The sequence below is a fragment of the Adiantum capillus-veneris genome, chromosome 29 (genome assembly GCF_014529385.1).
Source record: "Adiantum capillus-veneris isolate H3 chromosome 29, ASM1452938v2, whole genome shotgun sequence".
NCBI lineage: Eukaryota > Viridiplantae > Streptophyta > Polypodiopsida > Polypodiales > Pteridaceae > Adiantum > Adiantum capillus-veneris.
The window spans coordinates 101,526,668-101,598,756 of record NC_140959.1 but is presented as its reverse complement, the minus strand read 5'-3'; the positions used below and the strand labels follow the sequence as shown (position 1 = coordinate 101,598,756).

At 44.2% G+C, this 72,089-nt stretch overlaps 1 protein-coding gene across 3 annotated transcripts; it reads right to left on the bottom strand.

The window, feature by feature from the left end:
* Nucleotides 1-25,975: 25,975 nt before the first annotated feature.
* Nucleotides 25,976-62,306, bottom strand: LOC147419671 (uncharacterized). 3 transcript variants are annotated; one of them, XM_086505430.1, is made up of 6 exons: nucleotides 61,944-62,306; nucleotides 37,080-37,234; nucleotides 28,066-28,283; nucleotides 26,867-27,926; nucleotides 26,613-26,757; nucleotides 25,976-26,511 (listed from the first exon to the last, which is right to left on the bottom strand). In XM_086505430.1, the coding sequence occupies exons 1-6, from the start codon at nucleotides 62,126-62,128 to the stop codon at nucleotides 26,487-26,489; spliced, it is 1,788 nt and encodes a 595-aa protein (XP_086361556.1). In that variant the 5' UTR covers nucleotides 62,129-62,306; the 3' UTR covers nucleotides 25,976-26,486. The 3 variants fall into 3 exon arrangements, with proteins under 3 accessions (XP_086361556.1, XP_086361557.1, XP_086361558.1); XM_086505431.1 differs by having other exon boundaries at nucleotides 26,613-26,754; nucleotides 61,944-62,303; XM_086505432.1 differs by lacking the exon at nucleotides 37,080-37,234 and having other exon boundaries at nucleotides 61,944-62,076.
* Between the last annotated feature and the right edge of the window lie 9,783 nt (nucleotides 62,307-72,089).

The window sequence follows — 72,089 nt, the reverse complement described above, 5'->3', positions numbered from 1 at the left end:
TGCTCGCCGACTACTACACATTATAGCCACTAACAGATCTAACACAACCTCCAAAAAAAGCTGAAAACATATGAAAGAATGGCTCCAAGAGGTAGCATCAAGTGTTCCTCAAGCTTAGTGCAAGGCAGTCCCAAGCAACGACGCCAAAAATGTGCGCTTTACCGCATGTTCGAAGGCTGGGAGCTTGCCTGTGCACTTTGTACGAGCCTCAAAATGCTGCAAGCACACAACTAGACAGTCCTAGCAAGCTCAAAGAAACAGTGGTGTATCACTCACCGCTCAATTCTTCCGTTCGTGAAGGATCTTGTGCCGCAAAGAAGAAGGAGCCGTTGTCGATGCCGCGCTCAACTGCCTCGCCACTGTCGGTATTGCCACAAAGCTCCATCACTCTCTCTCTCTCTCTCTCTCTCTCTCTCTCTCTCTCTCTCTCTCTCTCTCTCTCTCTCTCTCTCTCTCAAGCGCGCGCACACACACCCGTGAGCACACAAAAGAGAAGGAGATAGAGGTAGATCAAGAGAACTTCTTAGCATGCACCTCCCAGAATGAAGATTTTTAGGTCAAATGGACCTTTTATAAGAGTTTGACCCATTCACACATGGGCGTCCACAGTAGTCGATCATATTAAAAATACTGTAAAAATGGAATAAGTGGTGCACCTCTCATTGGCGATCACCTACACACCTATTGGATCGACAAGCCCGATCCATGACTCAACCAAATAAATAATTAGGCGTTTGTCGAAGGTGATAGGGTTTCTGTGAGGGTTAACAATACCCCTCAAAAAAACGGTGTTGATAATAGGAAAATAATCACTCAAGGAGATGGCACGATGTATGGCCAAGCTTTACCACATGCGTTCTGGCGTGAGACTATCATGTGTGCTACCTATACACTAAATGGATATCCAATTGAGGTAAAGCAATTTATGACTCTATATGAGGCTTGGTATTGCAAGAATCCATCCATTGATCACTTTAGTTTGGTTGCTTGGCTTATGCTATGGTGCCTGAGCAATAATGCAAAATATTGAATGAGAAGGCTATGATACGTATTTCTATTGGCTACAATGTAGATAGAAAACAAAGATTACGGTTGTATCACCCACGATTGAAGTGTGTCTTGTTTAGTCTAGATATTTTTTTCAAAAAAATGCAGTTCAATTCTTATTAGCATGTAGCTATACAATGTAATGATGCATTGTTGTCCTTGTTTAATGGTGAGAGTATGTGAGGTCCCCACCCCGCCGTATCAACCAGCGGACTTGATGGTGAACCTGGTGGCCACTAGATCTATTGCGGAAGCAAACAAAATGGTTCAGGGTTCGACTAGCGGACGATCTCTCATCACGAAGTGAGTCGAGTTCGAGCCTACTAGCAAGGAGATCTAGCTCCACCTCGCAGGGGAAGTGTACTTAAACTATCTAGCGATCCTAAGACCCACCTTCCAAGAGGAGAGAAACCCCGAGTGCCTTTTTCCCCATGTTTCAGAGGCAAGTACTCTCGAGATTTCACCACTCTAGGGCCAATGAGTGTTACTAATATCGAAGTAAGCACTATGGGAACAGAGAGTTCCCGACCAATCGGGACCACCCATCTCATAGGCATTGGCAACCTGAGCCAAGCCCCCACTTTCCACCCCCACACTCACACTTCCTTGTGTGACCTAATTACTACCACAATGATTGTTCAACATAAACATTCCTTGATTAATTTCGAATCACATTGTTCGTTAAGACAGTCCTTCAATTAGTATTGCAAAGCGACATCAAGACAGTATTCTAGTAAAAATTCTACTCAAACTTATTCATTAAAATTCCAATGTTCTGGAGGTACAACATCCCCCCTCCAGCGAGAGTTTACTCCTCCCGTTGTCGCCTAGCTGCCCATACAACTAGGTATGTCCACCGCATAGAAAGCATGACATGGACATTCCCACAGCTTAACCAGCAGACGTGGGTTCCCACCGCTTAACCAGCAGTCGTGGGTATCCACCGCTTAACCAGCAGTCGTGGATTCAAGAGCCCTTAACCAGGAACTCTGCCCCCTGTGATCAGGAGGGGGTTCATGACTAATTCAACATTGGAAATAGAATGAACATGCCGAGCTAAATTTTCCCTAGCAGACATTCTTTCCTATTGCAACAGTATATCCGTCAATCATTTCTTTCCTACTTTAGACTTTAATATACAAATGAATTCAATTGCCGAGGTTTCCGTCGGATTTCTCCAATATGTTTGGGGATATGTTCATTCCTAGCTAAACGTATGCAATGTTAAATTAAACAACTTGAATAAAATTGTGATCTACCTCTTCCATTTCTTCGTCATTGGCTCGTGACATGGCCGGTGCTTGTTCGACCATGGGAGCTTTTCCTTTTCCATTTGTATTGCTCGTTCCCGCCTCGTGGTCGTGGGCACCACCGAAGCGATTTCTCTTAACCGGGGCCATTTTACTCACTAATTTAAATGATAAACTTGAAGAAAAGAGCTAAAGTCCGAGAGCATCATAACAACCAAATGGCAGATTAGAATTATTAAAGAATCCTCCTTAGGCAAGAGATTAGATTTTTCCTTTGAGACTTAGCAATTTTATGGGTAATTCCTTACTTACCCTATGGGAAATGGCTCTAAGGTTAATTACTTGGCTTAGATGATTAAGAAATTCAGAATTTTACTAATTGATTCACGAAAGAGATGAAGTAAGCAAGCTCATTCATTTTCCTAGAGCAATATGAAGATGCAGAATTGTCGCAGGCATGCATGACATAAAATTCTCTTCTTAATGGCCTAATGACGGATTAATTTTCAGCCTTAATCACATTTTAATGTGGGAGAAGATTGAGTTTAATTTAATTACAACACTATTGAGTGGTAAAAGAATGAATTTCATCAAATCTACACTATTACTGGCTGACAATTTATTAAATATGCTGCCTAGAGAGAGAATCTTTCTAAATCATGCATTAATCCTTGGTTAAAGATGATGAATGACTGCATAATTTATCTAATTGAATGATGATTATGTAATGGAGTCTAGCTATGGAGATTTAGAGAGCAGCTATAGGGAATTATAGCCAGGATTAAGCATAGTAGCTAAGGAATTTGGAGAATAAAGATGAGAATTAAGAAGAGCAGTAATTAAACCATGATTACCGTGATTAGGGGCTGAGAATCCTCTGATTTTTCTAATCCAATGAATCCTCAAGATGAGAATTTTGGCAACACCTCCCTCCTTGCTTCTCCTTCAAAAACTGTGTGTGTATCGGCAGCACCTCCCCAAGGTGTGTGTGTGTAGGTGTGTGTGTGTGTGTGTACTGGGTGTGTGTGTGAGCATGTGTGTGTGTGTGTGTGTGTGTGTGTGTGAGAGTAGGCCTTTAAATAGGCTCCTACATGCTGAAAATCAATTTGTGTTGCTATAAGCATCTGAGTGAGCACTCAGTCCTTGCATTGGCAAGTCTAGTTGCCTACCCACCAAGTGTCCATTTGGTTTAGTTAACTGGTTCTCACACTTAGTTGCAAGCTTGGAAACTTCCCAAAGACTCCCACAAGGCAAGAGGGTGCCCCCTAGCTGCTAAAGCTAATCTGGAGTGGCCTGGAACCTGTTCCCACACAGTCCCGGGCTCCGGTGCCTCCCCGCTCAATTTTTGGAAAAATTGATTTTTGGCTAAAATGGGTCATACGAGACGGATTTTGATGCCGTAAATTGCTGTACGGAGCTCTAACTAAGACGTACTGGACCGAGTACCTGCCATATTTAGCAGCCCCCCCGGGGTTCAAAAAATGCATTTTTTTCAAATTCGAGGTACGGGTGCAGATTTTCGAGACAGTCAAAACTAGATGGGTCGAGTGACCAAAAACTTACTATATTTAGAAAATTTTGACAAAAATTATTTGAATTCACATTTCGAAGCTTTATAACATTCTAAACATCATGGCACTGACAGAATTCGGAAAACTGCTAAAAATAGTAACTTTTTTTCCATTATGATCATTTCATGGTACAAGGGTGCTCTTTTTGGTTGGGGTCAGAGACCTTACAGAGTATGACCGTAAGTCTTGGTGAGGCACATGTGTAGTTATAGATAAGCCATTTTTTATGCAGATTTGCATGATGTAATTGATGAGGATAGTGTTGAAAATGAGTAGGCTAGAGGCATGCCAAGATAGCTTTGCAACCTTGCAAGATAATAAATTGGATGCACCTTTGTCTATTTGTACTCATTCAACTTCCCAACATGTCTCTTATGTATCATATTGTTTTGTTTGGCCTATGTCTAAATATGTATGGTGATGAAAAATCCATGTCATTTGATGAAGCACAAAATTTGAAAAATAGGTTGGCTACAATGTGATTCAAGTAGAATGCTATTCTTAAGAATGGAACATGGTCTTTGTGTGACTTGCCTCTTGGCAACGGCCATTGGTACTAATAGCCGGCTTTCGAAACCATGCCCGTGAGAACCACACACTAAGGAAGGAAGGGTTTGTTACCAAAAGAAGAAAAAAAAAAGCCCTTTACCATTCACCATACCCCCCCCCCCCCAAGGGTAACCACCAGAGGAGCTCCGCCAGTTTGGCCACACCCCTCCATTATCACCAAAAGACGATCTCTCTCTCTTACTACCCGGCTCCGCTAATATTCTCTCCCTCTCTCTCTCTGCTTGTCCACATTCAGCCCCGGCGGGCCGCCACAGATACTATCCTCTCTCTATCTTCCAAATATTCTCTCCCTCTCTCTCTCTCTCTCTGCTTATCCACACTCTAGCCCCGGCGGGCCGTACCCCCACCTCCTCTCGTCCACACTCCCTTAGGCCTTAAGCAACCCCCCCCCCCCCCCCCGTTTTCTTCCTTTCCCCCACCCTGGCGGACCACGGGCCTAAGCACCCCCCCCCCCCCCCCCCCCCCCAATCTACACACCTAGCCTTAGCTCTCTCTCTCTCTCTCTCTCTTGGGAGCAACCACGGTGGGCCTTAGGGAAAGCTCTCCCCACCTATTCCCTCTATCTCTCTCACCCTCTCTTCCTCTATCCTCTAAACCCCCCACCATATCCTCTCTCTCTTCCCCCCCCTCACAACCCCTATCTCCCTCTCTCTCTCTCTCTTTTCTCGGTGGGAACCACCCTCTCCCTCTCTCTCTCTCTCTCTCTCTCTCTCTCTCTCTCTCTCTCTCTCTCTCTCTCTCTCTCTCTCTCTCTCTCTCTCTCTCTCTCTCTCTCTCTCTCTCTCTCTCTCTGACTAAGCACACCCCCCCCCCCTCCTTGTCGCGCCCGCTGTCGGCTACCCCCCCCTCCCAGGCCTCGCACTCGTCCTCAACCCGCCCGCGCGCACTTTCTGCCACATACCCCCCCCCCCCCCCCCCCCCCCCCCCCTCACCATCCCCCCCACCCTCATGCTCTCTTTCTCGCGCTCTGTCTCGCCCGCAGGCTGCCTGGCTCCACACCGCCGCCGCTCGCGCTCTCTATGCATAGCCGGTTGTGCGCTACACACACACACACACACACACACACACACACATCCCCATTCACCCCCCCCCCCCCCCCCCCCCCGTCTTTGCATCACCACAGCACTTTCGTTAAACAAAACAGAAAATATATATATATATATATATATATATACAATAACCCTCCCCCCCTGTTCCCACGCACGCTCGTGCACACACATACATATACAAATGCACACATTCACTTACATATACACACACACTCACGCATATGCACACACCTACCCACCCATACATACACACACGCGCATATACGCACGCACTTTAAAAAACATACAAAAAAGAAGGGAAAACGGCCATCGACATCGACGAAAAAGAAGGAGGAACCCAAATCACGCGCCGCAAACGACAAAAAGAAGAAATGCACCGAAGGCATGCCCCGGAAAACCTCGAAAAGACGTACATGCAACACCGACGCACCAGCAACGCACCATTCGTCGGCATCACGCAACCACGACGCCATTTTCAGTAATTTGTAGGTTATGTTCATCATTTCTTCAGTTTTCACCCAAGCTTTGTAAAATTCCCAATTTGTAAATTCCCTCTCTCTAGGTGATGGTCACAAAGGCCCACCTAGAGGTTTTCATTTTTAAATAACTCCCAAGACAAAGCAAGGATCAACCACACCGGGCCCACCGCTTGCTTTGTCTCCCCGATTAGCTTACCCTAATCAAATCAGGATTACCCTAATCCAAGCAACCAACACCTATAAAAGGGCATTGAGAGGTCACTATCGGGGGGGGGGGCAGTTCATGAGAGGTCATCACTTGGTAGAGTTTAGTGGGAAGAATTGACACTATTGGCATCACGGAGAGGGGGCTTGTGTGATGGTTTGCCTTGGGAATTGCACCATGCGAAGGGAGCCACGTCCACCTTTCGACTCCAATGGTCGATGCACACATATACACGCTCTTGGTAGCAAGCTTCACAATCATTGAGTCGTCTTAGAGAACGCACCAAGTAGTTGCACCATCTTTTTCTCCCTACCTCTCTATCACCACGGTGTGCCGCCTCGCTTGAAGGAAGGTCATTAAAAATACTGCATAAATGATCCATCCCTCACACCCCCGAGGGTTTTCATCATTTGGTCAATCTGTGTGTGTGTGTGTGTGTGTGTGTGTGTGTGTGTGTGTGTAAGTTTGCGGTGTTCATATCATCGTGGTCTGTGTCCTAGCCACTCAAAGCTAGGTGGTGCCCCCTGTTCGCTTTACCGTGTGGTGACAGGCTCGAGGCGTGCCATTTGGCCCCCGGCTATTTAGAGGTTATCGTGGTTTGGGGTTCGCTTTGCTCCCATCATTTGGTGCCCCCACGGAGGAGGGCTTCTAAGACCCTTCAGTTTACAATGTTGAAAGTAACGCATGCCATCAATCATGGATGAATGGCTGAAGGAATTTTCTAACTGGAGGACGGAAGAAGAGGAGACTAAGGAGGCACTAGCCGCCTTCATCGAAGTACTACTGCCACGCTGCAGTGTCGTCAGTATTCAAGAGGTAAATTCTCCATCTCATGTTGCTCGTTCTAACCACAAATTGAGAGCATCAGGTGGGAGGTCTGTGAGGTGCCATCACTGTTGTCAACCAAAACACACTGTGAATGAGTGCTAGCAACGAAGGCAACGAAGGGACTGAAATCGTCTACATCGACATTCATCGCGAAGAAGTCACACATCAAAGAAAGAAAGAAAACGGTGAGGCCTCTTTTCCCTAAAGAAACTGCAGTCAAAGCTATAATCTTTACTCCAAAATGGCCTAACGGGGCTGCTCGAGCCAAAGGTAAGGAGAAGATAAGCTAGTGTGGAAACACATGACCCCGAAGGGAGAAGCATCTGGCCAAGCAAGTGCTTCAAACTCAGAAAGCCGGGTTGTACCCAGCTTGCCAAAGAGGAACTCATCCGAAGCTAAGCGGCGAAAGGTCGCCTACCGATTTGCACGACGCATGCAAGTGCTACCAGTCCACTTCGACAATCCTGAAGAAGAAATGGTAAGAAGATTCCCATGTCCTAGGGAAGAGTGGTTCGGCTACTGCTCTTGCTATTTTGGAAGACGGGAAGAGGATCTCCCTCCTCTCCCTGTACAACTTATCCTGAAGAAGCTCTCCACCATGGGTGAAACCCAATGGGCTGGAGACGAGTTGCAGTTGAATGGAGTGGAATTCATGCAACACGCCGACTACGGAAATTATCTGCAATTGCTACTAGCCAAGAGGCTGGGAGTGGTCAGACGCGTCGCCATCACCCCGTACGTGTTGAGCGACGAAGGAAAGGTAGAGCCCATGAAAGGCGACGACCTCCTGTGGATGTGCCGACTCATCAACACTGGCACGGTAAGAGTATAAGTAAGTACTCCACCCTCTGTGCATGATGGAAAACGGGCCGACAGCATTCCCGTTCAGATTCCTGCAGCATATGCATGTGAATATCTATGTAGATAGGAAAATCTTCTACCAACAAAAGATTGTATACCTATTCGGTGTGGCGGTACTAGGAGAAATCCTTAATTCCCCAAACCCTATCATTCTCCCCATATTGGATTACCATTATTCCTTTAATGTTTCTATCTTTATCCTTTTTAACCTATCCACCCAACCCTGTAAAAAGCTGCTATGGGCCGCTACTATCATTAATCTTTTTTTTTTAAAAGGAAAAAAAAGGTTTGTAATTTCCTGAGTCACTACCATGGCAAGTGTTTCTTTCCCCACGTTCAGTGGAAAGAAGGGAGAAGATCTCACCACCGACTTTTTGGATGATTGCGACATTGCTTGTGTCGTCTCCAACAAAGATGACAACGCTTCACGACTTAGAATTCTTCCTCTACTGATGAAAGTAGAGGCCAAGTCCTGGTATAATGCATTGCCCCAAGCTACCAAGAATGCATGGGATGTTTTAAGGGCTGCCTTTGTAAAGAGGTTTGGTGGAGGCACAACCTTGGAGAAGCTATGGCAATTACTGACAGAATTGAAGCAAGGAGGTCTGCTAGAGTATGCCACCTACGAGTCCAAATTTGTGGACTTATGGGAGAGATGGATTGCCTCACTGGAGGAATGCGAAGGAGCGCCTAATTTCCTAAATAAGGACCGTTTCATTGCTGGTCTATGGTCGCCACTTAGAGAGAAGGTGAAGGGAAGGTTTCCTGCAACATATGAGTTGGCAGTAGAAGTATCCCGCCTTAAAGACAAGAAGTTGCGCATGCAAGCAAGAGTAAATGAGTAGAGGAAACAAGCTCGGTCCGACCAACCCCACTGACTGCAACAGCCAGTCATAGAGCCCAACCGCAAGAGGCATCAAAAGAGCAGCAACATTTGTTGAGTCGCATCACCACCCAACTAGAGAGTTTATCCGTGCATCTGGTGCAGCAAGGGCATGCACCTGTCAGGAATCCAGAACAAGGAAGAGGACAACGAAGGTAGAACCAAGAGTACCACTGCTACAATTGCGGGGAAGATGGCCATGGTATGTACTACTGCCCACATCCAAGGAGACAGAATTTCAATAGAGGGGGGAGACAGAATCAGATCTCTCCGCCAAGAGCAAGACCACCACCACCTAGGCAACCAGGGACGATCCCACCGGTCCAAATCCTTCGACCACCCGTACAACAACAACCACCACCCCAACCTCTCATTCCACCACTACCCCCACCACCTGTTGTGAACCAAGCGGTGAGTGTCATTAGCTTGGAGGCTAAAGGGAAGGCAAAGGTAGAAGAACCAGTTCGAGAGGAGCACAAAGGGAAAGCGAAGGTAGAAGAAGTGGATGCTATGGGAGTGAAGCGTGCTAGGCATGAGGAAGCCTCTCAAAGAGAAGAGAAGATGAAAGGGAAGGCCGAGTCTAGCAAGCAAGCAGCTAAACCGCGACGGAAGATAGACATCGTGGACTTCTCAGTAGGTGAGTATGCAAAACCCTATGACTTAGTTCAGGATGTGTTAATGCAGGGCCTGAAGATAACTTGGCCCCAATTACTCCACCTTGCACCAAGAATGAGGAGGCAATGGACAAAAATGGTGAGTACCAGGAAATCAAGACCCAGGATAGTTGGGGCTATCTCTGGAAGGGATCTCGACGACATCCTACCAACCATGGATGCCCACATCAAGGGGCAACGAATCTCAAACTTCTACATAGATGGTGGCATGCAAATATGCATCATGAGTGAAAAGATGATGCACCATCTAGGTCTAGAGGTAAGTAGGCCGGCACCCTGCCGAGCCAAAATGGCAAACAATTTAAGAGTAAAATGCGTAGGCATTGTGAATGCGGTCAAAGTAAAAGCATTCAATACAGAAGTGGAGGTAGACATCTTCGTCATGCCACACAAAGGGGAGGGCTACCCCATCATTCTTGGGAGGCCATGGCTTATGGCTATGGAGGCTAAACAAGACTGGAGCACTGGAATGATTCAGATGAAGGATGCTTAAGGGAAGTCCATATTCTACGACATGAGGACTGGGAAGCAACGCAACATGATCTTGGAGGCTTCAGAAGATGAGTCCACCAGCGACTATTCGTCTACTTCAGGAGAAGAGACAACCACCACCGAAGGAAGTGACAGTAGCATCGAAGAGATGGGGGTCATTCTTAAAGACCAAAAAAGATTGACACAATCTGAAACACCCCCGAAAAACCAAGAGGAATCATCAGGTACGCAGTCCTTGGAGGATGCGGGTAAATTACAAAAAAATGCTTTCAAATGAGTTAACCAATGAAGAAAGGAAGGAATATGTTTCCATGCTAGGCAGCTTCACTACTTTGTTCATTGATGGCTATAATAAGACCATAGGAATTACAGAAGTGCAACACCACATAAAACTCAAGGAAGGCAATAAACCCGTAGGGCAGAAGCTCAGAAGACTTGGAGTAATCCAACAAGAGGTACTACTTAAAGAAGTGAGAAGTTTGCTACAAGCGGGTTTCATCTACCCTGTTGAAGACTCAGAATGGGTCTCCTAGTAGTAGTCACACCAAAAAAAATGGTAAGTGGAGAGTCTATGTGGACTATAAACCTCTCAATGCTCATTCCAAGATGAAATTCTCAATGAAGTGGCGGGTCACAAACGATACACAGTGTGCGATGGCTATTATGGATACTTCCAGATTAGCATTGCAGAAGAAGACCAGAAGAACACAACCTTCATCACACCTTGGGGATGCTTTGCTTACAGGGTAATAGTGTTTGGCCTCACTAATGTCCCGGCCACATTTCAGCACTATGTGACCTTTGTTTTCCAACCCTACTTTGGAACATCAATACGGGTTTTCATAGATGATTTTTGCATCTATAGTTCATGAGCCCTTCATTTAAGCAAAGTCTATGATGGATTATGCAAACCTTGGGTGGCCAGCTCAACGTGGATAAGTGTCACATTGGTGAAAACAAAGTCGCTCTCCTTGGCCATGTAATTTCAACAAAAGGGATTGAGACTGACCCTAGCAAGATTCAAGCTCTGGTATCTTTGTCGTCACCCACCACCGCTAAGCAACTGGTTTCTTTCCTTCAGAAGGTAAGATACTTAAGCAGGTTCATTCACTTGCTATCTCAAGTGGTACTTCCCCTACAACAACTCACCCAGAGAGATGTCTTCTCATGGAGTGAAGAGAATGAGCAGCAATTTACTAAGGTAAAGCAAATCCTAGCTAAGCTTCCCACCATTTCACCCCCTAAGTGGGACGAGCCATTTTATGTGAGCCCTAGTGTAGGAAGTGATACACTCAGAGCCGTGCTACTGCAAAAGGACCCCCAAACTTCTTTCATGCATCCTATTTACTTCTCTAGTCGTGTCATGACCCCGTCAGAAAAAGGATTTACCAAAGTAGAACATATGGTTCTGGCGCTAATGTTTGCTACCACAAAGTTCCGCTCCTATCTCATGCCTAGACCCTTTGTAATCCTGACAGGTTTTCCCATATGTAATGCGACACATGGATGTCTCATCTAGGATCTCTAAGTGGTCAATTAGATTACAAGAGCTTGACTACACCATGCAAGTAGAAAACTCCACCAGGGCTAGTTTAGCGGGAATTCTCACTCATCGCCACTATGAGAAGAAGCTGAAGGTCAACACGGAAGAAAAGAAAGAAACACCAATGGTAGAGACTCCTAGGCTAGAAAGAGCTCACTCTCTTTTCTTTGACGGAGCATACAAGAGACCAATGGACCAGTCTGCAGAGCTGGCATAGTCATTTTCAATGAGCAACAAGAAAGAGTATTCTCCATTGGGCAGTTATTACACTCCCACTCCAACAATGAAGTAGAATATGCAGCCCTAATTCTTGGGTTGGAACAATGTATTTCACAAGGAATTCAGCACCTAAATGTGTTTGGCGATGCTTTGCTTTTGATAAGGCAGATAAATGGCACTTGGGTTTGTAGAAATCGGGTTTTACTTTGTCAACTATGCCAAGTTAAGGATCTTCTAAGGAAGTTTGAAGCAGTGAAACTACTTCATGTCCCCAGAGCAGAAAATCAAGAGGCAGATGCTCTAGCCAAGGAAAGAATACAAGACGTTCTCGTAGGAGCAATCAAACTGAAGCTACCCCTCTTTCACGGTAGTGATGCTATGCTTGATATCGTCAGCTTTCGAGATACAGGAGAATGTCCGGAAGGATACACCAAAGGCAAGAAGCAGTGGCTGGTCAGGAAGGCTACTAGATACCACCTTGTAAACGACCACTTGTATTGTAAGGGCAAGGATCAGATTCTCAGGCGAGTGCCAACCTCTAGTGAGATCACAGAGGTAATTTCAAGTTGCCATGATGGCGTCTGTGGCAGTCATTTTTCTCTAGATATCACCAGTAGGAAGATTCTACAAGTAGGATACTCTTGGCCTAGCTTGAAGAGGGGCGTACACCATTGGTGTAAAACATGTAAGGCTTTTCAAGTGGCCATTGATCGCAAATTAACCTACGAGCCACAAACTCCTATCATCTCATATGGTCCATTTGAGAAATGGGAAATAGATGCAATCAGTCCTTTACTAAGGGCCCAATCAGGTAAACTGTACATCATAGTGGGTGTAGACTACATGACTCGATGGGCAGAAGCAACAGCCACCACCCGCATTACAGCCCAAGAGGTAGCAAAGTTCATTTTTGAGCATATCTGTTGCCGTTTTGGCACTCCTCTTGAGATAATATCAGATAGAGGACCAGGTTTCAGAGGCGATCTGGTGGGAGAACTGATGAAGAAATTGGGCATCACGCGCCGACATTCCACACCATACTATCCACAATGCAATGGTCTGGTAGAGAAGGTGATTTGTAAAATCATCACAAAACAGGTGAACAATCACACAAGAGACTAGGATAAACATCTCATGGCAGCTCTTTGGGCCTACCGAACGATGTTCCGAACATCACTAGGTTTCATCCTTTCCATCTAGTTTATGGGAAGGAGGCAATTCTACCTATTGAGGTACAAATAGCCAACTTACGAGTCTTGGCTAGCCAGATACAACGTCCAATTGTAAATCTCAAAAACCATATCCTGGATCTGGAGAGACTCCAACTAGATAGGGAAGACGCAATCAATCATTATGCAGCGCAGGCAGAACGACGCCGGCTCACTTTCAATCAAGGGCTTAAAGAAAAGGGACTGGAAAAAGGTATGTTAGTGATGAGATACGACAACAGATTCGACACCAGGAAGGACAAGAAATTTCAACCCAGATGGGAGGGACCATTCATCATCAAGAAGCGCTATGACAACGATAGTTATAAGCTGATGGAAGAAGATGGGAGAATCCACAAGACTAAGGTCAATGGATGGAGGTTGAAAAGGTATTTTCTTAGGTTTGATCCAGAATTCATGCTAGACATTCCAAAAGAGGGAGAACCCTCTAACTCCACAACTAAAGATGCAGAGGAAGGGCTAGAAGCATGAATGCCTCTAGCCAGATGGGAGGGCTAATGATAGCCGGCTTTTGAAACCGTGCCCGTGAGAACCACACCCTAAGGAAGGAAGGGTTTGTTACCAAAAGAAGAAAAAAAAAAGCCCTTTACCATTCACCATACCCCCCCCCCCCCCCCCCCCCCCAGGTTAACCACCAGAGGGGCGCCGCCAGTTTGGCCACACCCCTCCATTATCACCAAAAGATGATCTCTCTCTCTCTTACTGCCCGGCTCCGCTAATATTCTCTCCCTCTCTCTCTCTGCTTGTCCACATTCAGCCCCGGCGGGCCACCACAGATATTATCCTCTCTCTCTCTCTTCCAAATATTCTCTCCCTCTCTCTCTCTCTGCTTGTCCATACTCCAGCCCCGGCGGGCCGTACCCCCACCTCCTCTCGTCCACACTCTCTTCGGCCTTAAGCACCCCCCCCCCTGTTTTTTTCCTTTCCCCCACCCTGGCAGACCACTTGCCTAAGCATCGCCCCCCCTATCTACACCTACCCTTAGCTCTCTCTCTCTCTTGGGAGCAACCACGGCGGGCCTTAGGGCAAGCTCTCCCCACCTATTCCCTCTATTTCGCTCACCCTCTCTTCCTCTATCCTCTAAACCCCCCACCATATCCTCTCTCTCTTCCCCCCCCCCCCCACAACCCCTATCTCCCTCTCTTTCCTCGGTGGGAACCACCCCTAAGCCACATACTCTCTCTCTCTCTCTCTCTCTCTCTCTCTCTCTCTCTCTCTCTCTCTCTCTCTCTCTCTCTCTCTCTCTCTCTCTCTCTCTCTCTCTCTCTCTCTCTCTCTCTCTCTCTCTCTCTCTCTCGTTAACTAAGCACACCTCCCCCCCCTCCTTGTCGTGCCCGCTCTGTCGGCTACCCCCCCCCCCCCTCCCGAGCCTCGCACTCGTCCTCAACCCGCGTGCGCACTTTCTGCCATACACCCCCCCCCCCCCAACCCTATCCCCTCTCCCCTCCCTCACCATTTCCCCCACCGTCACGCTCTCTCTCGTGCGCTCTGTCTTGCCCTTGGGCTGCCCGGCTCCACATCGCTGCCGTTCGCGCTCTCTGTACAAAGTCAGCTACGCACACGCACACACACACACACTGCGCACACACACACACACCCCCATTCACCACCCTCAACCCCCCGTCTCTGCATCGCCATAGCACTGCCGTAAAACAAAACAATATATATATATATATATATATATATATATATATATATATATATATATATATATATATATATATATATATATATATATATATATATATATATATATATATATATACACAATAACCCTCCCCTCCCCGTTCCCACGTACGCTCGCGCACACACATACATATACAAATACACACATTCACTTACATATACACACACATTCACATGTATGCACACACCTATATTCACACACCTACCACCCATACATACACACACATGCATATATGCACGCACTTTAAAAAAATACAAAAAAGAAGGAAAAACGGCCATCGACATCGACGAAAAAGAAGGAGGAACCCAAATCACGCGCGGCCAACGACAAAAAGAAGAAATGCGCCGAAGGCATGCCCCGGCCGACCCCGAAAAGACGTACACGCAACACCGACTCACCGGCAACGCACCATTCGCTGGCATCACGCAACCACAACGCCATTTTCAATAATTTGTAGGTTATGTTCATCATTTCTTCAGTTTTCACCCAAGCCTTGTAAAATTCCCAATTTGTAAATTCCCTATCCCTAGGTGATGATCAGAAAGGCCCACCTAGAGGTTTTCATTTTTAAATAACTCCCAAGACAAAGCAAGGGTCAACCACACCGGGCCCACCGCTTGCTTTGTCTCCCCGATTAGCTTACCCTAATCAAATCGGGATTACCCTAATCCAAGCAACCAACACCTATAAAAGGGCACTAAGAGGTCACTATCGGGGGGAGCAGTTCATGAGAGGTCAGCACTTGGTAGAGTTTAGTGGGAAGAATTGACACTATTGGCATCACGGGGAGGGGGCTTGTGTAATGGTTTGCCTTGGGAATTGCACCATGCGAAGGGAGCCACGTCCACCTCTCGACTCCAATGGTCGATGCACACACATATACACGCTCTTGGTAGCAAGCTTCACAATCATTGAGTCGTCTTAGAGAACGCACCAAGTAGTTGCACCATCTTTTTCTCCCTACCTCTCTATCACCACGGTGTGTCGCCTCGCTGGAAGGAAGGTCATTGTAAATACTGCAGAAATAATCCACCCTCACACCCCCGAGGGTTTTCATCATTTGGTCTCTCTCTCTCTCTCTCTCTCTCTCTCTCTCTCTCTCTCTCTCTCTCTCTCTCTCTCTCTCTCTCTGTGTGTGTGTGTGTGTGTGTGTGTGTGTGTGTGTGTGTGTGTGTGTGTCTGTGTGTGTGTAAGTTTGCGGTGTTCATATCATCGTGGTCTGCGTCCTAACCGCTCAAAGCTAGGTGGTGCCCGTTGTTCGCTTTACCGTGACAGGCTCGAGGCGTGCCATTCGGCCCCCGGCGTTTTAGAGGCCGTCGGGGTTCGAGGTTCGGGGTTCGCTTTGCTCCCGTCAGTACTAAGTGGGTTCTCAAGTTGAAACGTGAGCTTGATGGTAGCATTGATTGCTATAAGGCTAGATTTGTGGCAAAAGGGTATCTTTAACACTAGAATGGTAACCTAACCGGACATAAAAGTGTCCTTTCAGGGTTTTGGGAAAAAATTCCAAAACCATAGTAGATCCACTCATTTTGAAAAATCCTTTCATGAGCTTATAGTTCAATAACTACTACATATGGAAAAAATGAGAAACTTGTAATTTTTCTCATCCCTTGGTCACTACAAGCCTCCAAAGTTGATGGACCAGTGCATTTTGCCCAAAACAACAATTTCTTACGATTGATTGCATATAAATAAGAGTGGGGATTTTTGTAGGACCTGAGATAAAATGCCCCGTTAACTTCAACGGGTTGGTGACCAAAACATATGGTTGCTTTTACCTCACTAAGTTTTTTTGGGCAAAAAAAAATAGGTACAAAAAAGTTGCATTTTTGCCATTTTGCGGACCTATCATCAAAGTTTCTATAGTCATGCTCAATACAGATACTATATACATGTTTTCTTAGTTCCCTTTGGGCCTTTGGATTCAAAAGGAGCCATGGAGCATGTCAAAAGGATAATGGATCTCTTACAATTGGAACCTTGGGGGCAATGATAAAGTGCTAAATACAGCAAACATGAAAAAACTGGGTTTACCATTATGACCTCTAGAAACCCATAGAAACTACTCAATATCTAGCCAAGTTTGTAGTCTATGATTAGATATTGTTACTACCTACAAAATACACACAATTGGCCTAAGAAACTAGTAATATTGAGAAATTTATACTTGCTACTCTAAAATGTATCGTATTCTTCAGCAATCAAAAAACTCAACCATCATCATATACTATGCTATATAGCATATTAGGTCCCCCAAAACTCAAGGAAGATTAGCTTTATGTTATACATTACACTTACACAATCAAAATTGAATTTGGATATCAAGAAAGCCACCAAAAAAATCATAAAAGTGATAATTTTGGCCAAAAAACAGGATTATGCAATTCTTGTAAATTGGTCATAACTTTCAATTTTAACACTTAGCTGTCCCTACAAGAATCAAAACATGTTGAGAACTATGAAGGCCTAACCTCTAGCCATCTAAACCTCACAAACATAAAGTTTAGAGTGGTATAGTTGCCAAAAATTGAAAAAAAAAAGCCAAAAACAGGACCCGTTTTTTCACACAGTTTAGGCTCAAAAATGTTGTGCAAGAGTAAGGTTAATGGTGAGATCGATACTTCAAAAAAAATGCTAAGTTTTTTTCAGCTCATAAGGCAACTTTGTGGATATATAGCACCTAGAAATTCATTTTCATACTCTTCAAATAATTCAAGCAAAATGGTCACTTAACAGGACACAAAAGTGTCCAAGGACATAAAAGTGTCCTGTTACCATTCTAGTGTTAAGAGAGGGGCATTGACATTGATAAGACTTTTTCACCCACTTGTTGTATGACTAACATTTGTAGCATTTATGCAAGCACTGGTAGCTCATAATGCTTGTAATGTACAATAGTTGGACATAAAGATTGCATTTTTTGAATGGTGACTTGCATGAGGAAGTGTATGTAACAAAGCCTCATGGTTTTGTTCATGAAGGGTAGTAAAACAATGTTACCATATACATGTGGTAGTGATGTGTGCGAATACACTAGGACCGCCAGGGCATTTTTTCCCTCTTTAGGAGTTTTTTTCTCCCATGCATTGTATATACGCCCATCACTCTAGGGCTACCTATCTTTCCATTGCACACTAAGTAATACACACTCTATTGTGTGCCTTGAGCTTCCTTTGTCTTCTCTTAGCTATGTGTGTTTTCTTGCAACACTAATTCCAACAATTGGTATCATAGCATGTTGCGTCCTCCCACGCTTAGTCGCCAGTAGCTCCAGCACACGCCTTCTCACTTTCTTCAATTTCAGTGAGCTTTGGCGAGCATTCACAGGTCGATAGAAATTTCGGGCTCATTTCGGCCTCTGTTTCCACTATAGGCGATACTGCATAGGCTATTTCGTCCTTTTGTGCAAAATTTCTGTCCATGTTGTTTTCTGCATAACAGGTCTCTTACAGTCTTCTATGGTTTGTGCTATATAGCATGTGTTGTTCTCACTTTGTTTCTCCTCTTTTCGGGCAATTTTCACATCAGGTGCAGCATTTACCATGGTTGACAACAACATAGATGTGTTCAAGATGTTTGCTGCTGCTGAGAATAGATTGAATGGGGACAATTACCCTATGTGGGTTACATGATGCAACATGTTCTTGTGTCAAAGGGCATCTGTAATATTGTGCATGGCATTGATGTACGTCCTCATTCTGAGGATGTAGGCGATGTAGAGAATGTTGCGGGTCTTGCTGCAAGGATTGCTGTTGTTAGAGTTGTTTTGCCCACGACAGAATAAGCTCGTTTGGATGTAAAGGATGCACAAGCTCATGAGTTGATTGTGTTGTCTGTGAAGCGTACCATTACTCCTCACATTCGTTCAGCGAAATCTACAAAACAGGCTTGGGATATTCTGGTTGGTCTTTATGCAAGGCGCAATGAGGCAAAAATTGCATTGCTGCGTAAAGATCTGGAGTCAAAGATTATGCATGAGGAAAATGATATGGACACTTTCCTTGCTGGTGTCAAGAATATCAATGAGCAACTTATTTTTGCACATGAAGTCCTTTTAGAGAGTTCCCTTGTGCAGACTGTTCTTGATGCCTTACCAGATTCTTACCAGACTTTTGCTAGTACTTGGAGACTTATGACCCAAGGAAATCCTGAACTTGTCAAGTTTGATGCATTATTCACATTGCTTTTGCAAGAGTCACTTTCCAAAAAAAACAAGACTAGACAGCGTGCAACTGAATAGGCTTTTATTGTTGCTCAAAGAAGGGGTGGTAACAGCAATGCAACCTCTTCTTATGGTTCTTTTGCGAGTGTGGAAAATCACCTGTTCCTAATGCTTCTGCTGGCAGCAATTCGTTTGGAAATTCTGGTGATAAGGGCAAAACAAAGATGTATAGAGTTTCCAAAGGATGGTTCAGTTAGGGCCACATGTAGGGTGCAGGTTGTGCATATTGATGTTTGTGGGCCCATGCAAACACTGTCCCTGGGAAATTACCTTTACTTTGTGATTTTCATTGATGATTAATCCAAGCATGCATGGGTATTTTCGCTTAAAGTGAAGTCCCAAGTTTTTATGTGCTTCAAACAATTTCTGGCTATGGCTGAAATTGTCTCAAATTGTACTATGGGCACCCTCCGTTCGGATCGGCCGGGGGGGGGGGGGGGGGGGGGGGGGGGGGGGGGGTTATATGTCTCAAGAATTTAATGCATTTCTGGCTAGTCGTGGGATAAAACACCAATGTATAATGCCTTATACACCTCAACAAAATGGTGTTGCTGAGAGGAAAAATAGGTCACTAACAAAAATGGCACGATGTATGGTCAAAAGTCAAGCTTTGCCGCATTCTTTTTGGGTTGAGGCCATCATGTGTGCCACTTATGTACTAAACAGGTGCCCTACGATAGCTTTGCAGTCTATTACTCCATATGAAGCATGGCATGATAGAAAGCCTTCTATTGAGCACATACATTTTTCTGGCTGTTTGGGATATGCTTTGGTGCCAAAAACACAACGCAACAAATTGGATCTTAAGGCTTTCAAATGTACTTTTGTTGATTATAGTGTTGAAAGCAAAGGTTATAGGTTGTATCATCCACAAACAAGGCGTATTCTGGTTTCATGGGATGTTATGTTTATGGAAGATTCTGTTAAGCCCTTGTTGTCATGTACTAGAGATAGTAATGTAAGCTCACAAGAAATTTATGACACTTTGTTGCCTCTTTCTAGTGGTGGAAGTATGACTGTAAATTCCAATGAGGCTAATGTATAGCCTATGGGGGTTTCTAAAAATGTTGCACATCAGCCTACTGATGTAGATGTACATGATGTACTTGATCAAGAATGGGCTGAAAATGAGCAGGCTAGAGGTATGCCAAAATGGTTGGTGCATACATTGCGTGACAATAAATTGGATGCACCTTTGTCTAGTCGTACTCGTTCAGGCTCTCGCAATGCATCTTATACATCAGATTGTTATGCTTTGGCTGTGTCTAGCCTACATGATGTTGAGGAACCTCTATCTTTTGATGAAGCACGGAATTCAAAAAATTGGATGGCTTCCATGCAATCAGAATATGATGCACTTATAGAAAATGACACATGGACTTTATGTGATTTGACTCTTGGAAAAAAAGGCCATTGGTACGAACTGGGTTTACGCAAGCCGAATGGTGAGATTGAATATACTATAAGGCTCGACTTGTTCCAAAGGGTTATGCACAACAAAAAGGCATAGATTATGAAGAGACTTTTTCTCTCGCTTGTCATATGACTACTGTGCGTTTTCTATGTGCATTGGCAGCTCATTTTGGTTGGGATGTACATCATCAGACATTGTTATTGCTTTCTTGAATGGTGACATATTTGAGGAAGTTTACGTAACGCAGCCTCGTGATTTTGTCAAGAAAGGACGAGGATAAGGTGTGAAAATGTAAGAAAGCTTTGTATGGGTTGAAGCAATCTCCTCGTGCTTGGTCTGAGAAGGCTAACACTCATTTGCTCAAATGAGGCTTTCGTTATAGTCCAACAGAAAGCACATTGTATGTCAAGCGTGAGGGCAATGTACTTCTCATTATTGCTCTTTATGTGGATGATTTGTTGATCACTGGTCCCAATGAGGCACATATTTCTGAATTTAAGGCTGATTTGAAAGCTACTTTCAAGATGAAAGATTTGAGGCTGTTGCATCATTACTTGGGTATACAGTAGCACTGTGATGGTGGTATTGCCTTGTGTCAAAAAAGTTACATAGAGACATTGCTATGTAAGTTTGGACTTGAGGATTGCAATTGCCACTCCCATGGAAACAGGTTTGAAGTCGAGTCTACATGATGCTGGTGATCCTGATGATGTCACTCTATACCAAACTGTTGTTGGATGCCCCATTTATGTATTCAACACGAGGCCGGATATTCAGTTTGCAGTCTCACAGGTCAGCACATTTATGCATAGCCCAGGGTCTAAGGATTGGCAGGTTGTCAAGAGGATTTTTCACTACTTGAGTGGAACTTTACATCTTGGCTTGTTTTATCCCAAGGGGGGGTCATTGCCGCCAGACTTACATGCTTTTTTGGGCTCATATTGGGCTGGTTGTTTTGACACGCGAGTGTCCACAAGTGGTTTTTATTTCATGCTTGGCAGTTCATGTATATCATGATCGAGCAAGAAGCAACCTACTGTGGCCACTTCTAGTTGTGAGGATGAGTACAGGGCAGTCTTCACGGCTAAGGTTGAGTGTGTATGGCTCGGATGCCTTATGGCTGATTTGGGTGTTGGACATGACACTGCCAATACTTTCTACACTGACAGTCAGCGTGCATTGGTAGTTGCGAGAAACCTAGTTTTTCATGCTCGTACAAAGCACATTGAGGTGCATTACCACTGTGTCATGGAGAGGCTCTCAACAGGAGAGATTAACTTGGCTTATGTGCCAACACAAGACAAGCTTGCATATCTTTTCACAAAGGCATTGTCTTGTGAGAAGTTTGAAGCTTTCCCCAAAGCTTTGGGCTTACTCCCCTTTGTGGATTGATCATGTCCTCAGGGCATGGCACTTCCCTTTACTCATGTGCCAGCTCTCATTCACCGCATCACTCCAAGGGGGATTTGTTACCATATACATGTGGTAGTGATGTGTGCGAACACACTAGGACCGACGGGGCATTTTTTCCCTCTTTAGGAGGTGTTTTCCCCCGTGCATTTTATATACGCCCATCACTCTAGGGCTATCTATCTTTCCATTACAATACGTAATACACTCTCTATAGTGTGCCTTGAGCTTCCTTCGTCTTCTTCAAGTTGTGTGTGTTTTCTTGCAACCCTAGTTCCAACAAACAAGGTGTACAAGCTTAAGAATTCTTTTTTAATAGTTTGAAGCAAGTTTCACATGCATGGTATGAAAACATTCGTACTTACAAGCTCCCCATGTTTGGCATGAAAAGATTCATCCTTACTTGGCTTCACATGGTATTTAGAATAGTCTAAGAGCACTTTGTATATGAAAACAATGATGTGTTTTTTATCAAGTTGGACATGTTGCTCGTTGGACCATATGAGGGACACATTGCTGATTTTAAGAGTGATTTGAATGTCTCTTTTGAGATGTCTCATTACTTGGACTTATAGTTTAAGCAGGTTGATGGAGGTATTGATTTTTTTAAACAAAGTACATTGAGACATTGTTATGCAGATTTGGCCTATTGCTATTCGTATAAACAACTGGCTTAAAGTTTGGTCTTCATGTTTAAGACTACTATGATGCCACTCTTTATCAGTAGGCTGTTGGTTGCTAGGTTATGTATGCATTGCGAGGCCAAATATTCATTATGCAATCTCACATGTGAGAATACGTATGCATAGCCCAAGGTCTATGCATTGGAAGGCAGTTAAGTGGGTCTTTTTCTAAGTGAGTGGTACTATACATCTTGGGTTCTTTTATCCCAAGGGGGGATCATTGTTGCTAGATTAACATGCTTTTTTAAACTGGCACACAAGCATTCAACTAGGTGCTTCTGTTTCATACTTGATAGCTCATGCATATCTTGGTTGAGCAAGAATCCATCTACAGTGTCACATTCTAGGGGTGAGGTTGAGTACAAGGCATCTTCCATAGTAGCCACAATTGAGTGCATTTGGTTCAAACGCCTTTTGACTACCTTGGGTGCTGCTACCACCACGATCTTCACTAATAGTTAGAGTGCTTTCGAAGTTGTGAGAAACCCATTGTTCTATGCTTTCACAAAGCACATCAAGATGCACTATCATTACACCTGGGAGAGATTCTCTACTAGAGAGGTCAACTCGGTTTATGTACCTATGTAGGACAATCTTGCAAATTTTTTCATAAAGGCTCTTTCTCATGAGAAGTTCAAAGCTTTCAGAAAGCTTTGGGCTTACTCCTATTTGTGGATTGATGGCATATAATCTAGCAGCTACCATATATGAGTGCCAGCTCATATTCACCCCATCACGCCCATGAGAGATTCGTTACCTAAGTCCTCGTTAGGAGGTTTTTGTCCCCCGGCTTGTACATACATTTATCACTCCAAGGCAAGACTTATCTTTGTACTAGTATACTTAATAATATGACTTCTTGTGATGTGTGCTCTTGAGCTTCTTCTTCATCTTCTACATCTTTGTGTGCATTCATGTGCTAGCTACATGTGAATTTATGCTCTAGAAATGCTCCACGTCGGATGGTCTACGACCAAGGCCTCTTTTGGCAATGCTACACATTCTATATGCCACTTAGGATGCCCAATACATTGGGGGCATGCTCCATGGTGGCTCTAGAACAAAGCCCATGAACTTTAGAATCCTCCCCTTGGTATTTGGACTAGACTGAGTGGTTGTAGATATAACCCAATATCCACACGGGATGACAAAACCTCCCCTTAAATTGGAGAAAGTATGAATCTCTATTAAAAAAAAAAATCTTCATAAATGCCATAGTCTTCTATTCCGAAACAAGGTTTTTTTTGCCTTCCTCTTTGGCTACATGTGCAGCTCCTCTCATTTTTTGTTTGCCTTTGGTGCTACTGTTGTTGCTATTATTGCTTTGATCCTTCAAATAGAATTTGGAAGGAGGATGGCCCTTCTTTCCACACGTGCGATAGAATTTTTGATGTAGCAATCCCTTGCTACATGCCCCATTATCCCATAATCGTACCATTTTTTGACAATAAAAGACGATGCAAAATCTAAGGATGGTGGTGATGGTTCTCCTCCCCTAGAGGATGATGCAACATAAGCTCCTCCTGATGATTTCAATGAGCCCTTTGTGTTTATGTTTCCCTGGCTTGAAGAGAATTGATGACGTCTTGAACTGCTGTGGTTGGATCTTTCTCCTCAAGGATGGTGACTAAGTGATCATATGAAGGTGGAAGTGCACTCAAAATGATGGCCACTTTGTCATCTTCAGGGACTTCACAGTTGATGTAGGTAAGTAGGGTGATGATGCCCTTAAGCATGTTGACTAGACTACGCCCATGGTGGTAAGCTCAAGGAAAACCCATGCTTCTCGTACTATTTTGCATTTATCAATGAAGTGAATGTAATTGTCGTGAAGTGAGGTGATGATGATGCCTAGTGCAAGTTCATCTTTTTCTACATTTACTATGACCATTGCCGTAGATTGTGAGCCTTCTTGATCGGCTTGTGGTGATTTGACTACTGCTCATAAGGTTTTCTTCATCAAATATCCCCTAAGCTTGGTTTGCCCACATAGAATTTTCAAGCCAAAAGCTAATTACATTGCTAATTTCTCAAAAGAAATGGGCTTAGTGTAGACACAAAATGCACTTGATTGCTTGGTGAAAATGAATATAAAAGGGCCACCGAAACAGCACAAAGGAGGTAGCATATGCGAACCTCAAGCATGACAACTTGGAACAACCTATTCTAAGAGCCAAATTCGAATTTACATGTTATGGGGTTTTATTCATGCCTACATGTCTCCTATGTGTGACTGTATGCTCTAGAATGCTCCACATGGGGTGGCCTATGACCAAGGCCTGCTTTGGAAATGCTACAAATGCCATATGCCACTTAGGATGCCCATTAGACTATTGACATGCTCCATGGTGACTGTAGGACAAAGCCTATGAACCTTACATCATGCAATTGTATTTCCAACATAGCCCAAGGTTTAAAACAATTAAGCCAATCTTTTGCTACCCAAATGGACTATACGTCTTGGGTATTTTATCCCAAGGGGATCATTGCTACAAGATTTACATGCTTCTTTGGAATCACAATGGTTTGGTTACTATGACATACAAGTATTCAATAGTGGTTTTTGTTTCATGTTCAAGAGCTTATGCATATCTTCATTGAGGTGCATCATCACTATGTGAGGGATTGAGGGCCTCTATTAGTATGTAAGGGAGATACTCCCAGTCGGAGAGATCAGCTTGGTTTACACATGACAATCTTGCTTGTGTGCCTACATAGGACAACCTTGTTGATCCTCTCACAAAGGTTTTGCCTCATGACAAGTTGAGGCCTTTGAAAAAGATTTGAGCTTACTTCTCTTTGTGGACTATCACACTTCATAGGGCTTGGCACTTCCCTGTACATGTGTGCAATCTCATGTTCATCACATCACTCCTAGGGAGAATTTTTTTAACCTTATTGTGTTCGTGATGTGTGTGAACACACTAGTACTGTCTTCTCACCTTTTCTGTGAATAGGAGGTATTTTTCCTATGCATTGTAAAGATGCAAATCATTCTAGGGCAACCATCACCTCTAGTGCTCTTGAGTTATCCTCCATGTTTGTGTGTATTCCTGCAATCCTATTGCCGATGGGAAATGGCACATAAAAAATCAAAAAGGAACTTTTTTTAGAAAGTTCAAATGCGACACTCTTATATATGTTGCATCTTTATACTGTCAAAGATCATTTTTGTAGACATAACTGAGCAACCAAGTACTTTGTAGCATAGACAATTTGGCCACATTAGGAAAAATTGAATGAGAATTATTTCTTATTGTTTTGTGCCTTAAATGAAGGTTCTAATTTTGAACATTGAGTTTTGGTTAGCATTCTATATCGAGTCATCAAATCTTGTCAAAAGAAAAAAGCTTGAGGAATTAGGCCTATTACACTCAAATGTTTGTGGGACTATGCCCACAATAAGTCACTTGGTGGTGCTTCATAGTTTAGAGTCAATTAATCTCTACTCCCTTTTATCTCTCTCTCTCTCTCTCTCTCTCTCTCTCTCTCTATAGAGAAGGGGAAGGGGGTGGTACTTAACCCAATTTATATTACACAAGCTTGTTTGTAATACAGTAGAATTTTCGACAAAAGCTCTCCTCTCATAACTCTCTCTCTCTCTCTCTCTCTCTCTCTCTCTCTCTCTCTCTCTCTCAGAGAGACAGAGAGAGAAGATAAAAAAGAAGCCTCACAGGAGGTCAACCTTGCATAAATTGGGCTATATACAAGTTACACATATTTAGCTATAACAGAGTCAGTTACAACAGAGGTTCTCGAGACCGAGAAGCTCCTTCCATGCTTGAATCAACAAGGTTCTCTTACTTAAGAGTACAAAGAGGTCAGCTTAGTGAACGAGGATTGCCATCCATGCTGTGGCCTGCGACTTGCCAGTTGTAGCCTACAGCTTGAGAGCCATTCAAGAGCTTTTTAGTTATATTCTAGCTAGGGATGTCTTATGCTTCATTGTTTTGTTACATATTATGGTGAAAGATATCACCACATCAGTTGTACCTTGTTCCAGCCTCCTATCAATTCGTTCAATACAAGACCAAATAATATGAAGAGAAGAATCATCCACCCCAGAGCAAAAATGAATCTGCCTTTTTGCTTCTCTGAATATATTTTTCTCTTATTAACGCTTGATTTGAGACCGATAATACGGCTGCACCTACAAGCCTCCCTCACTTTCTACAACATAGTCGAGAGCCAATACCTTCGGATACAGATGCACTGGTGTTGGAAAGAGAAGGGCCCGAATACTGTGCATTCAATATTGAAGCTAGCAATATCTTGTAAACATAAACAAGTACTCACATGCTCCCAGCCTTAAACAGATCAGCAATTTCTTCCACCATTGACAATAAAGGAGGTAGATCATCAGAGCCAGCACCCAGGTTTTGGTCGACCTCCTTTCGTATTTCAAACAGGTCTGATCTTGAAAATTTAATACGCTCATCTACTAGCAGAAAAAAAAACTTAATTAACACAAACAATATAAGGCTCATAAGCTTGCTTTTGAACAACCGACCTAAGAGACTGATAAGGTACAGATGGAAGGAAAGATGTACCTGAGAACATGGCCAAACTTTCTTTGTTCTTTTGATGGCCAACGCTTTGAGTGCTTGATCCTGCAGGCGACCTTGTTCTACCAGAATTTATCCCTCTGGCATTTGGGCTTTCCTTCATCCTAGGGGTGGCCTTCAAGGAGGCTGAGACTACTCCAAGACGTTCATGCTTCACGGACAGATCTTTATGAGCCTTGCAAAAATCTGAAAGTGCACATTCACTCAGTAGCCAGCAGTCAAGAAGTGAAAGAGTCTTCAAATGTGGAGGGGGTTTAAACGAGCGCAACCCAAGATCCGTCAACATTGCCCCTTCAAAGCTGAGAGAAACAAGTTTCTTAAGATGCCATAGGGAGTGCAAGGAGGAATCACACAGTAAATCATTCCTTAATTCCAGATGTGTCAGCTCTGACAGGCACAAAAGCCCAAGGCATGAGTTGTAAGACATTGGAGTATTTTGAAGGTTTAGAATCCTCAACGAAGACAAATCCTTCATGGCAGAAAACACAGTACCATCTCCCTTAACATTTGTGTAGCTAAGATCAATCATCCCCAAGCTAGGCATGAGCTTCAGAAATGCAAACACTGAATTGTCTACCATAGTACCACTCAACACCAACTTCTGGAGTTTGGGTACATAACCTGCCAAAACTTCTACTCCCTTAGAAGTTACCCTGCAGCCACTCAAATCAAGATGCTGCAAATTTACCGCTATGTATGCAATTGTAGCCATTGCTGTATCTTGCACTATTGTTCCACTCAAATCTAACCTCTCAATTTTCTTCATTCCGATTAGAACCTCAAAGTCTAATGGGCCTAGTATATTTGCGCCTGACAAATTCAATACCTCAAGATGTCCTTTCAACCCATTCCAACCGTCAAAAATGGAAGAAACAGTGCATTTTGCCATATTCAACTGCTTAAGAGATTGGAGGGGTGGAATCCTTGTAACTTTAGTCCACGCCACATTGACGTACTGCAAACTAAGAAACTCTCTTAATTGCAACACTCCATGGTCAGAGACACTGCTGCCCCATATATCCAGATTCTGCAAATTGGTCAGTGTCTGCACATTACCAAACAATTAAGTCCACATACTGTAATATCAATGATAACCAATTAACACATGCTTCTACTACATGCAAACCATCAAACTCGCTTGCATTAAAATTATCTCACAAATCTATGAAAAAGAAGCGTCTTACAGTAAGCGCCTGCAGTGTAGAATCCATCACAGGGAGGCCCCCCAAATCCAAGGATGTGAGACCCTTCAGAACAGAAAGACTTTCTATGCCTTTAGCTGTAACTCTTGTTTCAGACAGTCCCAACCTCTGGAGGTTTGTCAAGCCCAAGACATGTGATAGTCCTTCATCGTTAATCTTTGGGCAACCAGATAAATTTAGCTCTTGCAGAGTCTCTAGTCCTGAAATCATTCCACAAAATCCACACATTTAAATTTTGATAACAAAACCTCTCTCTCTCTCTCTCTCTCTCTCTCTCTCTCTCTCTCTCTCTCTGTGTGTGTGTGTGTGTGTGTGTGTGTGTGTGTGTGTGTGTGTGTCTGCACGCTCGCGCACGCAAAGAAAGAGGCTGATTTCTATTACTTGAAAAATCCTCGTAACCCCCAAATGGTGCCGAGTCTGAGGGCAAATACATCACTGATTACAAAGCAGGCCCGAGGCGACGATCTAGAAACTGGAAAAACTGGATACAACTAGCCAAATGGCAAACTGTAGCCAAGGTCAAAAACCTCTCCCGAAGGGAGTAGAAAGTAGCAAAGCTCTCTATCACTACTTTGTCACTCCTCGGGCGTAAGCTCTGTGACATGTTGGAGTGTGGGCTGTCCCTCTTGTATCACAATCATCCTGCTAGTTGAGCGTGAGACTGAGGGAACTGCCGTGAGGTTTCATCTACCCTACCACCCTTTATAAAGGCCCTTGGCCATCCATCTTTAGAAACCCCTTGGCCTGGGTCCGTGATCCCCCTGGGTTTGCCCTTTGCTTTACATTACTCCCCCCTTGGAGAAGCGTTTTCGTCCTTGAAAGCAAAAGTGGTGATAGCGTCATAAAGAACACTAAAGTTTGCGGCAGTGGCATCCTTCATGGATCCAACTATCCTTTTGACCAAAGCCCGGTTCGGTAGGAGGTTCAATGAAACCAAGACTAACATCTTGATTTTCCACATTGTTGTCCCTTTGAAACCGTTTGGTGCAACCGGTCCATAACCAACATAGTGTATAAACTCCATTTGGAACCCACATGAACAGACTGAACGAGTTATCACAACAAAGATGTACCCCAAAAGAGAACCTCTTTGACGTAACTCATCAATAAAGTATTGAGTCCTTGACTTGTTATCAATTTTTCATCAGTAAACAACCCCACCATAACTAGTGTTCAAGGTTGAGAACCTGACTTAAACATGAAGAGACTAAACCTAGTCGCAAACATGCTTTACCTTATTGTAAGCAAACTCCAAATAGAGCGATACATACTTTCTAATTGGATTGCTTGGTGCTAACGTACGCGCTTTGCGTATCCTTTAGCACAAGATCACGCTTGTAAGTTGTTATCTGCCTATCCTCTTTGGATAAATGACAATACTGAGGTGTGTTTCCCCACCGTTTAAAGACAGTCTTCCAAAATGACTGGTAAACAAGGATCATAGTGCCTTAGAACATTGCTGAGGAATCAACAATGGTATTAATAACCATCTTAGTCGACGTGAGATCCACAAGCACCCAAAATGAGTCATGACCTCTATTGGTGATTGTTAGATCTATGTCATGAATGTAAATGCCGCTCCAAATCAGCCTTTGCTAAACATTAGGGCCCATAACACCTAGTGTGCATGCATTTAACAAAAACAAATTTGAACCTGCATATCCATGACTGTACTTGCCAATACTTATGGTAAATATGATGCTCATAGAACACATTAAAAAGGAGTGTAAATAGTCCTGAAAAGAAACTAAATACTTTCTATTGCAATCATTTGCAAGCGTTGCTGAAACGTTTGAACCATAATAGAATGTGAAACATAAATTACTTCTAGGTACAAACAATGAAACATTTTCATTAACCAATCACAGCCTTGCTATATGCATAAACAACCATCCGTTAATGTTGCTAGCAACACTTGTAACCTTAACAAGTCATTCTAAGTATCCAACAATTTCTGGCCACTTAAATTTTTCCCGATACGACATGCTGAAAATGGTCTAGGAAACGGATTTGACCAGCACCTAGCGACTTTGTCGCGACACATAATTGAAATAACGGGCACCAGTGTCAATACCAGAGACTCATATTCTCCACATGTGGAATATTCTCAACTAATGATGTCTGGAAAAAAAATATCCTTCAAGTACGGGATGTACTTGTGTGTGGAGTTAATTGCAAACACTCTACAACGGGAGTGAGAGAGACCCTCATTAACCTTGCTCCACACAGTTCCTAGATGTTGTATCTCATGTAAAAACATGTGCCAAAGAAAACCCTACATATAGGTGCATAACTGCATAATGTAGGAATGTATGTTGGACACTACCGCCCAAAATACTTTTCTCTTTCATGACCTTGTCATGTCTCGTAAAGAGCAAAATGGAAGAAAATAGTCAAGCGTATTCATCCGACTTGAAAAAGTCAAGCAAAGCATATTCAAAAATGGAATAAAACCAAATCATATGCATACCTGGAGGTTGCACATAACATTCACTTACCCGTAGTCACGCGCACTTTGCAAACCCAAAAACATACTACTGGAAAGGTGCCTTACCATAAAACCAGCCTTGAAGATATAGTTATCCGTGACCTGTTAAACACTAAATGAAAGATAAGTGAAAAACAAGTAGTAAGAATTGGTAACCTTGGGTGTTGCCTTTGCAATCCAAACCCCTTGGTTAGTTTCAGTTCTTTCAAGTGAAGTAAAGTGTCTATTGTGTTTGTGCAGAGAACTAGATGCGAGCTACATCCATAAACACTTCCGCTGCACCTCACATTGGTATCAAAGCTCTGTGTGTGCTTCGGCTTCGCGAACTCAAGGGAAGTACCAAGAATCCCAAGTACCAAGAACCTCAAGAACTTCAAGAACTCAAGAGCCCAAGAACCCCAAGTACCCAAGCAAAACCAAGAATCTAAAGAACCCCAGCAAAACCAAGAACCCAAGGAACCTCTCTCAGTTTTTTTCTTGAAAGAATCTTCGAGTACGGATCCCGGACTTATTAGCTCCCATCTTCATTGCCATGTCTTTGAAGAAAGATCGACATCGGATACACGAGAACCCACATCTTGAGTACCAAGATCTACTTGCCTCTTATGCGGATATGGAAGGAGTTGGATATAAGATCCCTAACCCTCTTCTGCATTTGCATTCGCATTCGCATATAGTGTGCATCCACTTCCGGCGACGAGAAACCCTTGGAAATACCTCTGAGCACCCTTACCTTTCAGTTTCACCGGCAATGTTTTCACGATAGGACTACTCGAATGGTCGTACTTGCTTGCAAGGCAGAGTCAGCACCAAGGCTAGTATTCTGCCACAGTAGTAAGGCTACCTAGTAACTCGTGTGGTCGGTGTTTACATCGCAACCGATCGACATCCGCAATATCCACCCCTTTGGAGGAGTTTTCATTGGTTATGCATCCACAAGCATCAGAATCATTCAACATCAGAAGTACAGAAAAAAAATCCCAAGATAGAAGTTCGACAGTTTTGCCTCACCTTTAACAGGGGGGGATGTCACGTGCGCACTTCACTTGCGCTACGTGGACATACTTCTGCTATAGTCTAGCATGAGTCATTAGCTCAGGACTGAGCCTAGCACCTTTGTGAGCCTTTAGTAGGACATGCATGCCCAAGCCAGTCATAGTTGCATACCCTCTCTTGCACAGGACAACATTTCATCATGCAGGCATTTTACCGCGTGAATCACACTACTTGCGCACAAAAGGCTTTTTTTTCTGTTTCTTTGCCTGCACTCCAGAAGTCCCGGCTGAATTCTTGTCTTTGGTGGCCTTTTCTGACCCCTGTGACGCATCAGGAGCCGTTTTCACAAAGGGCTTCTTCGCTGAATTTTTCTTTTGCTGCCCTCCTTTGTCACTGCTCGGAAATCCACTGTCCTCTCCTTTCAACAAGGCAAGACCAGTGTTCGCAACTTCCATAAGCTGAGTGAGGGTAGCCACTCTGTTCTTTGTACAGTAATCGCGAAGCCCTTTAGGCAGCCCACAACAATACTTCTCTATCTGCTCTGTCAATGGCACAAATCTGTAGGAGGTCACTGAGAGTAACGCTTTACAAAACCTCCTATTGTATTCCAGCAAGCTCTTGCACGAAGCTGAAGTAAGTTGGTGCCAATCTGTCATGACGTCGGCTTCAAATTCATTTGATAGCCAAGCACATGCAAACATTTGCTTTAAGTAAACCCAAGTGGCGGGTGCCTGTCCTTGCATTAACAATGTCGTCCACCATGTAAGCGCATTGTCCTTTAAGAAAGTGGCAGCTTTCCTGACTTTCGAGGCCTCTGTAAAATTCCCTCCCGCATAAGCTGTATCAAACTGCTGGAGGAAGGTAAGAGCCTTCGTCTTATCCTCGAAACCACTGAAGGTACTAAACTCTACAGCTGCACCACCTTCTTTGTAAGCCTTCGGCTTCTCTAGTGTCCCCAAGTTGTCGTACGGAATGGTCTGCAACATGGGCACTGTAGTAGGCATGACGGCACATCTTGGCCATTCACATTTTGCGTCAGAGGTGCGATATATGGCTGCTGTCCAGAAAAACCAGCCATGCCAAAATGACCCTATGGCACCCCAAACTGGCCCTGGTTGCAATGAAAACCTTGCTGCATGCCGATACTACCATACATGGGGTTTGGCATGATGCCTTGCATAACCCCGAACACTGTTCCTGGCATGTACGGCTGACTTCCAGGCGCATAACTAGCCATACTTTGGAACACTGATCCACCCCCGAAATACCCAAGATGTACCGTGGGTGGTGGAAAAACTGAGTGCATTGCCTGGTATCCAGCTCCCTGTCCATGCAAGACAACATGCTGGCTCTGAAAGGTGGCGGGCTGAACTGGCATAACCTGTGGAATAGGCGTTCTAGCCACCTGTTCAGGCACAGGAGGAACCTGCTTTGGAGCCCCCGACTCCGTAACATGCGAGTGTTCCCTTTCCTCCTGCGCCACATGAAGTACCTGGGCTTGAGCATCAAAAAGCTCCGTACGCGGCGTAGGTTGCCTATTTTGTTGTTGCACTGGTGGCGCTTGCAAGAACTGCATAAACCTCTGATTCTGCACCAGCTGCGAAAAGACATTCACCGCGGAAATTAACTGAGTCTTGAACGCATCATCCTCAAGTTGCCCAGTCATAAAGCTCTGTAAAGCCCTGTACTACTGGAGGGACATTCACGTTGGCAAGAGGTACACACTGACGTGGCCGTGAGCTCTCGCCAATCTCAAAAACCATAGGGATCTCCTGCCTATCCTTTGAAGAGGAACCCTCTTCCATAATGCCCTTCCCCTTGTCGGCCATAGTGTAATCCCGCGTTCCTGCACTCTGTGTCTTTACCCAAAACAATCCAAGCTCACTCTTTAAGGAAAAAGTGATTGATATCCCGGCAATGGAACCATGAAACCGGCCCGTGGGGCGGTAGGCGTTGGCTTTCACCCGAAATTCTTTACTTTAAACACACACAGAGTACTTTGCAAAGGTAACCTGAAACGGGGATTAACACCTATGTACACACGGCCCGGAAGCTAGAATGCTCCGAGCAGACACCGACAACCTGTAGGCCCCAAAATTGGCGCCCCTTTCGTATTTCTTTATTCTTTAACAGAGGGAATAAAACCTGCGGTCTCCTACAAGCTGCCCCGCACAATCTAGGCTAAGAAACACCTGTTCTGGCCCGATTTCGACAACATAACTGTACTAGGACGCTTCACAGTCAGTATCCCCACGCAATAGGTAACTTTCCCAACGCATACGGACACTTTGCAAAACCTGGCGAGAATCTGCAGCACGCTGAATTCTCTGTTTTCTGCCCCGAAAATGCGCCAATTCACCTGTACAGCGGTCCCCTCGCGTCCCCGAACCTCCAGGGGGTATTAGGGTCTGTTTAGGGCCGAAACCCTAAACCTGCAAAAATACACAGCAGGCTGTAATTCCCTGTTTTGGGCTCCGTTTCGCGTGCCGGTCGCATCTGTAGCAAGACCTCGAGCTCCCGCACCTGTAGGGCTACTTGCCCTTTGAATCGGACGAGATTTCTGGTGTGAAACCTCTCCGAATTCACCTGTACCTGCGGGGGGATTAGCCCCTAGCTAATCCAGTACCTGTGCAAGAGGCTCTTGCCTCGGCAATCGCGCATGAACCCACATAACTGTACATTGGTCAAATGAAAAGCCCACTAGTGGGGCATAATATATTGCTTGTAGGGGAGAGAGAGAGCAGTGCGTAGCGTGCAGGGCATCACTCCTGGCACCGCACTGTACATAAGAGGGAAAGGAAGCACTCCATAGCTCTTAACATGTGACAGTTTTCAAAAAGAGCCTCCTCCCAGCTTAAATTTCAGCGCCAACTTTTCCCTTGTGAGGCAAGTGCACAGAAATGTGCCACTTGGCGCATTTACAAGTATTTTCCCGTTCGGGTTCGCCGCTTAAAAATATCCCAATTGATCGCCCAATTGACTTCGCGGCAGAGTTGTAAAATGTTCTCCTAGTCATACCGGAGGTAATGACGCGAACGCATTTCGTGGCCCAAAATAGCAGTTCCCTAAATTTTAGGAGATGATTCCGTCGGGCTCCATGTGGTCATCTGACCATGTATCCTCATTGGGACCGCATCCAAAAGTGCAATGTGGCCCAACTGTCAGATACTTTCTGTTGGCAGTCACACCTTGACTTTAGGCCTTTATTGAGTTCACTTCCTAGTATCCACCAACTTGCTAAGTCCGACGGGGGGACCTATATGATCTTGCTCTGAGCCTAGACATCCTCTTACCATACGAATTCCAGTGCCGACCACTACCCATCTGCGGGTGAAACTACCGTTCACATTGGCCATACAATGTCCGACCGTTTGCTACTTCAAGAAGAGGGTCTCAAAAATAAAACAAAACCCATTGGAAAGAAACCAACAACTAAAGTTAGCAGTTGCCACGTCCTCGTGACATAGTTAACAGTTGCCACGTCCCCGTGACAGCAACGAAGCATTCGAGGAGACACAGCAAGGGAGCAGACTACCCTGGTTACTTAGGTCGCCAATCTTCTTTTGCAAATGCACAAAAACAAAAGAAGTGTGTACACAGAGGTTGTGGGACTCCATACAGCCGAGGTGAGTCACTCTGTTCCAGTGGCTGGTTGCACATCGAGCTACAGCAGTTGGAGCTGGCTTGTACAGAGTGGTCTCTCAGCAGCATGCAGAGCTTGTGACCATCTTGTGGAGAGTCAGCATCACTGTCTTTGGGACTGTCCTTTGGCACAACAGGTTTGGCTGTGTTCTTTGGTTGATGCCAGCTCTTTCCACAGCTGGGCAGTACACTTGGGGGGCAACTGCTTGGTCCACTCTCACGGGCCCGGCACTTCAGTTTGAGCTATCCTCCACCAGCAGGATGATAGTGATGCAGGGGGTCGACCTACACTCCAACCTGCTACAGAGCTTACTCCATAGGAGTGGTGCAATGAGAGAGAGGAGTGTTGGGAGCTCATTTGCGGCCTGACACTCTGGTTCATCTGACGGGCCCGCTGCTTCCGCATCGTCGAGGCTCGCTTTGTACCACCAGCAAAGACTGTTCCGGATCTGTGCCTAGAGTTGATCCATACTGTCAGAGGACAGTTCGAGAGACTCCAGGGCAGCTCCGACCGCATGCGGGAGCGCAAAGAGGCTTTCCTTCAACTCTAGCGCCCTAGGCTTTTTTCACCATGGTCCAAGGTGTGCTCAGATGGACGGTAGGGTGTGCTCAGATGGCACTACCGTCCACCTGTGTGGCTCTTCCCTCCTCCCATCTCTTGATTTAGCCTCATTGTACATATGTTGTTTTTTCATTGGGAGAGTCTCCCCCTCATAATTGTTGTAGCCTCTCTTGTAGAGGTGGTTGTAGCCCTATGGGTAGTTTCATTAACTAATAGAAGGATCTCTTTCTTGGAAAAGAAAAAAACAAGTGTGTACGCTTCGAGGGTGTGTCCAGTTCATCCTCATCTTCTTCTGATAGTTCCGACAACTCTTCCACTTCTGATTCTAGTGATGAGGACAAAAAGAGCAAGAAACGACGAAAGAACCAGAGATATAGAAAGAACAAGAAGGCCAAGAAAAGCAAACCCCATCGAAGATCCCAAAAATTTTCTGACAATTATGAGGAGGATTCATCCTCTTCTGAGAGTTCGAGACTCTGAGGACCGTATGTTTTATTCAAAGAGGAAGCTTTATAGAGCCAATCAATATGATTTTCTCGAAGATAAGAACAAGAAGACCAAAAAACTCAAGGAGAGTAGACAAGCAGTAAAATTTGATACCTTTTCAGTTTTAGAGATGCTCACAGGGCCCTTGCTTTTACTCAACAATTGGACATAGCTTTTTCTAGCGGGAGCTATTCAGAGCACTCAAAGATAAGAAGGAAAGCATCTTATTTGAAAGGAAATGCACGGACATGGCTCTATAGCGACTGGTCATGAATACTAGTCAAAAGATTTAACTATCGGTCTCAAGTCATGTCTGTTTGTCAATAGACATGTCTCTTCGTATGTGTCATTTCATCTCCCTATATAAAGGAGGCTACATATGCAATTCAATCAATCAAAATCAACTAATCCTCACACACGCGCCTACCCTCAGACCATGCACTCGCACCTACCCTCAGACTATGCACTCGCACACATAAGAAACCTCTCTTTGAAAAAAAGAAACCAGGTAGAAAAAGGGAGTGTCAATAGTGTAATAACTACTCTTGGTCAGGTTAATGTATCCATTGCACGTAACAAAGGCATTACCTGTGTGCATACAATCAAAACATATCTATCGCACTTATGAACATGTGGTAAACCAATATAGGCACTTGGCCATAGTGCCACAAAAACACAAACTCAGCTGGAAATAAATGAACCAAATATAGGTGAAAACAGAAATCCATAAACATGCATACATTAATCTCAAGCACATACAATCCTTCCAGGCATAGAAACACACACACCCAAATCACCTGCTCGTAGGTAATAGAAACATGCCTTTGAGATGTGAGATAGCAAAGTTTGATAAAGATCTGCAATTGGCTGCTTTAAAAGCCCTCAAACACTGGAAACTCTTCAAGTACGCTGTCCATTCAGCATTGATGGAACCATCACCAGAGACAATAACCTCCTCCATAGAATGCTGGAAAAGCCTGCACGAAGTACTAGACAGATCAATAATGCAGCTTGTACGCAAGGTATGTAGTGCCGTATCACATGTTAGGGCTGCTTTTCCATAAGCTTAAATCAGGTTAGCTTACTGAAGTACATACTTCCTCAAAAAACATCCTCTTAATCCAACCCCCTCATCCAAAATTGAGTACTTTTTTGCCACCCTTCTTTCTTGGATGAGAAAATATGGGCTCCCCCACCTGCTGCTAGAAACTTTTCGGAGTTTTAGGAGGTTTTTCAGGTTCTCGAACAAATCCTTTTTGCCTCCATCCAAGACAACATGTTAGAATTTGACTCAAGAGAGAATTCCAAATGTCTAACTAAATCTATAACGAGATGAAACCCATAAGAATGCCCATGTTTATGTATATTTGGCATGTATATATGACCATACGTACATATGTCTTAAGAGTGTGTGTGCACACGCATGCACGAGAGAGAGAGAGGGGAGGGGGGGGGGGGGGGGGGGGGCTATGTGTCATACATTACTAGCCCCTTTCTCTATGCAAGAGATGCATGACGCAGAGCTGGCTTGGAGAGTGCCTCCTGTCCCGGAGAGGACGGATTGACTAGACAGTTCTTTTTTAGGTTCTGGGATGCTCTCAGCCCCATTATGCTTTCAAGTTTGCAACACACATTTGATATAGGAGAGATGCCCGCCTCTATGTGTACAGGACTTTTTTCTCTTATACCAAAAGGCGGAGATGGATCATCCCTCCGACACTGGAGACCGATCACCCTCATATCTTTTGTGTATTCGCTCGCATGATCAGTATGCGCTTGAAACCCTTAATGCCCGATCTCATCCATGCTTCACAAACAGGTTTTGTGCAGGATCGTTGTATCCTAGATAACATCTTCACTTTCTATGAAGTGATCGCGTGGGCTCGTCAAACAGATCAGCCTATAGCTTTCATGCTTCTTGATTTTGAGAAGGCTTATGATAGAGTAGATTGGGGTTTCTTGGAAGGCACTCTTGAAAGGATGAGTTTCCCTTGCAGTGGATCAAAGGTGTCTCTGCATTATATCGTATTGCTTCCAGTATTGTCACAATCAGGGGTCACATTGGCTGCCGTTTTCCTCAGTCACGTTCAGTTTGCCAAGGATGTCCCCTGGCTGCCTACTTTCTGTTTTTTGCGGAAGTCGTCTCTCTCTTCTTGCACCACAAAACCCCACACTTAGGAGGTCTTGCTATGCCGTAGGCTGGCTCACTATATTTGTTGGATCACGAATATGCTGATGACACTATGCTCTTTGTTCGATATGACACACCCACCTTGGACAGTCTACGGAATGCTCTTGCTACCTTCTGCATGGCCGGTGGTACTCTCATCAACAAGCACAAGTCTTTTGGCTTTCTAGTAGGAGTAGATGAGGGGTGCATAGGATAATTTCACTTGGCTACCTATAGGGCAGACTTGCAGATATTTGCGTTTTCATGTCGGGATTGATGTGTCCGTTGAGCATCAGTTTGCGGCCGTGCTACAATCCATCAAGAAGAAACTTTGTTCTTGGTCATCCTTGCATTTATCTTTGGCTGGAAGAGCCCTTGTGGTGAATCAGGTTCTTCTTGCAACAACTTGGTTCACTCGGGCATCATGGCCCGTTTAAGTCCCCTTGTTCACAACTTTTTGTGGGGTGGCATGGATGGCTCTACTGACATGACCACGAGTTCATTTGAACACAATCATTTTTCCTATAGAGGAGGGAGGTTTGGAGACTATCGATCCAGATATGCAGAGCAAGGAACTGCTTGTGAAGCTCATAGTTTCCAAGGGCAGAGCCTTGGAAACAGTTTCTGCATCATGCTGTGTCACATACGTCTCGTCGTTTTGGATCTCTATATGCTACTAGCGTCTGGCGCCCAACCATCGGATTTATCTTCACAAATGCTGTGGATTTGGAAGGACTTTCGTCTTGCTTTGATCCGGCACCTGTCTTCTTCCATTGAAGAGGTAGCGAGGCAGCCACTTGTATGGAATGCATATGTGACAGATGTAGAAGGCCGTCAGCAAGGGCAGAGAACTCACATTGACTGGACCAAATGGGATGACGGACCGGTAAGCTCTTTACACCGTTAGTCACATACTTCCTTGGTTGGGGCACAGGTTATCAGAGCAACCTATCAGATTCCTAGAGGGATAACTACCTGTATGAGAGAGATCGATAAGGCCATTCCTCCTGATTGGCATGCCTTGATCAAGGGACAGACTACTTTACCTTCCCATCAAAAATGGTGGGCGTACTTCGACCCGATCGTCGCTCAGCAGGGGACTCTAGTCTTTAACATTGTCCGGATTGGCCATCATGGACGTCACATTAGATTGGACTTTCAAGGTGAGTTTTTACATTATCAAAGGCTGACTGCTCATGGGAAGCCTGCTAGAGTGGTTGGCTCTTTCCAAAGGAGGTCATGTGTCGACCTTGTTTTCACTGTTAAGGAGGCTCTTCTTTGGAGACTATGGATTTGGCAGGCAAGCCCCTTGTTCAGTTGGACTGGGATCCTAGAAAGTGGCATTGGCCTTCTGTGAGCGATGATGACACCCACTATAACTGGCATGTACAACGTAGAGGGCAGTACTATTTCAATTACCTGCTTACTTTACACAGAGCATTGTGAAGAAAAGAGAACACAGTTGCGCCGAGTGACTAAAATGTCATTGTGCACACGAGACCGACACCTTGTAGGTCCCAAAATTGGCGCCCCTTTCGGTATTTCTTTATTCAATTAACAGTTGATGATCCGTACACTTAGGCCAAACTCTCACAAAGCTGTCCAAACCTGGCGAGGGCTGAAAACGCAGGTTTCCGACCTGATTTCGGCAACATAACGGCACCAGAACCCCTGTAGGCCAAAAACACCTGTCTAGGATGGATTCCCTTAGAAGCTTTCTGGTAAGCTGTAACAGAATTTCAGCGTGCTGTAATTCTCTGTTTTTTCGTTGTCGGGTGCCCAAAACCCTGTACACGCATCCCAAGGCTCTCATGGAGCTCCCCTGGTGTTCCCTTGTGGTTTAGGTTTGAAACCCTAAACCTGCAAAAAAACACAGCAGGCTGTAATTCTCTGTTTCGGATCGTTTTTAGCGGAGCGAACACGCCTACGTGTGTCCCAAGGGCTCCCGCACGCAATGGGACAGTTGCCCTGTGAATTGGAAGAGTTTTCACGCGAGAAAACTCTCCAAACTTGCAATCTTCCGTGATGGAACTATGTGTACCTGTGGGGGATTAGCAGTTAGCTAATCCAGTTTTTGTTCAGAAGGCTCTTGCCTTGGCAAACGCGCATAAACCCTCAGAACTGTACATATTCATTGAGTAGCCCAACTAGTGGGGCACTACCATATGTGCTTAAGGGGAAAGAGAGGCACGAGAGCAAATCATCGCGCTACATGAGACAAAGGAGAAGGAAAGCTTTCATTAAAGTTGTCAACCTGCACCCACTACTCACACACACTGTAGGTCACTAATGGAGCAAAAATCAGCCTCAACCTCAAAATGGGCGCCCCCTCTTGCTGAGGTGTCCTACAGATGGCTCTCCTTCTACCAAGTGTCCAGTTTGCCCCTTGAGTTAATTCCCTAGTTCCCACTCACTTATAAAGTTGTAAGTGACTTTTTGAGTGGCCCAGACTTCATTTGGCGCACACAAGCTTCCATCCTCATCAAAATTCAGTGCTAACTGGCCCGAGAGTGGACCAGACTTCATTTGACGCACGCAAGCTTCCATCCTCATCAAAATTCCGTGCTAACAGGCCCGATCGATCCCAAATTGACCGACCTAGACTCCCAATGTGAGAAACCTATTCGGCCGCAGTAGTTTCACACTGGCCATGCAATGTCCACTTGCACATTTTCAAGGGTTCTGGGAAAAACAAGTAAAATTAAAATAAAGGAAAATATGTAGTACATATTTAGAGAAGGCAACAGGAAAAATACACCTCCTAGTGACACACCCCACCCTTGAAATATTGCAAGCGACCTCGCTTACATGCCAATAATAAATGTTGATACCTCCCGATATCACATATATTCTATGATGGGAATCAAAGATATACATGCTTCCGGAAATGTAGCGTTGGACGATTAAACAATCCCACCAACCTGGCTACTACACATATATCAAGCATAGAAGTCTTCTAGTGTACTCTCAAGCACAAAATTCTCTAGCCAAATTCTGTATTGATAAGAGTAGATAAAATTGCTTAACTACCCTCTTGAGCATCATGAACCATGCTCTTACCTTGCTCCACAAAGGCTACATCAAGTCACTATGGATTCTATCTGAAAGGCTTCACTGATGTTGCCCATCAACAAGCTGATCATATATTATTGCAAAATCTAAATCTTTAGCATATTGTGTCTTCTGTTCGTCTAGTTCACAATGGTACAAAATTGACCTTGCTAAAATTTGGAGGCTTGTGGCAACGCGTCAGTCACCACATTCTTTTTCGCTTGCACATGCACAATCTGAAAATGGAACATTGACAAGATGTTTGCCCATCGCATGTGTTTCTCAGACAACTTCGTTTGTGTGAGAAAATATCGCAAGGTTTGATGATCTATTTGGAGAACAAAATCAGCCCCTCGCAGATAGTGTTTCCAACTAGTGAGAGCGTGAATTACTACCAGCAATTCTTTCTCCTAAACTTGCAAGTTCCTTACGATCTTCGAAAGAATTCTGCTCTCATATGCGACTACTCGGCCATTCTGCATTAGAACTGCACCAAGGCTGTGGCCACATGCATCACACAAAACCACAAAAGGTTTTGAAAATCTGGCAAAATGATTACCGGATTTGAAGTGAGCTTCTCTTTCAAGTGTTTGAAGGCTAAAATTTCCTTGGCTGTCCACTTGAAAGTAACTCCTTTCCCTTGCAGTGCATGGAGTGGAGAAGCAATCGCAGCAAAATTTCGGATGAGCCTCCTGTAGTAGGAACATAAGCCTAGAAAGCTTCGAATGTCATGTATGGACTTCAAGTCTGGCCATGATCTAATTGCTTCCACTTTGGCGGGATCCATGCGTACCCCATTCTTTGAAACAATGCGCCCAAGGAAGTGAATCTCTTCCAAAAAGAATTCACTCTTCTTCGCATTAATGAGTAGCCTGAGTAGCCTGTTCTTACGTAGCTCATTGAAAACTGCGGTCAACTGATCCCTATGCTCCTTCAGACTTTGAGTAGACAATCATGTCATCAAAGAAGGTACCCACGAAGTTTCTATGTAGTCTAAAAATTATGTCCATCATTCTATTAAACGTGGCAGGAGCATTTGTGAGACCAAATGGCATGACAAGAAACTCATAGAAACCAAATGTTGTCCTAAACGCATTCTTATGGACATCTTTTGGCCTAATGTGTATCTGATGGTACCCACTCTTTAGGTCTATCCTTGTAAACAATGATGCTCCCTCAACCCAATCAAGAATGTCATCTATCCTCGGTATGGGGAACCTGTTGAACCATCCTTCTTCTGCACAAAGAGTACAGATGAACAAAAAGGGGATGAACTAGGCTGAATCAACCCCTTCTCTAAAAGCTCGTTGACCTGACTCGTAATCTCTTTCTGTTGGGCTGCACTAACCCTGTGTATGGTGGTCTATTCAAAGGACTAGAACCTGGCACAAGATCTATGGTATGATCCTCATGTCTCTCAGGAGGTAACTCCCCTGGCAAAGAGTTCGAAAAACGATCACTGAAACCACTCAAAAAAGTTGACTTGTCTTTATATAAGGTAGACAAATTAGATACAACTTTAGGTACTTCTTTTGCAAAGATCAAGTACGCAAAGAGATGATTCTTTATTACAGATGAAATAGCAAAACCAGAAACAACTAGAACAGACTCGCCTTTAAGCTTTACATCAAGGACATGAGTCTTTCCTCTATGTACAAGGATTCGGAGCACTCATCTTGAGCAAAGTTCAACATTCACTTCCGCTGCACCTTACACAAGATATATGGAGACACATAGGCCACTCACTCTGCTGCTTCACAGGTCTAGGGCATACATGTACGGCTAGTATGTCTCCAGGCTGGCCACCCATAGTCTAGGTTGTACCTGGTCTGGCCGCTCGAGTTTGGGGTCAGCCGCCCTCATATATTTCCATATATCATATTTCTTGTTGGGTCGTGGGGGATTTTTCCAGGCATTGCCCTACCTCCCCTTGGGCACCTTTATGGGGGCACGGAGTACCCACTTCCACATCTGTTGTATTGAGGTTCTCTTGCTCTAGTAGTCAATGGGGGGCTGATCGCTTCCTTTCCTACACCAACGTTTTGTGCTCTCTCTCTCTCTCTCTCTCTCTCTCTCTCTCTCTCTCTCTCTCTCTCTCTCTCTCTCTCTCTCTCTCTCTCTCTCTCTCTCTCTCTCTCTCTTTTCCGCACACGTGCACTCACATGGTATCAGCAGCTTCAAGCTCTCCATGGGACCAGTGCTTCATCACTAGAGGTTCTCCTCCCAAGGGATCACATCAACTGTCACAAACAGGAGCGCATAACAATATAAAATATACTCGGATAAATAGAATTTATCACTTAATATTGAAGCCAGAGGATATAGAGAGAAATAGATAGAGAGAGAGAGAGATAGAGAGTGAGAAGATCGACACAGTACTGGGACCAGAAGATGGGCTGGTCCCCCCTCTTAAAGCGAATCCTTTATTAGGGAGAATCTTTTTACAAGCACAAGAACCGGAGAAAACCCCTCCGTTCTAATTCTCTGACTCGATGGTCGTTCCTTCCCGTAAGGGAAATCCGAGAGACCAGCTCTCAATCCTTTTTCCGTCTGTACTCGGAGTCGAGACTCCGCAAACAATTTCCGAATTCCGTTCTCGGAATTCCCAAGCGTAGGCCGAAGCCTTCTCGCTTCTCCTTCGCGATGAAGTACCTGAAAACACACACGCAAACACGCGAAAACAATTCGTATGGCGAATCCACAATAGATACATGTCGCTCTTGCGCGGGAAAAGCGACTTTCGTGCTTCGTAGTCTCGCGATCTCTCATGTCTTCTAGCGACACAGTTTTCTCTTGCTGGCGTTGGTAACCTTCTTTCAGTGAGGGCATGTGGTGCTTTTATAGCTCCTTGGCCACGGCACGAATAGCTGCTCGCGTAGAGATCGCGGCCGTGTTTTTTTTTTTTTCTTTTTTTTGCGTTATTCTACCCAAAATAGGGAGAGAGAATTCGCTAGCTGGTTTTGTTGCTTTATTTTCTAAGTGGCTGTGGGCAGCCGGCATATTTTAAAATTGGTTTGAACCTGCCCAAAAACTCAATAAAACCTTATAGGTTAAAAACAATGCCTTTCACAACACTTCCCAGGCGTCCCTGGATGCAACCACATGCACGAATGCAATGCGAACATAGATTCCTTGCGGGAAAGCGTCTGCTCTTCCCGGAAAACTCGTTAAAATATTCCGCTTTTTAAGAAAAGCTTCTCAAAACCCATCTTTATTCTTGTGCTTGCGTCTTTACACATGTTCCTCTTTTCCAGTTCGGATTTCCTCTCGACTATGGATATCCCCTTTCCGATGCACCCGTCACCCACCTTGTGACGCATCAGGAATACCTAGTCCTTCCCTACCGAACTTATGGTACAATCTCGTTCACGATGCTCTATGTCACCCATCCTATGACGCATCAGAGATGTCCGTTCCTGGATGGTCGAATACTTCTTGCTGATGCTCCCTGTCACCCATCCGTTGTGACGCATCAGAAGTACCCGTTCCTGGTGGCCTTACAGATATTCCCGTTCTCAGTGCTCCGCTCCTGTCATTACTTTGAATGACGCACTAGGAATACTCTGTACTCGAATGTCTCCAGTGAGAAAAACCCTCTCACTTAAAATTCCAATAACTCATTTAGAATTATTTTCTTGGTGTTCCAAGCGAGAAAACCCTCTCACTTATAAATCCAATAATTCATTCAGAATTATTTTTCTGTCAAATAAAGCCAATTTAGCAACATCAGCCAGTGTTTTTTGGAAAACTTGGTCTACTAGCGTTTTTGCATCAGCCAAGCCAGCGGTGGAGTTTGGAGCACTTCCGTCACGGAGAAACCTTTCTCCACTTGCGTTTTTGCATTCACACAAGGCGATCACCTCTCAGCTGCCTAGCGCTACCCTTTTGGGGACCATCCGCTGCCGGAAATGCCCCTCTTTCGTTAGCGTTTTTGTCTGCCCCTAGCATTTTTTGGGGAGCTGCATTTTTGGACAGCGGCTGCATTTTCAACGCAAAGAGGGGGAGCGCTAGGCCCTACCCACCATGGATCTTGCCTATCCCACACGGCTTCGCATCCGGTGCGTTTCCGTCAAGCATCCTTTTCAGATCTACAAATTTCAGCCACCACCCTTGCTGTTTTCTCTGTTTTCAGCCCACCTAGGGTCGTGCCAGGGATTCACCATCCTTCCTCTGCCGGGGGTGTACGAGCTCACTGAAAATCGCTGGACAGCAGCGTTTTCATCACCTCGCAGTTGCGTTTTTGGGTGGACAGCAACCTCTTGGCTTGTGTTTTTCACAGAGGATGAAGTTACCTCCTGCCAAGACACCGTCCGATGGTGGTCCGTGCGGTCTCTCAGTGACTGCTTGTCACAAAGTGATGACGTGGCGGACAGCAGAAACCCTAAAATTCCTACAAACCCTAATTTTTGCCAAAAACCCTAATATCTAGAAAATGGCGGAGGCTGAAAAAAAAAATGAGCGATGCAAATCTCTGCTTTTTGTTATGATTTGGGAGAAAGAGAGAAAAAGAGAACTTGCTTTTTACTGGCTCTCATTGAGAGAGAGAGAGAGAATCTGCTTTTGTTTTCAAGGCTTTTGATTTTGAAGCTTTTGGGGCTTTGCTTTTGGGTATCCCTTGTAACCTTGAAATAAGTGGTGAGGGCTTCACTTCTCAGAGCATCTGGACGCAGAGTCTGAGAGTGGAACCCTAGCCACTCTCTTGTACTTTGATGTGATTAATATAAAAAGAAATATCGAAAGGGGCGCCAATCTTTGGGCCAATATCTCTAGGCACGGAACTCCGTCAGGCCAATGTACATCTATTGTGATCTGTGACTTGTTTTGAAATGGTTATTTGGTGCTGTCCCGGTTAATTCTTGACTTGGAGTGTCCAAGTCTATTACAGTGGTATCAGAGCACGGCCGATTTTTGTCACAAAGTGATGACGTGGCGGACAGCAAAAACCCTAATTTCTGCCAAAAACCCTAAAATTCCTGCAAACCCTAATTTTCGGAAATCGCGGAGGCTTATTAACACAAAAAAAAAAAAGATGAGTGACGCAAATTTTGCTTTTTCTCTACCAAATGAGAAAGAGAGAGAGAATGCTTTTGCTTTCAAGTTTTGACTCTGTGAGAGAGAGAGAGAGAGAGCAATTGCTTTTGATTTGCAGCATTTGGGGCTCTGCTTTTGGGCATCCCTTGTAACCTTTAAATTAGTGGTGAGGGCCTCACTTCTCAGGGCATCTGGACGCAGAGTCTGAGAGTGAACCCCGAGCCACTCTCTTGTACTTTGATGATTGATTAATACAAAAAGAAATACCGAAAGGGGCGCTAGTCTTTGGGGCCAATATCTCTAGGCACGGAACTCCGTCGGGCCAATGTAAATCTATTGTGATCTGTGACTTGTTTTGAAGTGGTTATTTGGTGTTGTCGCGGTTGATTCTTGACTTGGAGTGTCCAAGTTTGTTACAGTGGTATCAAAGCACGGCGGATTTCTCTTCTACGGGAAACCCGATCCCCGAAAAAAAAAAAATTCCGTGGCACCTATGGCTTCAGGCAAATGATCAGTCGACTCCCTCTGCATCTGGAGATGCGGGCTAGGATCACAACGAAGATTCAGACAGAGAGTAAGAAGATGATGCTCAATTTTGCCGAGGACAAAAAGATGGCAAAATATATGAACCAGACCTCTTTGGAAGAGGTACAGATGGAGTGGCAAAGAACCACAACACCACTCCCGAAACACGCTCTCAAGAAACCTTCTGCCTCCAAGAAATATACGGAGAAGGAACTGGAGAACGTGGTTGATGCACGGATTGCTCAGCTTTTCGACGTGCAAAAGAACGACAAAAAAAGCACGGCAAAAAGCAAAAGAAAGGCACTGACTTCCCGGGATATTTGGGTCGTCGGTCGACATTTGACAAGGTAAAGAAATTGAAGAAGCGCGTCAAGTTTGAAGACCTACCCAGTTCTTCTTCTTCTTCTTCTGACAGTTCTTCTAGCTCTTCAGACTCGAGCGAAGAAGACAGGATAAGCTAAAAGCGAAGCAAGAAACAAAGCGCAAGAAAAGGCAAAGAAGGCTACATCTCGCCCATAGACTGACAGTTCTACTGAGGACTCGTCTACAGACAGCTCAGATTCTGATGACGGAAACTTTTATACAAACAAGAAGAATTTTTTTTACAAAGCTAACCAATATGACTTTCTCGAAGATAAAAGCAAGAAAGTCTGCTAGATGTGTGTTCCTAGTACGTAGGTACTAACAGTCAGTGTCTGCTAAGACGGTTTATGGCTTTTGTCGGTTTTGCAGGCGTAATCGCGGTCGATTACGATGCTTTCAAGAGGGGGTATGTCACAAAGTGATGACGTGGCGGACAGCAGAAACCCTAATTTCTGCCAGAAACACTAAAATTTCTGCAAACCCTAATTTCTGCCAGAAACCCTAATTTCCGGAAATAGCGGAGGCTGAAATTTTTATTTTTATTTTAAAATTTGGAAAATGATGAGCGACACAAATTTCGCTTTTTCTCTACTTAAATGAGAAAGAGAGAGAGAATGCTTTTGCTTTCATGTTTTGACTCTCTGTGAGAGAGAGAGAGCAATTGCTTTTGATTTGAAGCTTTTGGGGCTCTGCTTTTGGGCATCCCTTGCATAGTTACCGGGGAACGCCTATATGGGGCCTTGGAACGCCGGAACGGCCTTCCGGCCGGTCAAAAATTCAGGGAACGCGTCGGAACGGACTGCCGTTCCGACAGGCAGGCCATCACCGGAACGGACCGGCTGGAACGGGGCGGAACGGCCCGGAACGGGGCGGAACGGCCGGAACGGCAGCAACGGGCAGAAACGGGCAGTTTTTCATCTTTTAAAAATATAGCTGTTTGGGAGATTTGGGCAGCCAACGGCCATTTAAATTTTACAGCCCTATATAAATCCCCCCTTCCCCCATTCTTCACCAAAGCATCAAGGAAGTTTGAAGGGGGCCATCTCTCCCTTGCTCTCAACTCTCGAGTCTCGACTCTCAAGCCATAGGGGCCTAGCCTCTAGCTCTCAAGCCATAACCTCTCTCTCTCTTGGGCTAACCCTCAAGGCTCAAGGGTCAAACTCTCTCTCGGTCTCAACTTCCAAGAGGTGAACCGTGAAGCCTCTCTCTCGAGTCTCAAGCTCTCTATCTCAACTTCTCATTGCACAAGCCTCAAGCAAGAACGGAATCAAGCCTCTCTCTCTCTCAAGCCCTCTCTCAAGCTATCTCTCTCTCTCAAATCCTCAAAGATCAAGCTCTCTCTCTTTCACGGATAATCCATGGCCTCTTCTTCTCGTTCAACCCCCTCCGTTCATGCGGGCAACACTCAAAAGGCAAAGGAATGGTCGTGGTGGGATGAAGTGACCTCGGAGGGCACCTTGTCGGCGGCGGGAGGTTCTCGTGCATGGGGATGCAAGCTATGCTCTTACACGCGGAAAGGGGGGCATGACAAAGTGAGGGCACACTTTCTTCGAGTGCCGGGACATGAGGTGAAATTTTGTGCCAACGTAACCATCGAGAAGAGGAAGGAGCTCGAGGAAAAGGATCAGCAATTCAACCATAAAGCCAAGCCGGCACGCAAAGGTATTGATCCAAAGACCCTCATTTTCCCTTCTTCCTCTCTACCCGGTGTAGGTGTTGGTGCATCTTCAAAAGGTCCAATTCGTCGCCAAAAGACCCTTACCACCTCTTGGGACCCAAAGAAGAAAGAAGAGGTGGATGCGGCCGTGGCCCGATTCTTCTATCACGACCATATCCCATTTGTCGCAGCGAGGTATGTACATTGTTTTATGATTCATCAATCTTCTCTCTCATTTCTTCCGTTATCGTCGTTTCCACTTTTTTGATACTAACCTCTTCTATGTTTGATCGAAATAGGTCGGAGTATTGGAAAGTCATGGTGCAACAGATAGGAGAGTATGGCACCGGCTATGTGCCGCCATCTTCAGAGGCTCTCCGAACCACCTTGCTCGATCGAGAGAAGGCTATCGTGGAGCAAGCAACCCTCAACATTCAGCGTCTTTGGGCAAAACATGGCGTTTCCCTCATTGCTGACGGGTGGAGCGATACAAAGAAGAGATCTATCCATGGTCTCGTCGCATACTCCAGTGGAGAGATGTACTTTGTGCACTCTCATGATGCCACTGAGAGTGGCAAGTCCGCCGATGTCCTCTCTGCAGAGTGGACAGCGGCCATAGAAACCATCGGTGAGCAACACGTGGTGGCCTTTGTCACAGATGGGGAGGCATCAAACAGGGCAGCAGCAGCTATCATAGAGGGCCACTATCCGCATGTGACAGTGTGCTTTTGCATGGCACACTGCTTGAACAACCTTCTGAAAGACATCGGCAAGCTAGACTGGATTGCTCCAGTCATTGCTGATGCAGTGAAGATGGTTACTTTCATCAACAATCACAACTTGGTTCGGAGTGAGTACCTCAAGAGGTCGGGCGGCAAAGTGCTTCTAAAGTATTCAGATACCCGCTTCGCATTCAACTTTCTTCTTGTACGCAGGCTGTCTGAATGTCAAAATGCGGTCCGACAGGTCTTCATCAGTGATGAGTTCACCACCTCCCCCTATGCAAAGACAGTTGCAGGGATTTTGTGCAAGGATAAGGCAGAGGATCTTGAGTTCTGGAAGGAGCTCAAGAGTCTAGATGCACAGGTAAAACCGGTGGTTCATTTGCTTCGAGTTCTGGATGGCATGGATCCTTGCATTGGCAAGATTTATGAGGCAATGGACCGCATGATTGAGCAGCTTGCACAGCTTGAGCCGAACGCAGAGCGATATGAGGAGATCCATGCGCTTTGCAGCTCGAGGTGGAATTCATATGCCTCTCCTTTACACGGGGCAGCGTACATGGTGGATCCAGAGTTCCAAGGTGCAGGGCAAGAGACAGATAGGGAAGTCATGAACCAATTTACAGAGATCTTAAACAAGATGGTTCTAGACAGAGATGGGCGACGCATTGTCAGAGATCAGCTGAGACAGTACAGAGAGATGCGAGGGTCATTTGGCAGTCCAGATGCTCAGATTGATCGCAGGAAAATAGGTTCAGTGCTTTGGTGGGAGGACTATGGCTATGATGGCCCTGAGCTTCAGAGATTGGCGATCCGTATTCTCAGCCAGTCAGTTAGTACCTCATGCTTGGAGCAATTGTGGAGTACCTTTAGCCACATTGCTTCCAAGAAGAGGAATCGGCTTGGAGTGGAGAAGGCTAATGATCTTGTCTTCGTCAGCGCAAATTTGAAAATGCTTTGCAAGACTACAGACAAACAGACAGATCCTTTTACGCAGTGGGAGATGGAGCAAGAGGCTTCTCAGGCAGGTGGAGATGCACATCCACCAACACCAGGTACTTCATCTGTGGCTGAGATTGAGCCGGACCTAGACCTCGATGATGAGGAATGGGAGGATGTGCATGATTTACAGCCGGCTACTACGGATTGGGAGGCCTCTCAGGCTAGTGGCTCTTGAGTCTTGAGTCTTTGCCATTTATCCACCTTTTTGTATAGCTGCTTGAGCCTTGCCCTCTTTGCCATTTGTAGCTACTAGCATCTTTATGGTATTTGTCACCTTCAGTCTTTTGGTATTGTGGTCACTGAAGTCTGGTTTGAACTTTGCCTCCCTTTGGTTTTTTTGTAGCACCTTGGCCGCTGGCGGCCCTTGAGGCTTGTTACTATGTTAGCCATAATTAATTCCAAAGTGTTATCTCTGACTACTACTCTTGCAATTATTTGAGAGCATTGTGTATGTACTATGGGCATTGTGTTTGCTCATTGTTGTTCATCTGGCTATGTTGTTCATCTGGCTATGTACTCTGGGCGCCTCACCTCCCAATCAAGTCATAATAAGGTTAAATGGTCTTCGAATCGTGTTTTTTGTGGGTATTAGAGTCAAAGGACTCTAATACTACTTGTATTCAAACACATAACGCTAAAAAAAATAATATTTGGGTGTTTTTTTAGCCTGCCGTTCCGCGCCGTTCCCGTTCCGAGCCCATTCCCGTTCCCCCGTTCCGCAGGGAGGCCCGTCGCCGTTCCCGTTCCGCGTTCCGGGTAACTCTGATCCCTTGTAACCTTTAAATTAGTGGTGAGGGCCTCACTTCTCAGGGCATCTGGACGCAGAGTCTGAGAGTGAAACCCTAACCGCTCTCTTGTACTTTGATGATTGATTAATATAAAAAGAAATACCGAAAGGGGTGCCAGTCTCTGGGGCCAATATCTCTAGGCACGGAACTCCGCCGGGCCAGTGCAAATCTATTGTGATCTGTGAATTGTTTTGAAGTGGTTATTTGGTGCTATCGCGGTTGATTCTTGACTTGGAGTGTCCAAGTCTGTTACACTCCCATATGTGGTTAAGGTAATTCTTACCATTTTTAAAACGGTTGGCGAATTTGACTCTTACGAACATAATAGTTCGAATTTATTCCAGCAGCGTTTAAATGCTACTTGACCTGCTCATGGAGAAACATATACCGCAACCAAAAGTTGCTACTGTAATGGTAAAAGCACATAGCGTACTCAATAATCAACGACCATCAGAAAACCTCTTCTCCGTAGAGAAACTCAAATTCCTTCTACCAAACACATCTCGAATAGAGATTCTCGTGTCGGAATATCCTTGCGCACAAAAAGGCGCTCAAGAGAGTATAACAAACTCCCGTCCAGTTCCTGAAAGGAAGTTGGTTCATCTCATTCCATTCAACAGAAAAAAATCAACTGGTAGATGACCCACCTTGGCATAGGTCTGCATCTTCGTGTATTATCCATGTACCCAAAGGTGTACATAATTCTTAAGCTGTGTTAGTTTTGATGAACTTCTTCCCTTCGTAAGATCCTTAGAGCGAAGACGCTCAACCTGACGATCCCTTGGCTCGATCTTAGAGCAAAACCCGCTCATCAAATAATTCTTGGATTCCTCGAGCACAGGCCGTAGTTGTCGCTAATTCCTTCCCTCCTAAAGAGAGTGTTCATTCACTTGTGCAAAAAGCACTACCATATCTTCCCTTACCGTGTAGGGGGGTGTTGGTTCATAAGGTACTCAAGCTTAGTGAAAGCTGTTCTTGGTTGAAATCTCGGAATGATTCCTTCCTTTCTGCCGTCCTACCCGCAATAGCAGGTAATTTGTTGGTGAACTACCGGATACGAGATCAATAGTTGACCTTCCGGATATTTGAGCAAACCAATCCATCGCATAAAGCAATGTTTCAACTCAATTCTACTCTCATAAACACTCGAGAGTGATTGTCCTGGTTAGACACATGCATATCTCGTGCAAAAGAGCAATACGCAGTTTATGAGTTCCTCAAAGATTTAACTTTGATCAAAGACCTGCCCTCTCACTTAAAGTTTGAGGGTCTTCTATTCAAAAACTTAGGAGTTAGATTGAATTCCTTTACTCCAAACTTTCTCCGGAGAGCAACGTATCCTTCGAGGAGAGGTAACAAAAATTCATTGTTTCTATGTTCAATGGTTCTCGTCCCATTGCGGGGATTAAAGTCTATGTACACTAAGGTGTACACTTTCAGCTTTTATCGCTGACTCCACCATCTGCTGCAAAGTATCTTGCAGATGCGTCTACAAAATTCGAGCAAAAGTCCTTCGTTAAATTTCTTCATCTTTCCTTCTCCTCAAAGAGGATCAAGAGTGGAGCTACCTTGGCAAGAGTGAACCACTACTTGCTTGGACTCGCTCGTATTTCTATTGGGCAAACCGATCCCAATCTTCTTGGATGCCTTCCTCAAAGCGTAGAGGAAAAAAATTTGTCGGAAAATTCAGCCTTGAATTGAATCCAAGTCTTGTTGTAAGTTCCTTGCAGAGCTTTGGTATACCACCAAGTACTTGCAATCCCCTTGAGGTGTTTGGTCACAATACCTCACCTTCGACGGTTCTCAGAAATTGCCGTTTGCAAAGGCAACTTCAAACTGTCGAATAAAAGATATAGCTTTAGGACATCTTCCCTTCTATCAAAAGTATCAAACTTCACTGGAGTGTTCTTAGGTCTAAAGACCTTCTTCATATCCTTCCGGAAATGACGGGATTTCTTGGCTATGGTTATGGTTTGATGTTCATGGATATTTTCTGGATTCTGAAGGATCTTGAGCATTCCGCTCCTTGGATTCTCTAGGTTCTTGAGCATCATGCTCTTGTCGCCTTCTCAGAGAATCCCAAGTCTTGTGTCGACTTCTTGCAGAGAGAAATTTTTTTTCCAACTCTGCGAGCTTTTCCTACAGAACTTAGGTTTCCGCCTGCTTACTTCTCTCTTGGCTTGTCATGGCTTCTTCCCATATCTTCCCAGAGTCGTCCTCCTTTACAGAGAAAGAGAGGAGACCGTGCTCTGATACCACTGTCACAAACGGGAGCGCATAACAATATAAAATATACTCGGATAAATAGAATTTATCACTTAATATTGAAGCCAAAGGATATAGAGAGAAATAGAGAGAGAGAGAGAGAGAGAGAGAGAGAGAGAGTGAGAAGATCGACACAGTACTGGGGACCAGAAGATGGGCTGGTCCCACCCCCATAATAGTATCTTTATTACTGAGGAGAAGTCTATACAAGCACTTGAACCGAACGTATTACCACGTTCGTTCTAGAATAAGACTTGATGGTTCCCGGAAGCCTTGGCTTCCGATTCCTAGGAAAAAACCCTATTCCAAGGAACTTCCGTTCCTTATTCCAAATCCTTGAGAACCAAGGTTCTTGCCTCTGGATCACACCTTCCAGACTCAGGGCATGGCATCCCTGCAACTCTTTTCCGACTCTGTTTCCAGAGTCCTGTTCCTGCAGAATAACTCCGCTTTCTTGGACACGAAGTCCTTCCCTTGGGAATTTCAACTTCCGGATCACATCTCGAGAGTCTACCTCTCTTCAATCCGTGGATCTGCTTCCCGAACTTGGGTACGAAACCCTTGGGCTGATCTGGCTCTAGTTCCTCAGAGCACTTTTATCCTGCAGAGGCTCATGCCTTCCTCTGCTCCTACTCCCTCACGAAGAGGAAGTACACCTGCAATCAAATACTTAGAGATCATAACAAAAAATCGTACCTTCAAAGTCGCGACGCTCGTAACGCAACTCGGTTCTCGAAAAAGCAATTCCCCGGAATAGATCTCTGCATAGAAAATCCTCTCTTCCAGACCTACACACAAAAGAGGTGTGTTCTTAGGTTCCTTCTCGTAAATCAGCCCCGTCTACGACGTTTATGGGCTGAAAACAAAGAAAAACAGCAGCTTGTCGCAATGGAAACACGCTCCATAGGCACTTCTTCGCGAGGGAACTCGCGCACTGGGTCTTGGCAACATCTGGTACACTTGGGACTGCCATGGGCATCACCGGCAAACGTCTTCTTTGCGGGTGAACTCTGCAGCAACATCTCCTTCTTGCAAAAACTGATCCTCCCCTCTGAGTGAGGGCATGTGATGCTTTTATAGCTCCTAGCCACGGGCACGAATAGTTGCTCGTGTAGAGATCGCGGTCGTTTTTTTTTTTATATATATATTTTTTTTTCATTTTTTTTTTCTATTCTGCCAGAAAAAGAGAGAGAGAAAACGCTGGTTGATCTGTTGCCTTATTTATGAGATGGCTGCCCACTTATTAAGTGGGCGGCCGGTGTATTTTAAAAATAGTCTGAACCTGCCCTAAAACTCAATAAAATCTTATAAGTTAAAAACAATGCTTTCACAGCACTTCCCAGGTGTCCCTGGATGCAATCACATGCACAATTGCAATGCAGACATAAACTTCCTCACGAGAAAGCATCTGCTTTCCCGAAAGGCAATCCCGCTTTCTCAAAAAGCATCTATTTTTCCTCAAAGTTTCCTCTGAACCCATCTTCATTCAAGTGCTTGCTTTTTCCTTGTGCACAATTCTAACACAGTTCGGAATTTCCTCCCGACTATGGATATTCCCTTTCCGATGCACCCGTCACCCACCTTGTGACGCATCAGGAATACCCATCACCTAGTCCTTTCCTACCGAACTTACGGTACAATCTCCTTCACGATGCTCTATGTCACCCATCCTATGACGCATCAGAGATGTCCGTTCCCGGATGGTCGGATACTTCTCTCCGATGCTCCCTGTCACCCATCCGATGTGACGCATCAGAAGTACCCGTTCCTGGTGGCCTTACAGATATTCCCGTTCTCAGTGTTCCCGTCATTACTTTAAATGACGCACTAGGAATACTCTGTACTCGGATGTCTCTAGTGAGAAAAGCCCTCTCACTTAAAATTCCAATAATTCATTTAGAAGTATTTTTCCTTGGTGTTCCAAGCGAGAAAACCCTCTCACTTATAAATCCAATAATTCATTTAGAATTATTTTTCTCTAAGATAAAGCCAATTTAGCAACAGTTCCCATACTCCCTAGCGTTTTGCTAACGATACCCCATGCTGCCAGCGTTTTCACGTTCAGCCTGATTTGAAGCCTCTGCAGCAGCGTTTTCAGCATTCCCCACAGTAGCAGATTCAGCCCTAGAAGCATTGCAGAAGACCCCCATTTTCAGCCCTCGAAAACGCAGCCAAAACAGTCATTTTCAGCCACCGAAACAGCCCCGACATTCAGCAGTTAGAAGACCACATATTTCAGCCCTAAAGTCATCGTCGTTATCACCGTCGTCGTCGTCGGCATAGTTCCAAGTTACATCAATCCATTGCATCCACATTGTACCGCTTTGTGCAATCAATAAGTAGACCACTCTCGCCGACGAGAGTGGGATCTTCGGAGGAGGGTTTTACGACGTCTCTGGTGTCGTATCTCTCTTCTCTCTCTATCTCTCAATCTCATTCACTTACACGCACAGTGTCCATTCACTTTGTTTGTGATCATAGCACTTTCCATTAAGAACGGAAGGCTCTCCCTTCCATAAGAACTAAAAGGAACCTTGAGCACAGTTCGGAGCACTCATCTTGAGCAAAGCGCAAACAATCATTCCGCTGCACCTAACATTGGTATCAGAGCTTTGACAGTGTTCTGTATCACTCAAGGAAAGAACCACAAGATTTTTTTTTGCTTGTTAAGGTCGCACGAACCCAAGTTCACTTGGGCGTGTCGATTGCTAATCGTGTTTTGTTGAAGAGTGACAGGAATCCCAAGAAAGAAGGGCTTGTCCAGCCTCCCCTTGTGTCTCTTTTCACTCATTGAGAGCGGACCGTGCACTTAGCGGCCGGCCAATCGACGTGAGGTGGGAAAAAGCAACCTTGGTGTGAGCGCAAGGCCGCCAAGGGGTGTGCCCGCGGAAAAGAGTAGAACTCGGGTGAAGAGAAGATCGTTCTCAAACGCGATTTGCAAGTGAAAGAAAACCTCAAGAACCTCAAGAACCTCAAAAACCCAAAGACCCTCAAGAACCCAAGTTCCTCGTGAACTTAAGAACCAAAGATCATAGTGCATGGTCGTCACCCGAAGCAGAATGGATACTTCGCATACACGTGATGAGCATGAGAGAGGCGACGAAGACTTTTCCCCACCGGGAGATTTTTTCAACCCTCCCCCTTCGCCATCTACGCCACCAAGTGTACCAAACCCTATGGAGGAAATGGTCAAGCAGATGATGGCCATGATGGATAGACAAGAAGCAAATCGCCTTGCAAGGGACCGCAAGCAAGAGGCAAATCGCCTTGCTTTAGAACGCGAGCGCGACGCACGCAAAGAAAGAAAACAACAAAGAAAGGCAGAAGAGGCAGCTCAAAGAGCGGCCTTGGAGATCGAGCGTGAGGCTCAACGAGAACTACGCACTCAAGATTTGATTCGACAAGTACTAGCCTCGAAGACCGAACCACCCAAAGATCGTGGGAGTTCCTCAAGTGACGCAAGCCACGATGCGGATTTCAACCATCCAGTCACAGAGAAGTTGACTTTCAGTAAGTATGATGGTAAGATGGATGCTACGGTTATTCATTCTTGGTTGCATCAATTTAATGCTTATTTTGCGACAACTAAGAAGACAGGAAATAGCAAAGTTTTTACGGCAGCTATGTACCTTGCCAGTGATGCCATCAATTGGTACCACGAATGGCAAGAGGCACACCTAGCCGCACACCTAGAGGAAGCCGACGGATTCACGCCCCTTTACTTTAATTGGGCTGACTTCCAAGACAAGCTCAAGGCACGGTTTATGCCACCTCAGTACCTCGCACGATTGAAGGACGATTGGCGCACTCTCAAGCAAAATGGTATGCCAGTCATGTCTTTTTCTAATCGTGTTTTGCAGCTAGGCACTCAATTACGAAAATCGGATGATGAGCGCAAAGAGGCTTTTCTCTTTGGATTGGACGAGTATATCAAGTACGATGTCGAGGTACTCGATCCAATCGATCTCAACAAGGCGGTAGCAATTGCTCTCGCACAGGAGATGAAGCACAACAAGGGAAAGCCTAAGGAGAACAAGACTTCCACAAGTACCTCGCAAACTTCTCAGAACCCTCAGAACAGTAAGAACGGTAAGAATGGTAACTCTTCTAACCAATCTTCCAACAGTCTCTCAGAAAAGAATTCTTCCAATGAATCTAAGAGTAAGACTAACACAATTGCTAAACCTAAGCTTACTCCAGATGAAAAGGTAGCACAAGGAATTGTAGGAGGATACATCACGTCGGAAGAGCAAGCACTTATTCTAAGGAAGGTCGTTGTTTTCATTGTCACATTAAGGGTCACATAAAAAGAACATGTCCTAAGCTTGAATCGAATGAATCTAAAGAATCCACAGAACCCACTTCCTCTGTCAATGCAATTAATGACAACACGAGTGTGCTCCATGTTTCTCCCAACCCTCCCGTTGATGATTCTCTCATTAAATGTTATGGTCGTACGTCGGGACAGCCTTTTGTCATATTGTTTGACCCAGGTAGTATGCATGATGTGATCACTCCCTCTCTTGTTGAGAGAGCCCGCCTCGAAGTTAGTCCGAGATCTCCTATCGAGGTCTCTGGCTTTGTTCCCGATATGGACCCTCTCCTCACGGAGGAGTGCCTTGATGTGTGGTTTGGAATTCAACAAGCTACCTTCACTCAACGATTTGTTGTTTCTCCTCTCTCAGGATGTGATATGATTTTGGGCATTCGATGGTTTCGTGATACTAACGCTCTCATTGATTTTGCGGCTAACACTTTAACTCTCAATGCCGAAAGTGATTCTCCTATTGTCATTCATGGAGAGGACATTGTTCATTCTCCATCTCTCATTGCTAATATGCAGGACAAGATTGAAAGGATTCAGGAGAAGGAGACTCTCTCAGTCTCTTTTTCTCCACAACATGACACACAGAATTTGCATGATTATGAGAAGCATGATGATTTGAATGATAATGATTTACATGATGGTTTGGATGACAAAGATAAGCACGATGATTTGCATGATCAAGATATGATTTCTCACAAGCATGATGAGTTGCATGAAGAAGATGTGATTGTTCACCAGGATGAGGTGTTAGTGGATGCTTTTTCTAGCGAAGCTAACCTCTTTGCAGATTCGATCAATCACGAAGGATCGACCTTGGCTCTTGAGCCTAGGGTCAAAGAACCCTCACGGGAAGTATTATGTGTTCGCATGATTGATACGCACGCATTGTTCGAATGTTTCATTCATGATCGTTTCCTGTATTTTAGTCAGCCTCTTTATGTGATCCCTTTTCCTAGGCATGACATATTGTATATTGAGCACGTTTCTCTCATGGATGAGCACGAATGTATGCGGATTTTTCATGAAAAGCTGAAAGGTATGTATGTAAGGAAGTCACATTCCATGTCTCTTCCTTGGCATGACACAATTTCCGAACGAGCACATGAAAGTATGAGCACCAAGCATGGGCATTTCCGTTGTGTTTTGCCATAGTTGATTGCTCTAGATCATACGAGAAAGATTCGATGTCATTGTTTGCATGTGTTTGATGAACGGGTTGTCACTTCGTCTCTATGTTCATCTACATTGCATACACAGTCTTTAGAGAAGACAAGATTTTTTCCCTTCACTTTACATGGAATGGGTATATTCATGGTTTTGTGTTGGAAATGGTTTCAGGAATTTTCAGCCATGGAGATTCTTGAAGACGAAAGAAGCAAGTCTCTAGACGAAGTTAAAGCAAGGAAGGAGCCACAGAAGACTTTGTGTCGCTTTCAGCGCGGCCCAAAGAAGCAAGCGTTGCAGACCTTTATGAAGTTCAAGTACCGCACGACCCACACATCAGAGTGGGCCGGCGAAGAGTCCCTTCCAGGATTCCGGATGCTATTGGCGATCTCGTTCGACGCCATACAGTTTGGTACCAATACCTCACTTTGAAAAGGAGGGGATGTCACGTGACACATCCAACCCTATGTGTCCATGGACAAGCTACAACATGATCAGGGTTCAATCAGTCCAGTCAATCTAGATTTAGAAGTGATCTGGCACTTTTGTGAGTCTATTCGTAGACATGCATGCCCAGTCACTTAGTGTAGATGCATATCCTCTGGTTGCACACAACATGATCATCAGTATTCCCTTCAGAATCCATCAGATTCAGTCAGGGGAATTTTCCAGTGCATTTAGCCTATTTTCCCTATTTTCGACATTTTTCACTTATTATTTTAAGTGACTTTCCAACAAAAGTAGATAGGGCAATTTTGCTAAGTTAATATATAAGCAAACCCAAGTTAGCACTTTCTGGCAGAAGAGGCAGTAGGAGCTCCCCGCTCAACAAGCGTCTTCTCAGCAGAACCCATCAAGAGCCATCAACTCCGGCGTTTTCACCTCCCATAACCTGGCATTTTTGGTCTCCATCACCTTCTACCCCTAGCCTTGGCGATTTCAGCCCAGATCATCGCCAACCTACTCCCTAGCCTGGCGTTTTTCAATAACGCTACCAGCAGTTCCCATACTCCCTAGCGTTTTGCTAACAATACCCCATGCTGCCAGCGTTTTCACTTTCAGCCTGATTTGAAGCCTCTGCAACAGCATTTTCAGCATTCCCCACAGTAGCAGATTCAGCCCTAGAAGCATTGCAGAAGACCCCCATTTTCAGCCCTCGAAAACGCAGCCAAAACAGTCATTTTCAGCCACCGAAACAGCCCCGACATTCAACAATTAGAAGACCACAAATTTCAGCCCTAAAGTAGTCGTCGTCGTCACCGTCGTCGTCATCGGCATAGTTCCAAGTTGCATCAGTCCATTGCATCCGCATTGTACCACTTTGTGCAATCAATAAGTAGACCACTCTCGCCGACGAGAGTGGGGCCTTCGGAGGAGGGTTTTACGTCTCTAGTGTCGTATCTCTCTTCTCTCTCTATCTCTCAGTCTCATTCACTTACACGCACAGTGTCCATTCACTTTGTTTGTGATCATAGCACTTTCCATTAAGAACGGAAAGCTCTCCCTTCCATAAGAACTAAAAGGAACCTTGAGCAAAATTCGGAGCACTCATCTTGAGCAAAGCGCAAACAATCATTCCGCTGCACCTAACACTTGCCAGCCCTCAAGGCTCAGGCATTAGTTTCAAACAACATATTTTAAATCCAACAAGAACCCTTCTGATCAACCAATGTTTTCAGATTTCAACGTAGCTTCATCATCCTCATCAGCACCCTCGACATAGGCATTAGCAGATCAGCACATAGCCTCGTCATCCCGTATCTGTTCCCTAGCATTTTGCATTTCCAACCCTTAGCCTCTCAGATCCAAGCACCTACCGCATGATCCAGCATCATCTCAACATCTAGGACCATTGTCTCAGCATTTGTGCAATCTAGAACAAATACCTCTCTAGCAATAGAGAGGGGGGCCCTTGGAGGGGGGTTTGGGACCCCATGCCATGTTAAGTCTTCCTTCTCTCTCTGTCACTCACAGAACCTTCACACACAGTATCTCTCTTCTCTCTAGTCTATTGCACATCCCTCTTATGAAATGAAAGGAACCTTCAGTACGCATTGAGCACTCATCCTGAGTTATCACCATAAATCACTTCCGCTGCACATTACAAGGGAACGCTCTTTTGGTCATAATATGACATCGTAGATGATGATAATTTTTATTGTACCTTGGCTAAATAAGCACTCAAATGATAGAAGATGGGTGTGCATCTTTGGTCATGTTTTGAAAATCAATCTCTCTCTCTCTCTCTCTCTCTCTCTCTCTCTCTCTCTCTCTCCATCCACCTGAACACAATGAGTGTTGTCCGCGTTCCATGGATACTCAAGAGAATTGACGTGCCGATCTTTCAAAGGCTGCTGGGATCTTTTTACTCTCTTTAGAAGAGATTATTGCCTTTGGCCTTTCAAAAGCGGGTTTTCCCTTGACCTTCTTCTAAATCTATTGCCTCTTGGTGAGCAGTAAAGTTTTGGCAGTTTATGGCATTCGGCCATGCTCATGAACTATGACACGGTTATATTTCAGCAGCTTTGTACTGCTCTTATAAGAAAAGGCAAGCAGAGAGAAAAAAAAAAGACACAGCTGAACTAGACAAAATGCCTCCTGAATCGAAGATGGTAACTTACTCAAGCAAAGGGGGAGTGAGAAGGCCTCCATGATGTAGGCCATCAAAGAGGGGATGCGCAAGATGAGGAGGCAATCGCTCAAGGGTACGCTTTTGTCTGCGCCATGCTTGCACGCTCTCCTTGCTCCCACATGCCACATCAATGCACAGCTCCACAAGTCTCGGGGGCCCTCCTTCGTGGCTCATCTCGTCACCTCTACCTCCAAGTCCATAGCCTTGCTCCGTGCGCTCTCTCTCTCTCTCTCTCTCTCTCTGACTCTGTCACGTGATTTTTTAAAAACCTGTGTGAGGGCGATTTTTCAAAGATGCAATCCCTCGTGCCGTGCCCACTTGAACAAGGTGAGCTGGAGAGTGCAAGATTCATAGAGAGAGAGAGAGAGAGAGAGAGAGAGAGAGAGGGGGGGGGGGAGAGAGTCGCATGGAGACATCTTTTCTACTCTATTACGGAGAACAAGATTCAAGGCTGCCACGTTGTCAAAGAAAAGAAAACTGAAAGGACGTCACCAGGGTACCAGGACTGGTTTCTAGGAAGGCAAATACGTGGCAACAGCTTGGAGGAAGGCGTGGTCAAGTGGGGGAGTGGGAACATGAGTGCCCCTAGAGAGAGAGAGAGAGAGAGATTCCTACTATAGCGAGCTGCAATTGAGTGCATGGTCCAAGAGAAGGAGTGGGGACGACAGAGAGAGAGTCCATTGCTGTCAGCGAGCTGTTGATCAAAGAGAGAGCAGGACTATACGAGCTGTTGTTGAGTCGAGAGAGAGCGGGACATGGGAAGGAGTAAAGCACCTGCAAGTAAGGCCTATTGACGTATATTGTCAGGTATCCCCCCCCCCCTCTCCTCTCTCTTTGCAAAGTTGGGCTCCCGACGACGTATGTTTGCACCTGCATATTGTGGGCCAAGTTGGTCATCACGGCATATTGTCTACACTTGCATATTATCTCTGCACAGTTGGGTGCTCACGACGACGTATGTCTGCTACATGTCGTGGCCACCCACGTCCTGTATTAGCTCTAGCCATTAGATGAAGGGACGTATGAGTGTGTAGCCACCCCCATCCTGTATTAGCTTAGTGCAATTCCTTTCCCACATACACATTTTTTAATATGAAGATGATAAAGTCTACAATTTAGTGCAATCTTTTCTAGATACGGCTTGACAAGAGAGAGGGCCCATATTTGCCTATCTCGCCACCACAATATCTGCCACATGCTCCGCCCCTCTCACACTGAGACACCTACCATCCGACAGTTTGTTGCAATTTTGTGCTCCAAAATATAAAAGTTCTAATCACATACCTAGGTTTAGTGCGGTTTCTTTCCCCTCGAATTTGTGGAAATTTCCAAAATACCCCTGAATTTTCAAAAATTTCCAAAATACCCTTGTATCTATTTTGGTTGGATTGTTCAAGATTTTCTGATCTTTATTCCCTTTTTACAATTGAGATCCGTGCTTAGCATGTAATTTTTCACAAATTACCTTGCAAAAAAAGGCAACTATGTCTAAAAATAATGAAGCAATTGATCTCCAAAGCCTACATTACCAACTCATATTCTAGTCTTAGAATCTTGTATTGATAAGACAATCAGTCTTCTTATAAAAAGCTACAAATTTTTTAATCTTTGGAGAAATTTAATCTCACAACCAGAGGTATTTTGAGAATTTTGAAAAATTTGAAGAGCATTTTGGAAATTTATGACAAAACATTGGGGGTATATTGGGAATTTTTGAAATTTGAGGGATAGTTTGGGATTTTTTCCAAATTAGAGGGGTATTTTTGTAATTTTTTCTTTTTAAATTTATTATTAAATTTTTATTTTTAGTTTGAAAACGATAAATTCTACAATTTAGTGCAATCTTTTCTAAATACAACACATCAAGAGAGATGGTCCTTAGTTGCCCATCACCCCCCTGTGCGCATCTGTCCCACGTGTCAATGCAAGGGACTTGCTGTACACTGTGTGTGAGCCACAAATGGCTGCAAGCACACAACCAGACTAATCTAGCAAACTCAAGAGAGCAAGGGTGTGTCACTCACCGCCCTACACTCACCTTCGTGGAGGATTCCTCGCCGCGAAGAAGAAGGAGCTATCGTCGTGCCGCGCTCAACCGCTTCGTCGTCGCCGTGCCGTCGTCGCAATGCTCTCTCTCTCTCTCTCTCTCTCTCTCTCTCTCTCTCTCTCTCTCTCTCTCTCTCTCTCTCTCTCTCTCAGTGCAGCCGTTTTTTGACCTAGTAGACAGCAGTCCACTCTTTTGATCATAACTTCTTCATCCGAACTCCGATTTGGGTGATCTATAGCCTCAATCGAAGAGCACGAAGTCCTCTACGCATTGATGTAAAGACAGAAATTTTCAGAGTTATGGAAGGCATTTCTGTAGCAGCATTTCCGAAGTGAACAGGTTCAACAAAATTGATTCTCATCTCCTATTTTACATACAATGTCTTCTGGCACTCGCAAGGGTTCTTCTTCTTCAACAAAGTCCACAACCATTGTGGAAAATGATCCAAAATCTCCTAAGTGTGGAGATAGCAACACAACCACCCAACCAACGACATCGGAAACCATGATCATGGCGTACTTGGTATCATTGCAAGAGACCGTAAACAAACAAGGCGAAGACTTACGAGCACTTGCAATGGAGAATGGCACACTAAGGGTACTTGTGGTTGAGAATGAGAATCTCAAGAGGACACTTGAGATGCAAACAACACATTTGATGCAACTTGAAGAGGAAGTCAAGGAATGTAAACGCTCTCTTGTGGACTTGAATGCTTTGAAGGAGCGGATGAGCAAAGTAGAGCATGACCATGTATTGAAAGAGGAGAAATTTGACACTATGAGCCGGGATGTATGCGACATGAAAAATGTATGCACAAATAAATCTTGGGCTGATGTATGTGGTAGCAATGTGGTTTTTAATTCCTCACTCATGCAAGCTATGGTTCAAACAAAGAATGTTGAGAATGTGGATGTGGAGGAGTTGAAGGAACGGGAGCGACGTTCCAAGAACATTGTTATTCGTGGAATTCCCGAAGAGAAGTTAGAGACACCTCCTTCTCTTGCCATTGTTATTGAAGATTTCTTCAAAACCCACTTTGGCATGTCCGGAGTTATGGTCTATGGAGCACATAGAGTGGGGAAGCAAGGAGCTCCTCGCTCGGGAGAACGGCCAATTGTATGCACCATGCCGGATGAGACCAAGCGAAAGATTATCCTTGATAATAGTTGGATCTATTTGAGGGATACAAAATGTTTTGTATGTGAAGATCGCACTATTAAGCAACAAAATATGCGTCGCAAGGCATATGAGGAAAAGAATAATAAAAACAAGGAGATCTCTCATGAAGAAAATGTGCCCAAGGAGGAGGCAAGTCTCTCAAGCAAATAGGGATGCGTGACCTATGAGACCGAGTTACAATTGAAAATATGCTTTTGGAATTGTAATGGATACCCATGGAATGCGGGGGTTGGCATTGATGAACTAACAAGCAAAGCCGATGTTGTACTTCTTGTTGAAACTTGGGAGCATGATACACAAAGGATTAACGGGTTGGAGGATTACAATGTACATTCATTGATGTGGTCAAAGAATCTCAAGCAACGAAGAGGACAAGGAGGGTTAGCATGTATGGTTAAGAAAGGATTGGAAGATTTTGTATCAATTGTGAAAGATGACAAGTACAAACGTTATGTATGGCTGAAAATTATGACACCAAAAAGAGCACCCATTTTTGTAGCCGGTTGCTACATTCCTCATCATGATTCTCCCTTTTATGCTTGCATGGATAGAGATCAACCATTTTCTGATTTGGAAGAGGACATTGCTTATTTCAAAGGTGAAGGTGATGTTATTTTATTTGGGGATATGAATGCTCGTACAAAAACATTGCAACATGATACTCAACAATTTGATATGCCATACATTTCAAGGGAGTTGGAGGAAGTTCACTTGTATGATCGTACTTCAATGGATGAGAAAGAGCCGGATCACTATGGAAAGTTACTTTTACACATGTGTAATAGCACGGGTATGCTCATTGCCAATGGTGTATCTTTGTGGAGTGGAACCAATGGATTTACATGTAGGAGACATAATGGGGATAGTGTGATTGACTATATGCTACTCTCTGAAGCCATCATGTATCGCATAAAGAGTTTTATGTTTGGTCAATGGACCCTGGAATCCGACCATCGCACCTTATGTATTGACCTTTCATGTGGAGAAGCAACTAAGCATGATAATCTCAGCCAAAGGAAAGAGAAGTTATCACTATGTATGGATTTCAAACGGGCACCAATGTACATTGAAATGGTTGAGCAAAAATTATGGATGACAAAGCTTCAATGTGATGCACCATTGGAAACTAAATGTGAAGCTTTCAAGAAAGCTATTTGTTCTTGTACGGAAGAATGCTTTGCCATAAAGCATCTCCATGGTATCAACAAAGATAGATCACGCAAAAGGTGGTTTGATAAAGAATGTCAAGATGCTCGAAAGTCCTTGATAAAGCTTGATGCAACTATGGACAAAGACAACTATCAAAGTCATTTGCATACATACAAGGCATTGATTCAAAAGAAGAGAAGAAGATGGGAAGTAAAGCAACAAGAATTTCAATTCCAAGAAAAGGTACATGCATGTGGAAGATTTTGGAGAAACTTGAGAGGCAAGTGGGTTGAGAATTTTGGTAACTTGAGTCTAGTGGATATGTACACACATTGTAGGCAATTATATGAGCAAGAAAATACTGAAAAAATACCATTTTATGGTTCACTCCCATGTATGCCGTTTTTTTTTACTATTGAGGATGTATGCGGTGGGCTTGAAAAGTTGGCCACTCGCAAAGCGGGAGATCTTCAAGGTATCAAGCCGGAGATGATCAAATGGACGGGAGATTTTACCCATGAGTGGATGTGCGATATGTTCAACCTTGCACTTCAACATGGTATGCCTTATGATTGGAGTACTAATTGGGTTAAGCCTTTGCATAAAGGAGGGGATGTAAAGAATGTAAGCAACTACCGGACTATAATGATTGGGTCTCTTATGGCAAAGTTGTTTGGGTGCATAATGGAGATGAAATTGAGTGATTGGGCTGAAGAGAATGACAAGCGTGCAATGGGACAAGCGGGTTTTCGTCGATGCCATAGCACCATTGATCATCTTGTCACTCTTCGTGTTCTCATGGAGGAAAGTCGGTTGAAAGGCAAGCGATTGTATTGTTGTTTTGTGGACTTTAAGAAAGCCTTTGATATGATTCCACGTAACAATTTGTGGAGAAGGATGGAAGAACTCCAAGTGCCAAGTGAGTTTATGCTTGCGGTTTCTCGAATCTATGAGAAGGTGATTTGTCAATTGCGCATGGGAAGAGAAATTTCAAAAAAATTTGTAAGCACTATTGGGGTTAAACAAGGATGTCCATTGTCACCAACTCTCTTTGGTCTATGCATCGATCAATTGGAACAAATGGTACTTGACTTTATGCAAGAAGAAGGCATTGAAGAGGTCACTATTTGCAATGCGGTAATCATGCTTTTGTTGTATGCGGATGATGTAGTGCTTCTAGCACACACTTTAGAAGATGCACAAAAGCTTATGGTTGTCCTTGAGAACTTTTGCTTGCATAGTGGGCTGATTGTAAATGAATCCAAAACAAAGGTTATGCTTGTGAAAACCAACCATAAGGAGAAGCCATGCATTGTGTACAACAACGAGACACTTGAAGTTGTTGAGAGCTTTAAGTACCTTGGCCTTGAGGTTCCATCCAATCACAAGTGGCATGAATGTGCTATGCGTCGTTTGGAAGCGGGAAAGAGAGCATATTATGCATTTGAGAACATGTGTAATGCGGGAAACATCAAGTGTTGGGTTCTCAAGAAGTATCTTTTTGATGCATTGGTGACACCGGTTCTTCTTTATGGAGTTGAAGTGTGGGGCGGGAGCATCTCAAAGTCTACTTGGAAAGAGTTTGAGAATGTCCAAAAGCGTTTTCTTACAAACTTTCTCCAAGTTAAGACACAAACACCATATATGCTCCTACTTCTTGAGTCGAGATCTCTTCCAATTGAGGTTATGGGCATGGAAAGGGTTGTGGAGTACATGATAAAGATGCGTCAAAACCCCTCACATCGACTTCCTACAATTGCATTGGAAGCAAGCAAAAAAGTTCAAAAGACGCATAAAAGCAAGATCTTGAGCACGGGATGGATGCAAGACATAAAGAAGTGGTTTGGGAGATGGGATGCATGACACTTGCTACATGATGCTTCAATTGACTCTCAAGTGAATGAAGCTTTTCTACAGCGCCAATGTATTACGGCTTGGGAGAAATCCGGTGGGTCACGCTTCATACATTACACCACCTATATTGCCCCCAACTACAAAACCATGTTCTTCGCTGAGAGAGGAAACCGTACTCACACTTACATGCTTGAGCCTGTTCCCTTGTCCGCGATACGCACTATCGCAGCAATTCGGCTTAGCTCCCATTTCCTTCGATGCGAGATAGGGCGTTGGGGCAATGGAGAAGAGTCAAATCAATTGTGCACATTATGCTCACTGCAAGTTCGAGAGTCTGAGTACCACACACTACTAGAGTGCTCAGCTTTTGATCACATCCGAACTTGCTTCTCTCACATTTTCAACCATAACTTAGACCTACACACTTTCCTCTCCCAGCCAAAGTGTGGGCTCTCCATTGCGACTCTCATCACTACAATTTTGGAGCATCGAGAGTCACTCATCAGCCATACACATACTACATCACATGTAACTTTGGTCCCATAGGTCATATTTGACCTCCAAGGACGATAATAAAATCTATCTATCTATCTCTCTCTCTCTCTCTTGCATACACACACACACACACACACACACAAAAAGATGAAGAAGAAGAAGATGGAGATGGAGCAAGAGCACTCTTCAATTGCACAAATGAGAGAATGAGTGATTTTTAGGTTTAGGTGACTTTTCTATGAGCTCGCCCATTCACACTTGGGCGCTCATACTTAGCCAACTAACCCTTGAATGTTCCAGTTAGAGTGCGCCTCTCATCGGCAATCACTCTTACCCTTTTCCTATTGGACCGACAAACCCGGCCCATGACTACTAGAAGTGGATGCCGGTGGGTAACATGCCCCCCTTCCTGATGTAGATTCCACCCTCAAAATATAACAGTGCAGCATCGGGATCCACAATAGGAGTACCTGTGTCAGAAGAAAAGCAACATTGTGAAAGCTCAAAGGCAGCATGTGTATGCATGCAATAAGTGAGATGCATATATGTTATTCTAGGAAATGCAAAAAAAATCATGAATTGTAACATTGCCAACTAGAACAAGCGTAGTACCTGAATAAAATGCAATTGAGTTTTGGTCTATTAGGTCAACTCTAAGAGAAGTACATTAGAGCTAGGGCTAAAGTAAGTACTAGATTGACCAACGTCAATTAAAAAATGTCGACTAAAGAGTAGTCAACCCTAGGAATGCTCTTAGGGATCTAAGGACTAGTGATCTTGTCACTTATACCACTTAAGTGTGATCAACATAAAATACAAGGAAGTTTGTGCTATTTGCTTTCTCTTTTCTTTTTCTCTTTTTTTATTTTTCTTTGTTTTCTTTTTTGTTGTTGTCATAGTTGCTACAAGTAGCTTGGGGGCCCGAGGTCTCAAATACCAGCAGCTGGGAGATTCAAGGTCTCAAATACTAGCTTGAGCATAAACTAGCCAGGAGACTCGAGGTCTCAAATACCAGCTTAACAAATGGACTTCCACAACACAAGTCACACTTAAGTGGAATAAGCTAGAGAGAACTATATCCTCATAGCCTAAAACATTACTAAAGTTATTACAATTAATAGACTATTAAGGAATTAAAGTCAGCAATTAAGTGGCTTAGTTTAGCTTAAGGTCCTGATACCTACTTAAAGTCAACTAATAGACCAAACTCAAAGAGAATAACAAGGTACTAGAAGTTTAAAAAAAATTATAGCATCTAAATTGGCAATGTCACAACTTCATAAATTCTATGCATTGTTAGAAACTTAAATGACAAGATGCAAATATGTAACTGTGGAAAACATAGATAAAAGGAGGTAGTACACCTGATATAATGGAGAACATCCGTTGTAACATGTAAACATCGATTCTCGTTGTCCTTTGAAGGCATCCTTATGTAGTCACAAATTGCACAATAGTCACCACCAAACATCCACCTTCCAGAGGCACATCAGTGGGAAAAGGTACCAACACTTATTGAACACAATTAAAAAACATAAGGAATCCTAACCTAATTATTTGCACTCCCCCTAGAGAGTCAAGGGAATAGGATATTGTAGAGATTGGGGGGAACCCTAAGGCTAAACCCCTATCCTCGTCGTCGATAAAAACAAAGTCATCATCCGTGAGACCAGATGTGCCATCCGTGTAATCATGTAAATCTTCTTCATCATTAAAGGCACCAATGTTTACTAAGAAGGTCACTAGATGCCTATAGTCATCTTGGTCAAAAGGGTAGGCTTGTGCAATGGGAGAGACACTCTCTACTAAGTATGGATCGGTCGTGGTCAAGAGACGTATCAACCATTCTAACTCCTCGAAATTCCTCTCACATGCTAGCGTACCTACCAAATCCCATTCACACGCAAGCACCGGAAAGACCATGTGAAACACTTGTCAAAAGTAACGAGGGTACCTCTCACCCAAGGCAGGAGTGGATGACTTTAGCATACTAGCCATATCTGTATACACAGATAGATGATGGTTAGAGTGTAAAAATTACAAGGGTCGTGTTCTTGTGCATCATGTGTTTTTACGATTTTGTGTTATGTATAGAACTTGTAAGCTTCCACATTATTGTTTGGTGGCTCTTGCTCTTTTACTTTTTTGTCTTGTTTTTTGAGTATAAGGCTTTATATATACATTCCCTAGGATTGGAGATTAAGTGGTCAGGGAGAAAGGTTGAGAGGGAATCAAGTGAATGATGGATGTTAGCAAACACTCCCTCCTTCTTTGGGTAGATCATACCTTTTGGAATGATGTCGTCACCTTTTGAAACCAATTGTTCCAAGTTGTTATGGGTGAAGGCTAAATTTAACCAATAGTTTTCGATCGCCCTATGCGTTTCATCTAGTTGCAAGGGTGGTAAGGTACTCTCTCATGATTTTATTTGCAATGTTGTTGTAGGTGGTGAACTTACAACGGAAGGTGCAAACTCTTCCTTGTTTGTATGGATATGTACAATGGTAGGTGGAGGTTGTGTCGAAACATCTATTTTCGTATATGAACTACATGAAGAGCAAGAAGCTTCATTTGACTTTCCTGTTCCTGAGCTAGGTGGAACCAATCGTTCTTTCTTCAGTACCCAAACTAGCTCTGAAGGAGTGTTTATTTTTTGTGAGCTTCTAATTTAGAGCTTTTAAAGAGAATTTAGAGCTTTTTAATCATGATGCTAACGTTTCATTGTAGTACCCAAAACAATAACTTTTTCAATGCATTATTACATCAATACACTTGGATTCAAGACATCAACCCTAATGTACTCTCTCTATCATTATTCCAATAGCAAACCATTTAAAGTAAAGTATAATATATACAGAGTATTGACACAAGCTAGTGATTATGGTTAGCAATTAAATGCCACAAACCATTGTTCTAAGTGCTTCTCAAGAGGCTTGCGTAGTATGCTTTTTTAAATTAGTATTTATAAGACCAAGATACTACTTTTCTACTAAGCAATTTTTAAATAGTAAGATTCAAAGAAATCAGAATCCTCATATGCATCTATGAACGTAGGGTAAAGGGGCCAATATGAGGCTACTTAAAACATGAGGGCCAATAGAGGGACATTCACTTTGAATGATCAGAATTATATGATAGGATTGGTAGTTTGCAATGAAATTGATATGAAAAGATAGATCATATCAAGCTCTTGCCATTCCCAATGCCATCCAATCATGCTTTTTATATCTTTTGGTAATATTTCCATTTCATTTAAGGTGGCCTTGTTTTGGACCCCGGTCCGTTATTGGCCAATGGCCCCTCTACCCTTGAAGGAGAAGACCTTGGACTACACAACTGTAGTAGTCTAAATGGTGCCTCTATTGTGTCATTCACAATCAAAGCCTTCTTTTATACTATGATAGTTCAAAT

What these genes read in the sequence shown, in the direction of transcription:
- LOC147419671 (XM_086505430.1), bottom strand. Translation starts at nt 62,128, where the DNA reads ATGAGCCACGAAGGAGGGCCCCCGAGACTTGTGGAGCTGTGCATTGAT. An exon ending in CTCACTCCCCCTTTGCTTGA is followed by an intron (nt 37,235 to 61,943) that starts GTAAGTTACCAT and finishes TACTTCGTGCAG; the next exon opens with GCTTTTCCAGCATTCTATGG. An exon ending in CTACACTGCAGGCGCTTACT is followed by an intron (nt 27,927 to 28,065) that starts GTAAGACGCTTC and finishes GGTAATGTGCAG; the next exon opens with ACACTGACCAATTTGCAGAA.